A 72,089-nucleotide genomic window follows, 5' to 3' on the forward strand; every position below is an offset into this window, starting at 1 on the left:
GCCAACCCTCCCCAGCACAGGCTCGCAACACTGACTGACACACCAGCCACCAGGGGTTCGCTTGGCACATCTTCTCGTCTTCGAGTTCTGCCCTCCCTGCCTTGTCAGCGGGTGCTTGGAGGCTGGCCGGTAAGGCAAGCTGCAGCTCTTCCCCAGACAGCTGCTTTGGCTGGTTGGACCCATCCAGGAGGGAGCAAGTATAACACCCAGTACTCCTTTCCTTTTGGACTCCATCTTCTTCACCACCAATTTTCGAGTTTATAGATGTGTTGCTCGAGCACTTCAAGCTTGGCAGCTACATCCCAATTCTGACGCTAATGTAGTGATGCCACAAAGAAAGAACAATGAGAATATGTCATGGTTCAAGTGAAAAAAGTTTCGGGGCAGCAGTCCAAATACATAAAAAGCGCAACAAGGAAGGACTAACTCGATGGGAGGGTAAGAAAAAAGACATGCACAACTCACAATACACATATTGATTATACTAAATCACAATACGCATATTGATTATACTAAATCACAATACACATATTTCTGTAAACTAACAAACTAGAAAAATACATGACTGGAATAAACTACTGGAATTTACCATTTCATAATGACACTAAACATTAGATTTAAATAAATCCATCTAAAATCACATGGTATCATGGTGGGTCTTCTCCATGTTCCTCTCTACTCTCCAAATTGGCTCACAACTCAAAGATCATGATGGATGGCACAATCTTATTTATTAACTATTTATCGTGCAAATTGGTGTAAAGCGAATACATGCTGAGTCAAAGGCAGGGGAAAAAAACATTTCATTTACTAATTGTTTTTGCCATTGAGCATGAAACTACAGCAATAGCACTGGATCAGAAGGGAGGCAGGCTGCCTTGTGAACATCTCTTCTTTGGACTTCAGACATTTTCGTGGGACTACATTTCCCTGAGTGCTATTTGGTTTCATGGGACTACATTTCCCTGAGTGCTATTTGATTTCAACTCAGCTTAGACCTGTGAGGCAGGTTAGACTATCCCAGACATTGTTTGAAATCCTGTAAAAAGTGAAGCCTGTGTAATTTGGATAAATGCATGTTCAGATCTTAAACTCCTGTACACATATGCTCACTCACACATGCTCACGTGTGTGTGTGTTCTGGTGAGTTTGTCTTACAAGGACAAAATTCCTGAGTGCATACCTTCACTACACGGGACTTTGGGTTTACAAGAACACTTTTGGTGTCCCTGTAAATCCTGCATATTTAAAGCTACTTTTTAAAGACTACTACAAAAGCTAGATATTACAAATGACATCGGTGTTCATAGTTACTTAGTTATTTAAAAAGTGTCCTTTTAAATCTCACACCAGTTTTGTGTATGAGTTTGTGTATCCACGGAGACATGATTCGGAAGGGCGGCCTCATACACTTTCGCCGCAAAATATACACATTCCCGGGAACTGGACAATTCGTCATTGGAGCGAAAGTTACAGACAGTGATGTTCCACGGGAGTTGAATTTTCTTTTTTTATTCTCGGTATCTACCTAGCTAGATATTTAACTAGCTGATTGATAACAATAGCCATAAGCTCACTTAAGTACGAAGCTAGCTAGCTCGACTGCAGTTTACGAACCACCCAATACCACTTTGCTTTTAAATATTTTTGTTTTTAAATGTTCAACAAGCAAGCAACCATTTCTAGCTGCTAGTGCTGATAGCTACATCACTGGATCGCTAGCTAGCTAGCTTTGTTACATATTGGATATTACTGGATATTAGCTAGCTAAATAGCTAAGTCTAAACTGTTTTTTAAGGATTTACCACAGCTTCCCACTGGGATTGTCATCTGGGGAGTTTCCTGGCCAAGGACCCAACATTTCAATGTTTTGTTCACTGAGCCACTTGGTTATCACTTTATCCTCAAAAAGAAGGTAGACAAACAAAAACACAGAAACGGTGATCAACTGTGATCCAAACACTGATTAGGCAAGAATGGGGTGCCCAGAACCTGATATCCAGCATGAAAAGGCAAATTGCAGAAGTCTTAAACAAGTCAACACTAAATATTAAGTCTTTGCATAAACTGGATGTTTTTGTCAATAAAAAGTTATGAAACTTATGAAATACTTGTAATTGTACTTCACTATAACATATAAACATCGGACAAAATGATCTTAAACAAAAACTGAGGCAGTAAACTTTGTGAAAACCAAAATTTGTTCAGTGGAAAAAGTTATAAGATAAGGGTCCTGGTCCTGTACGCTTCCATCACAATGCATTATACCACTGCGTTGACCTTGAATCTGGAGAAATGTGTGTGGCTTTACAATTTCAGGTGAGCATGGTTGACATTTAATAATGATGACTATTTATAAAGTGTGCTTTATATTTGACATGGCTAGAACCAGATTAACTCAAGTATTGCGCTAGCGAAGGAAAAAAAAACCTTAATGTTGGTTCTGCGGAGCATTATTGGCTAGTATGAATGCTCGCTAACTAGCTAACCTAAACCAGGAATCAGCGTGTTTATACCTGAGCTTAAGCAGTTGAAACAAGAAACTGTTTTTTATTAGTAGTTTGTTAGCTAGCTATCTTTTTTGTATTTTCACAGTTTTGTCATTCGAGTACGTTAGCTAGCTGTATCTGTTTATTATGAAGCATTTCTTCATAATAAACCACTGCATGTGTAGTATAACTGACTAGCTAGGTAGCTAACAAGCCTGCGATCCCTGACATGTAACGTAATCCTATTTATTGAACAATGGCATTTTCCCTCAAGTCCTATTTTACTCAACTTATTTGTATAAACATAAATTTTACAATGTACATGTTCTGCAGAGGATAAGACATCTCTTTGAAATAGTTCCAGACAGAACCGCCTACAGATGCTTGCATCAGTGGAATCAGATGCACATTCTCTTTTTGAGGAATAAAATGTCTTGTTCTGTAAATATGTCTCTGGTTTAAAGTACCTGACAATGTTCTGTTAATAAAAACAACCTTTGGTTTACATAATCAGCTAAAGGAATGATGGCGTTCACACTGTATATTAAAACTAGAACATGTACTAAATATTATAGTTACATCATTAGGACTGCTAAGCCTTACAATCATTTAAAAAGTGCACTGCAAAAATTATAGGCGATGGTATTCAGGCCAAACACATACAGAGAGAACTTCACGTGGATCAAAATGAATTTAGATTTCATGGAGGCAGTAAATGCACATGGAAAACCTTTGAAATTACTCTCTTACTGTAAGGGTTGAGCACTCTGAAGGACATCAAACAGTGCACCCCTCCAGCAACACCCACCACCCCCCAGCCGTCTCTCTGTTTTATGGAGGATGAAGAGGTCTGTTTTGAGAGGTCAGGAATGCAATACATTATAGATGTTACAGTAGTATAGCAGACCTATGAGCTGCTGGGGTGTAAGCTAGTGGTGGGTGATATTGATTTAAAGTGATATTGTGATACATTTGATTCCCTTTATCACAATTTGTTCTTCAAAACAATGTAATGAATGATCTTGGAAGTGTTGCAAAATTGGAAATATTGAATCTATTAAAAAAACATTGATACATAGCCCAGTCATAGTGTAAGCATTCCTCTAGAGCCGGACTATTTAGCAAGGCCGCTTAAACCTATATATTTTTCCAGTGCTACACCAGAAGGTCAACTGTAAATCAGCTGATTTTAACCCTCTGAAGTCTAAGGCATGTTTTTGCATGTTTTCTTAAATTCACTTTGAGGGTTTTTACTTATAGCATGATATCCATATGTTTCATATCAAAATGACCACTGTCAACTCTGTTCCAAATGAGCTACCATTTGATAAAGCTACCACTGAGCTACCACCGCATAAAGAAGTAATATGGCCATAAAGATGAAAAGGGTTCAATTTTAGAAATGTATGATATTTCATGTGAAAACATGCCTTTACTCATGTGAACAGACTGTTTTGGTGTTTGAAATAAGTTTATCACCCAGTGTATGGGTACATATACTTTTTTACTCAGCAGACATTATTGTGAACAGACATTCTGCAAGAAACATTGTTCACTTTCTATATGTTTATGAAAGGGTTTTTAGAAACAACTATTTCTAAACTTTGTGTTTACTCTTTGTGATTAAACTAGACAAATATGCCTAGTTGCAATTAGAGTTGCAATTAGGCTTGTTTTAGGTCTCTCTCTCTCTCTTTATATATATATATATATATATATATATATATATATACACACACACACACACACACACACACAAAACTGTAATGAAGTAATATGTTTTTTCAAGCTTTCCTTCAGGTAATGGAGAAAAGGTCTTAATCAAAAAGCTAAAAAGCTGTTCATATAATACAAGAAAAGGCTTCCAGTCATGGTTTCTGCTCTATAATCTTATATTTTTCACACCACCAGTGGTGAGTTTATGGCAAAAAAGAGCCTATATGTATCATAGATGACAATGGCAGGTCTTCCAGCTAACAGCCACTAAAGACAGTCTAGCCTATTCCATTTCTCCAGTTCCATTATTATCTCAGTGTTAGACATTGTTAGTCTAGACTCAGTTAATAGTCCCTTTAGCACTTTTGAAAACTTGTTGAATGTGGCTGTATATGTAGAGCATCCCAAATTATTTGAACTGATGCCCCTTTTACTGAATTGCTGGCCACGACCTGAGCGTTCCAGAACCCAGGTAGTGTGGGTCCTAGCAGAGACTGGCAGTGGAGTGAGCCAGCAAGATGGCACTTCTCTGGGGGCATGTGAGTGACTTGCGGAGGCTGGTGAGTGGCAGGCAACTCTCGTGGGCAGCTCTCAGTGCTTTATTTCACCATGCTGGCTCTGCCAAGCTGGCTGCTGTTGGCAGAGGCTTTGCCAGTGACAAGGATGTAGATACTGCCTTGCATAACGCTGGATAATGGATTAGCAGACTGCAGGAGTGTGTGCTTGTGTGAGACAGAATTTGCGTGTATTAGTATTAAAGCAAATGGCGGACAGTGTGGGGGTCATATATATATATATATATAAATCTTAAGTTCAAGTTTTATTTGTTACACACGGAGATATACAATTTACATTATTTGCAGTAAAAGGTTTGGCTGTGAGATGATAAAAGACAAGCAAAAGACAGTGGTGGCAATATATTTCAAGCACTAAACACAAGTCAATGGATTTGTGAAATACTGAGGTATATATAATAAAGATCATTAAAATTACCTGTGTATCTATCTCCTTTGATATATATGTGTTTGTGTGTGTATGAATATAGGGACTCACAGTCAGCCTGAGTGTGTATCTGTCCGTCCTTGTGTGCTTGTGTAAGTGTGTGGAAGAGAGAGGCAGTACATAGGGGCTCAGACAGGGTTTATGCTAATACAGTGCGGCAGGATCCCTGAGTCCTCAGGAGCAAGAGGAGGGGAGAACGAGGCTACTAATTCTAAAGTGGCCCAGTCTGGGATTAGTACTCATGTCACGGGGAGTTTAGGGATCACTTTAGAAACACAGGGAGACTTAGTCATGCATTTACTCCGCCTGATTTAGATATGAATGGGTAGATTGAATGTGCATACATGATCTTTGTGTGTGTGTGTCTGTGAGTGTGAGTGTGTGTGTTTCATGTGCGTGTATGTGAGTCCTTGTTATACAAAGAAAGAAAAATGGGGAGAAAGAGAGAGCCATGTTCAGTGTGTACATTTTCTATCTGTTTTATTGTTCTGAAGGGAGTAAGGGTTTCTCATGAGTAAAGAGGCAGCATGTGGAATGGCAACGGTGGGCTTGACTCTCCCTCACACACAGCATGCAGGTGGGGGGTTCTGGAGTAGCAGCTCTGTCAAGACGATTTCACAGTTCCATTTTGCCATGAAGTTGAATGGTCACATGATAAAAGGTCTAGCCTGAACATGCTACCTGATAAATATTTCATTCAGTGTTGGAGGACATAATTCAAAAAGGAGAAGAATTCAAGAGGAGAATGTTTCAATTCTAGGCCCGAAGAATGCCAGCAAGTCTACCTTTCTGTATTTTCTACCTCTTAACTCAGCTAAATCAGGATTTAGGCTTTCGGCCCACTTAAACGGAGGCCTGTAGAATGCTGATGACCATGCTGAGGTGGACATTCGTATGTCCTGAACTGTGCTGGAACAGAGTAGAACAACACAGAAGTTTAATGGAATTTTTTTATAGCTGTTTTTACCTATTAGTTTAAAGGACAAAGATGTAATAACATTTCAAATGCATTGTGATTCAGAAATGGCTGTTTCGCAAACTTTAAAAAGTTTTTCTCTGACATTTACCTTAAACTTATGTACTCTAACATAATCTTCAGTATTATGCATTAGCATTAAAAAGGTGAGCTGGTCTCATAGCACAGGTGTATGCCTTACAGCTACCACTGTTTAATAATTACTCATTATTCCTGATCCTTCCTGTTTTTAGCCTGACAGACTTCCTCCCTCCCTCCTACTCCCTCTCTTTGCCAAGTACATTTAATGAATATTTTAGGTCATGTATTTTTATGACTGGTAAGACATCTAATTCTTATTAAAGTAATATTCCATGTAGACTTTTAACACTATATTTCAATCACACATTTAATCGTATCTGTTAGATGCATTGTTTCGGTGGGAAATATTTGAATTATAATTATAAAAAAACAAATGAAGCATTATTGTATCTGTAATGTTACTTTCCCCAAAACCTGTGTAGTTCAAACAGCATAAATGAAGCCATTTAGAACTCCAGCATTGCTTTTAGAATGCTGTTGTACTGAACCAGTGTTAAAAACAGCTTCTTCTTCTTCAGGACTTTTTTAAAAGAATATAATTGAAGGAACCAACTGATGGATTGCTTGTTACCATGATTCTTTGCAGTGTTACTGAATTTAAAAAGGTGTTAGCAACCAGCTAATTGACCTATCAATGTTAGTAAAGTTTTGGTTTTTTTTAAAGGTATGTAATTATATTAGAATTGCAATTGACAACACTACAAAAAGCAATAAATAATAAGCAAGCTTATCATTAACTTTTAAACATGTATACATGTATTGGTTTATCCCCTCAAAGTGGCTTTTGTTTTGGCAAAACTGAACAATAAAATAATTTGTGATGGCATGTTTGTTTACCTAAGTGTCAGAAATTGTATGTCAGTAGATCAGTGACTCTTTTGACCCCATTAATTCACCCCAGCCCCACACACATTTATGCATGCACACCATGTAACCCCTCCATTGTTTCACTGGGGAGAGGACTGTCCTCACAGAGAGTACTGTAGGGCCTGGGCACGATCACTTGTAAACGGAAAATACTCTGGGCAAGTGCACCAGGTCAACAAATTCATACCACAAAGAGGGCCTACCTGAAGTTCATCAGTGCCTCTGCCAAGCCCAACCCCAGCCTTAAATAATTCATGATTTGACAGGCAAATTTACAGCTTGGATGTCACTTTATATCATATATGGCCATATATACTGACACTGACCACAGAGTGAATCATTTACTATTTTTTGTAATGTTAAATGGGTAAATAAATAGAGTTCTCTACAGAACAAACAGCACAAACAGTTTATACACAGTCAACATTACATGCTTTCATGCTAGCACTACAGAATACTTTCTCTAGTACTAGATGCCAGGACATATCCAAAAAGGAGAGATGTGAGAGAAGAAAGAGATGGTGCATCAAATTTGTCATTTTTAATCACTTTTATTTTTAATATTCCCCCCCAAATATTTTTCCATTGTAATTTTACAAACCTTTGACCTTGTTTTTAGAAAGACAGCCAGTAATGTTGAGCATTTTATTAATAGCAACATGAGAATAGTAAGAGTACAGCTGAGCTCTGATGAGAGCTGCATTTACAGTGACCAAAACACAGAGAGCTTAAGAACAAAAGTAACAAAAGCCAATGTCACCTGGAAATGTAACTTCACTACTTCTTACAAAAAAAAAGGAGAGAGAGATACTCAGACACAAAATCAAAGTACCATACTGAGTTGGCACAGAGACTTATAGCATCCGTGTGCATGTTTTCACGTGGTCTTCGGTATATTGTATTATCTACTATATTTATAGAATTTGTACAAAAGAAAGTAAAAGGTACTCATCAATATAATAAACACAAATATAAAAACAGTTTAAAATTCACAAAGTACACTTTTCTGGTTTTATGGCAACTAGAAGACTGGGCAAGTGACACCGGATCTGGTCTAACGCTGTTCTTGTGTAGTGTTCCAGGTGTGATCAAAGTTCTGCTGACATGTACACTGTAATGAGAAAGGGCTGAAGACAAATATAAAAAGTTAATTCCTTGAGCCTCAGAAAAAAAAGATTCCTGTACCTGAAATTCTGAATTTGATTTGGGGAACTGTGGCATGGAAAGATTTGAGCAGTGAGCTATCTAAATATTTTTTCTTCTTAGGCTTTCTGAGAACCATATAGCTCAGGCTTATGATCAAATACACAATGCCTTAAAGGCATTGTGATTTCTTTATACATGTATGCATGATTGGATATTGTTGTATAATGTACTATATGCCAGTTTGCAAGCATAAAATTAAAACTGCATAGAAATATTTCAAACATGGGGGGATGCAAAACTAACAAAAAATGTTTACAATTAAGAAACATTATTTACTTACTTATATTAGGGAAATAGTGCAGTGTAGTGATGAAACAAGACCTTGCACCAATGACATTCATCATGCCATGCCACTCAAATTTTTATCAGAAGAGAATATTGTTTAATACCTCTCAGCAACATTAAGTGCCCTGTGTTCTGTGTGAATTAGAAACCTGCATTAAGGGCTAAAGTTCTACACACAATTTAAAATGCACCAATATACTGGTGCCATTTAGCATCTGTCCTTTTTGTATGGCAGACATGTTGACCTTGTTGACCACAAGTGAAGAAGCAAACAAACACTGAGTAACATGGAGGCTGAAAGATGGAGATCATGATGATGAACGATAGGTTGAGACAGCTAGGGAGAGACCCCCCCCCCCCCCAAAAAAAAAAAAAACAAACACAACACAACAATGCAAGCCACTCAGTTGTCCACCTTTTCAGGTCATTTAATGGACCAGTTCATTTATTAACTTTACTGAGGACAGATGCTAAGGCTGGAAATTTCTGTGGATGCAAGACAAAAACAAAACCTTTTTTTTTACCCATCGTAAACCCAGTGGAAAGCCGCTTCCCATACCATCCTACACTCTACTGGGGGAAGTCTTAGTACTGGCATCTGGCCACCAGCACTTAACTCAGGCCTCGGATACAAGCTGACTCTGTGACAGCACGTCTACTTGGCAGTGTTTCTATCCCTTTAGGTGCTGCCTTAAGTAATAAAGCAACATTATTAATATTGAAATGGAGTGTCAAATGGGTGCATTCCTTCATAGCATTAAACCAGTGATACTGTATCTATATAACTGGCTGTTTTTTTTTTCAGTATGGTGGCATAAGAAACAGCACTTAGTTTCAGATCAGACAGAAGAAACAAAATCCCATCTATGCCACTTTAAATATTTAAGAATATATATCACATAAAACTCTGAAGAATCTCATTCTTTAATTGCGAGTTATTTTTGATGCACAGTTGAGTGGGAACACTGTTCAGGGGTGAAATGGTGACCTTGATAAGAGTCCATGCAATGAGTTGAATTCCATTCCATTCCATTTTGATATCCTGATCCTGATGTCCTGATGTAAATGTTCAACATTACCTAACACATTCGTCAGCCTATGAAAATTACATGTGGTCCTTGTTAGTGGGAGACTTGCTGCCACCCTTAACAAGAGGAATGTCCCAGCAAGCCTGGATTAAGGTATTGCATTGTCAACTGAAATATCTGCACTGAGTTTTACCCACAACAGGGGGACAGAGAAGTAATGTTTTGTCATGCACACCATGTAAGCAAAATTTCTAAACTTATTTCATACTGTCCAGTAACAATAGTGATAAAAGACAATACAGGACAAAAAGCATTTTCCAATTCATAAAAAGCAATGAATATATATGTTTATGTAATACAAAGAACTCAATCCTTTCCCAGTGATGTGCACTATTAAAAGTTGTTCCATAATATTTTTATCTGACGTTTTAACAAAATAAATTATTCATAGATGATCTGACAAACAATCAGGCAGGCATTACAGCCTCTCCTATAACACATCCGAAATGGAACTGTCAAGAGTTGTCATTGCCAGTACTGTGACGTATGCTTTAGCAAAGAATGGGCATAAGGTGTTGAACAGTGAGTTTTGCTCAGTTTGGCATCAATGGTCAATCTGTTTGGAATCCAAAAGCCAAAATTACATGTAATGACTCCCGTTCCCTTTGGACAACGAACAGGCAGAAGTTTTAATTTTTTATAAAAAAAAAAAAAAAAAAAAGTGTTAAAAAAAATTAAGATAAAATGGGTGACAATCAAATCTTTTAATCATTTTTTCTAACATTAGCATGTGTAAACCAGCCATGCCAATAAATGCAATAATTAGGATGTCACACTTCAACCATGCAAATTATTGCTGTGGATCTTTGAAGTGTATTATATCTTGATCTTGATCTTAAGTTTGAGTTTGGTCCTTCCATTTACATTTCTGAACATGTCATAAGAGTCCTAATAGAGGACTGACATTGTAAGGCATTGCCTGCTCAGTGCATCCAGGACTAAGATCTGAACTGCAGTTTGTGGAAAGATGCTTAGAAACATACTATTTTTGTAGTTGGACTGCTTTCAGATTCCAATATATGGTCAGTGCACTATAACAGAAATGTGGTTAGATAGATCATCAACGGTCTCCTACATATCTTGAATTGCATGTGTGGGATTTATGCTTCGTAATGGAGTTGTAAAAACATAAGGTTGTTGGAGGTCTGTTTTTCACAATTATATGCTCTTGCAAACTGTTTATCCTCCCACATGGATTACTTTTTTGATGTGCTGTATAGAAATTGAACCAGTAATGCATTTTACACCAAAGGCTATTTTTTATTATATTATATTGAGATGAATTATGTGATGTTATTATTTTACCTAATCATAAAGGTATTCTGTTTAGGATTTTTTACCCCTTTTTTATACATTTTTTTCAAGGTTACTTATATTCTACCATCTATAACTCTTTGGCCTTGTATTTGTGCTGATTTTAAACATGAATATCAATACAAACACACACAGAGAGAGAGAGAGAGAGAGAGAGAGAGAGAGAGAGAGAGAGAGAGAGAGAGAGAGAGAGAGAGAGAGCACATGAGAGTGAGTGAGACATGTTTGGATCCACTACTTCATTTGAACATCCCACTGCTTTGACATGTGACTGGTACATTTTGTGCCCAGTATTGTATTTTAAAAAATGTATATTTCTATCATTTCCCTAGTGGAATATTACAACTTTTTAAACTTTTCTTTTTAATAAATGTTCTCTGCTCTTCCACTCAAGCAGATTTAAATTTGAGAAGGTCAAACAAACAAAAGATAAATTATATTCAGATTATTCTTGTGGTTTTGAGAGAAAAAACAAACAAAAAAACTTTAGTATCACACCCGGTACCATTCCTGCATTTGTTTACATATATTTTTATATTTCAGTACACCTTAATTTCAGAAGCATACAAATAAATAAGATACATATTACATATGATTTAAAAAATCAACTTGGCACTCAACGAGGGCTTGGCACAGAAATAAAGCACACAGCAGATTCAGTGTTTGATCATAAGCCCTACAGAACTGATAGCTGTACATTGTCTGTCCCTGTAAAAAAAGCATGTTTGTTTCTTTTTTTTTATTATTCTGATGCACAAACAATCGAAATGTATTGCGTCCTATTGTTAAAAGTGTGAGGCTTAGACCAACCCTTGACTGAGGATCTTCAACAGTGCTGATCAGTACAAAACAACATCACTGGGGACCCAAGTGACTGTGGCGAGCCTACAGCCCAACTGTTAATTCTCAGGAGTGGCACCCAGTAGAAGATACTTTAAAAATTAGTTGAGGCATCATTGCTTGGACAAATGAAAAACCATTGAGGTGTGGTGGATGACTACTAAATTGGAATCATCTATACAGTGGGGTTCTAAAAAATGTGTTCGCGCCTGGCTCCAACTCACATGGAAAGCTAACAGTCCCAAGAGTTCAGGTGTACTGGAACTGAATGATGTGTGAGTAACCTCTTTGTACAAAAATATAGAAGACTATTCCATTTAAAATGGGGCCTAATAACAATACATTAAACTCAAAAGTTGGGCAAGGTTTTCACCAAATAGTGCTCCTTATAAATATTTTTACATGGGCAACACATTTTGTTCAACTATTTCAAAACACATAGTTGTACTTTCTATACAAAAAGAATGGATCGAAATAGAATACTGTCACAGAAATGACACCTCTTGATGTCTGTAGTTCTTCAGTCAACTCTCAGACGCATCCCATCTGTACATAAAGTGGCACATATTGGCATTATTGGCACAGAGTTCTGAAAAGTCTATTCACCCCGTTCTGTGAAGGCAACCCATCAGAAAACACATCTCCAAAATACCTGCAATGGCAATCTTCTCCAGCACATACACATACAGTAATATATGTATAATAATATATTAACTCTAAGTATACTGTTTCATCTCTAAATGACCAGAAGTCTATGGAAAATAATCTGGAGTAACAACCATAGCACTGCACTATTTGCAATCATCTTAGAAAAATAAACATCTTCACTTCAGGTCCAGGGAGACAAAACTCTATGTTCCTTTCCACTTCTTCACTTCACGATTGCTTAGGTTGTTCTTTTGTTTGTGTTATTGTTTTAGTTATCAAATGTATTTGAGGTTTTCCAATGGGATCCTGCAATTATAGGAAGTTCAAATTAGGACAAAGTGATATTTATAAAGCACATAAAAGCACTTTTATTACAACAATTAACAATGGTTTGGTTTCATGGAACATTTATACCATAAACTAAAATCTTAAACTGCTTTAAAGTAAACCAGCGCATATCACAACTCTATGCTCTGACCTGTGCTATACAACAGACATATTGTATTAAAGTAGCATTCATCAGAGGCAGGTGATAGCCTGCAGGAATAACGTGCTGTATACTTGTGAGGAATTTGAGAAATTGAGTGTACCGGGGTCAAAAACGAGGAAGTTGCAGCAACCCCACAGGTAGTAAAAGGTCTTCAGCAGGAGATCTCAAACCATTTCTCAGACACAAAGGCCACAGGGATTAGCTGCCTTTCAGTCGGCGACGGTCTGAGGAAAAAACACAGACATGGTCCCACAGAGACGTATAACCATTAATGCTCCTTTTTAACACTACTTAATACTCTGTTTCATATGATCTGTCATCATTGGCCACCCTCCTAGCATCCCTGTTTCCATGCTCATTAGACCATGCATTTAATCCGTGTGCGTGTGTGTGTGAGAGAGAGAGAGAGAGAGAGAGAGAGAGAGAGAGAGAGAGAGAGAGAGAGAGAGAGAGAGAGAGAGAGAGAGAGAGAGAGAGAGAGAGAGAGAGAGAGAGCGAGAGCTCTTATTTGTAATTCCTAGTTGTTCATGTTTCTTAGCCTCTTTGTTTTAGCCGGCTTCCCTTCTGTCATCGCATGTCTTGTTTCATTTTTAATCATGAATTCCTGGACTCTACAGGTTGGTAAATGGACCCTGGACTGTTCTAACGACTCTGAATGTGGATTTGCCCATAATAAAACTCACTCTTCTGCGCACATGCGTCTGCCTCCTAACGTGCTCAACCTTACATCATCAGAGTGTTTATCACAGGACATCTATACTACATGAAGGATCATTTATTCAGATGATAAACTCTTCACAAGTTTAAGGAGTGTAGCACACCAATTATTCATTGAACTGTATAAAATTTACACCAGATCAGTCTGGAGCAAAAGGAGAAAATTGGCCTATATGTATAAGCATCATTCTTCTGATCTGTATATTTTAAATATAATCTGGAAAGTGGTGGAATTGCACCTCTGAATTCAACTCATGCTAGTTGATAGGCTTGGCAAGTTACTATGTTAGACTGTGAGATTTCACACCTTACACCATCAAAAACATACTGTGAAACAGGCAAATATAACAACAGAAGGGATTCAGCACATTGGTTAGTAAATTGGATAATCTTTCAGTGTATTATTACACATTCAAGCATTTGCAAAGAATTACAGGAGATCTGGGAGAGTCAGAGCTGCATCTGACCTGACTCCAGTGGTGAAACTGATGTCAATTCAACAGTGTCAACCCCATTCCCCTCCAAATAAAAATAAACTACCCTCCAAACAGAGTCATACAGGGGTGAAAGCTAAATATGGAGCCAAGGAAACAAGCTCCGAAATGAGATTTGTCAAATTGCATGTAGTATTTTTTCTCTGCTCATTATGATGAAGGCTGAGGGCAACAATCCCACCCAGTCTCAAACCCCAGGTCTTTCAGGTGACAAACGTGTACATAAAAAAGTGTACAAAAAGACTGTGTACAATACAAAGAACAGATGCTTAGCAGTCTTCAGGATCTGAATCATGCCTAGGGAGTAGGATTTACTTGCCTTCTCTCCCTGATATTACAAAAGTCAATAATAGACTTAGGAGAGCTCTCTGCAACCATGTGTTCTGACCCCCAGCCAATCCCATATAATATGTGAATATCTTATATTTCCCCACCACACCCATTTACAGGGTCACAATAATATACGCTTCAGCTTCACAAGCTATCGAAGTCAATAGCTCCATTTTAGACATGCATATCATTTTAATCCATTACAGTATATTTCGCATCACAGTACTTTTGGCCCTCTTAATTTTTGCCTCTTCACTGTCTGTGTGTGTGTGTGTGTGTGTGTGTCTGTGTGTGTGTGTGTGTTTGTGTGTGTGCGCGCGCGCGTACACGTGTGGAGCTCCTCTCCCGTTGGAGACTACGAATGGATCCACCCTATCACAGAAAAGGAGAGACTCACCTCACATGTGTGCTTAATTTTCCTGGGATCTCCTATCAGGTAACTTAAGTTGTTTTGTTTAGTCATCTTGACTACTAAATATCTGACATGTATACCAAAATGAGCACTTTGACTGTCAAGATATGCGCATCTCTCTTCGACTGTGTGTGTGCCATTTTTACTCAGACTATACAGGCTTGATTAAAGTCTTTGGCTGAAGTAATGTGTAATGAGCTGAATCCTTTACACCTGTGATGATGGAGCCATCATCACACTCTCTTCTGCAACCCCCTGTTACAGCCACTGTTCAGAAAGTTTCTGACAGGTCCACAACTACTATAAGCTGTTTGGAAGGCGTAACTTGTCAAAACTGACAGAAAGACGGACAATCCCAGCACATTTGCTTGAAAATACAATTGTCAAACCCACAGTAAAAGCACCAGTCTGACCTCACCTGTTCCCCTGCATGGAAAATAGTCCTGTACAATATATTTCTCAAGCTGTAAGAAAATGTTCACTGATTTATCAAACGTTCACACTTATTTCTGTTTTGGGACTATTCACCAAGTAGTATAAGAACATATAGTTCAAGAATTTCCGGTTGTTATAACAGAAGTGTATTAGTTTGCTAAAGTAAAATGTGACCCAATTCATTCTCATTATAATACAAATAACTCTGGAGGCTAAGTCTGCTAATAAACTTGGTTTCTACTAATCGCATTTTCAAGCTGAGAAAATCTGAAAACAATTGAGGAAAACTCAAGTCCATTCCAAGACTTGAGCCAAGATTTTCAGGAAAAACTGGTATTTCTAATTTTCAAGTGGTCTTATAGAATTACTGGGAAAAAAACCCCAATAATATGTACTTTCTACAGTGAGTGTGCTTATCTATGCTGATTTTGTTCTTTGGGGGTTTACCAAGAATAAATAGAGAAAAATAGAGATAAAAATATCCAAATAGAGATATGGAAAAGGATCCCGCCTGTGAAGTTATTTTCTAGTTTCCACTGTCAGGACTCTTTAACTGGCACCCAGTGACATGAGTTTTAACTGTAAAGTAGAATAAACTGCTATATTTCACCACCCTTCCTCACTCTTGTCATGTGACCAGAAGGGGAAAAAAATCAGAAAGAAAAACACCACATTCACATTCTGACATATGCACTTGCAGTTTGTTTGCACTGTAGGAAAAGTATGGTTTGTTAGAGCAACTCACTGGGTGTATGTGAATGCCACATTGAAGTGAATATTTCATCTCAGAAATTCTGCACAATACACAGTCTTGACTCCAGTGGCTTGTTTTGCCTGAGGTATGCACAGTTTCACTAATACATTGCGACACTTGCGAGCACAGACGCACTTTAGTAAACACCCGTCAACGACTGAAGGAAACTAGACTGATACTTTACACATCCAAAGGGCTCTGAACCCAGTTCTGTACCTGCTTCCATTGTACGCAGTCTTGTAGATGGGCGTGTGCTGAATCATCTCGTCCGTGTAAACGGGAACAGCGGTGCGCACACACTCGTGAGAGCACTGTAAACTGTCGTTGTAGGCGGTGAAGATGTCCACCTTGCTGGGCACCCGGGCTGGCGTGAAGTCGGTCAGGTTCTGGCAACTCTCTTCCTGCTGGGTAATCTTCCTCTGGTGGCTAGTGTGGTGGCCATTGCCCGACTGTGCACAGCTACAAAAACACGCACCAAATTCACAAAGCCAACATAAAATCATACCTTGAACCCCTGTGTGTCTATCTTACACTTAACATGCATAGGGGAAGCACACAGGAGCCCCTACACAGTCTGGTGCATTTAAACTTCAGGCAGGATTGTACATAGGCAAAGTCACTTTTATGCTTAGCTTTTGCACCTAGATATTTTAGAAAGTAATAGAGAGTGTGTAAATGACAGAGACTAGGAGAGAGACAGATTTTAACATCATGTATATTTTAAAAAAGAATCTTTCCTACCAGTTTTTAAGGACTAGCGTTGTTATCAAGGCTGCAATGACCATTATGAGGGAAACAGTGATGGTAATGATCTGATGTACTGCCAGACCTGCAAACAAAAACAGCCCCCAAAATATCCCAGTTCAGTTCCATTCAAATCCATCTCCTTAAATCCATATCCATCTACAGTTCCACTCAAATTCATCTATTTGCAATTTAGCCCGGTGAGGAGACAAGCAAGCAATCCTACTCAGCTAATACAATTTTTGATGGTACCGTAATCAATATTACAGCACAGCCACTACATTTGCGTTTGCTTTTCATTATTCCCATAACACTGATGCATTCCATTTATATACACGTGAAACTCGGAAAAACAAAGTCCAACCCCAGTGTGCTGACGTCACTTAACAACGTCTCGGCGAGAACGGCGGGTGGGAAACCCTGCAGAGAGTTCCATTACAGTGCAGGTTTATCCTCTGCTATCCCCATGCAGAGGCTCAGCGTGTGGCCATGCGATCCGAGGCCATCCTCCTCCGCGCCTGGTTCAGGCGTACTAGCACTATAAGAGCGGGCCAGACAGCAAGGTCGGAATGGAGCGGGGAGGCAGTGCCCTAATGGGCCATTCAATACATAAGCGAGAGGGGACAGGCAGCCACGTAAATGTGCGGCCTCCGGAGGAGCTGCTTTAGATTCACCCTATGAGTGAATGGCAGCTGGCATGAAAACCAGCTTTCACAAAGGAGCAAGCTGAGCATGGAGAAGAGGCCAATGGAGGTTCAGTGACAACATTAGCAATCATACTTCCAATCATACTTTCTTTATGCAGTCTTTGTATTTGTGGTGCATGTGATTTTGATTAACTTGGCAAAGAGACAAAGTAAGGGAAGACAAATGTTCCCCTAAATCGAAAGCCAGATGTCAATCAGAGTAGCCGTGTTTCCTTACCTGTAGCAGAGGAGAGGTCAGAGGATTCATCTTGCAGTGAGGTGATTCTGAGCGAGCAAAGGGTTGGGTTAGGGGGGCAGGCCTAGAACCTTGTGTTTACGGCATGATAGAGGTCACTGCCACAGCGGGGAAACAACCCAGATTTACAGCAATAGGCAGTCACGAGCCTGCATTAGCTCAGATATCTGCCATCACGTTTTACCATCCTCCGCAGCAGAACAGAAGAGGAAGCAGGTTAGAAAATCTCCGCCTCCTTAGTCAATGGGGGAGTGACGGCGTGACAGAGAAAATGAGTTAAAAGAAGTATTGAGCCAGGTGGTACATCTAATATACAAGAACTCAAGGCTTTACTTTACAAGCTTCAGGTGATGGTTTTCTTTTCCAATAAACAAAGATATTGACCCAGTGTGGATATTTAGTACACCACAAACTTAGAAGTTCAATAAAGTAATATAAGCCATGTATGATCTCTCAGAGGAGTATAGTGTCATGACCAGCTGTGGGCCTTGGTCTTTCACTGCTGCTCTTCTAGGTGCAGTGTGCCATAGCTGGTGGAGATGGGAATACAGAATGGTGTATTGTTTTATTTAACTCCACTGCCCTCAAAGTGCTGATCCTCCAGATCTATAGAGGCAGAGTATTCAACACATGGAGTTGGGTGTGGGTGTGGGTAGGTGTGGGCACATGGATGTATTTGTGTGTGTGTGTGTGTGTGTGTGTGTGTGCGCATGTGCCTGTCTGTGAGTGTGTATATGTATGCATGTGCATTTGTGTGCACACATGCAATAGTGTTTTATTCATAATTCAAAATGAAAGAACTTATTGCTCTTTTTGCCATAAGCATGCTGAAACTTTTATTTGCACAGTACTGCCTCTGCAGAGTTGTGTAATAGAGGAGGGATATTATAAAGGAAATACATTACACTAGGATTGTTTTTTAAACCAGAAAGTGAGTGTCATTTGAGGATTTCTGCTTTGCACTGTGGTTTGCTTCAGTCAGCTGTGACGTGAATGCAAAGAGCACCTTACACTTTCCTATCAAACTCTCAACAACTTGATAGGTTCCGCCAGCAAATATTGTTTTTAATGAGCTCCCTTTTTGTTTACTGTCTGAACAAAGATGTTGTCATTTACTAGTATATCGTCTTGTGATTGTTGCTATCTCATTTCTATATATGTTTTCATCACTGACAAGGTTAATTGATGGCATCAACAGTGAATTGCTTTATGGAATTGTGTGTAGGTGTTTATATGTGTTGGCTTACGTTTGGGTTTTTGTGTGTTTGTGTGTGTGCATGTGTTTATGTGTGTGTTTCAAGCAGCCTATGTCTGGAAGATTAAGGCAGGCCTGAGGGATATCACAGTAATCCAGGCAGGCTGAGCATGGCTCCACCCAATCTTGTGAGTGTGTAAGTGCTTTTACTTCCATCCAGCCCTTCAGATGAAGCAGCCTTTTTGCAGGAGTCTTACCAAACCTAACAACTAATCCCAGCCAGTCAGGGCATCAGGATCTCTACTGGTACAAAACATGTTTCACACTTTGAGGTTATTCACTTAGGTCCTAATCAGGAAGTCTCACAGCAGCACCGTAGCTATGCCAAAACAAACATACAGGGTACAGTGAGCACACTGCACACCTTCATGACCTTTTCTGTGATGGTCCGCTTCCTGTTTTGAGGTTTTATGACCTGCCCCAACTGCCCCATCTGACAACAATAGGTGACTTATCACAGTTATAGCAGTTTTCAGCACTGGATCAGCCGACATTTTCAAAGCCAGAGGAATGACTAGAATAGAGGCAATGATATTTGAAAATGAATGTTGAAATGCGCCAATGAAATGCACCATGAAAATGAATGTTGAAATGCGCCAATGAAATGCGCCATGAAAATGAATGTTGAATGCGCCAATGAAATGCGCCATGAAAATGAATGTTGAATGCGCCAATGTTCAAGTAAGTGCCCATATCTACTGTATGGCCCCAGAGGCAAAACATATTTTGACTACGATGCTGACCTCACAAAGTTTGATGCATATTTTGTGCCGAAGTGCAGCATTATTTTCGAAAGAGCTCACTTTCATACTCAAGCACAGGAAGCCAAGGGGAGCTACATAAGGTATTTATCTGAACTAACTGTGAGTTCTCATAAAAGGATGAGAAAATTTTTAACAGACTCAAAATTGGGATAAAAAGACATAACTCTCTCAGAAAAACTGCAAATGGAAAATGTCCAGCCATGGACAAAGAACGTCACAAATGTGAGGCCACAAATTAGGCCACATTGCATCTGTATGCAAGAATAAGACCATCCATGAAGTTACTGAAGAGGTAGATATCTTTTCCTCAGATATGTAATTAAGCCATGGAGAGAGCAGACTTTGAAGACTCAGTGATTTCAGACGATGAGCCACCATGGAACTAATGAACTAGTGCCTTTATCAAATCAATTGAATCAGGGCAGATGCTTCTATTATATTATTATCCATTACATGTGATGGAGCCAACTCACTTTGTAGTGCCAGTGGTGCTAGTGGCAAAACCTTCAGAGAAACTTAGTGTTTCTATGACTTCTGGAAGTTATATGTTAAAAGAAAGACATCCATTCTCCCAAAAATATGTGTTGGGAGCAAGGGCGGCTTTTTGGAAGGTGAAACCACTGATTTCGTCAGCACCCACAGTATTTCAGCCCAAAGCTTCCACCTGAGGTCAGCTGCACTAATGCAGCTTTGGCTTAGGGGTTCTGCTATAAGAACATGATAGGCTGGCTGGAAGCACTGTAGTTACTTGCCTAACCTTAGTGGATTCTGGCAAATTCCCCAGGAAGAGTGTCAGACCTGTCACATTTATTGCACCACAGAGGAGATTCTGCTTTAGAAGGTTGCCATTTAGTATCATGTTGGCCCCCAAGAGTTTTCCAAGGAAAATGTTTGAGCTGCTGAGTGACCATGAGGGTACGGTAATATATATGGATGACATTTTGGAATAGGGATCTACAATGGAGGGACATGACAAGAGACTAGTTAAGGTCCTTGACACCATTCAAAAGTCAGGCCTGAAACACAATTGCCAAAAGTGCAAATTAAGGCAGACGGAGCTAAATATCCTGGGGCAGGTGATTACTGGAGCAATCATTACTTCAGATCCTGAAAGAGAGAAACGGCAGGTCTACATCTGCCACAAAACCAGAGCTCCGATAGATGCTGGACCTGGTAAATTCTGTAAGGTGACACTTACCTATCAAATGTATTGCATCCCCTCAATTACCTACTTCCAGGAGATGTGGTGTGGATGTAGGCCCCCCAGCAGCTTTTCAGAAGGTGAAATCACTGATTTGGTCAGCACCCACAGAATTTCAGCCCAAAGCATCCAGCAGTGGTCAGCACTAATGCAAGTGGCTTTGGCTTGGGGGTTCTGCTATAAGAACATGATAGTGTCCTCAAGCCAACTGCCTTTTGTTCACAAACATTCTCTGAAGCACCATGCTCAAACAGAAAATGAGTGTCTCACAAGTGTTTGAGCAGCTGAGATATTCCATCAGTATCTGTGTGGACTGGAATGCTACAAACTAATTACCGACCACAAATCATTGGTGAAACTGATTAACAACAAAGATCTGGACAAGGTGCCCCTGTGATTCCAGTGGTTACTGCTGTGCCTGATAGGGTTGAACTTCATCACAGAATTTGTGCCTGGTAAGAACCTGGTACTCACCGACGCCCTATCTATGCACACAAAACCAGAAGTGGATAGTTCAGGACTGGAAATAGATGGTAAAGCATATGTCAGTGCAATTGAGAAAGTGGAGAGAAAACCAGTGATGGAGTCCACTAAAGAGGAGACCAGAAAAGATCACACTCTCCACCTCATTCTTCAGGACATTGAGGACAGATGGTCTGCCTGTCAGGAATGTAGCTAAACAAGACCAGGAATTTTGTGCAGATAGAGATGTTCTTAGTCATTTAAACTGAAATTTTGAAGAGAATCCGCCGTGGAGAGAAAGAGAATCCACCAAAAGTGTGTGTGTGTGTGTACATATATATATATATATATATATATATATATATATATATATATATATATATATATATATATATATATATATATATATATATATATATATATACACACACACACACACACACATATATACATATATATATATACACACACATATATATATATATATATATATATATATATACACACACACACATATATATGTATATATATATATATATATATATAGAGAGAGAGAGAGAGAGAGATTCTGTATGGTGGCTCCACACCAGCAAAGCAAAGCTGTGAAGGACAAGTGTCCAAGTGTCGAGGTGTCAACACTGCAGTAAGCACAAGCCTAGCCAGCACCGAGAGCCCTGCCTGAACTCCCAGAAAACAGCAGCAGAAAATAGCAGCAAATCTCTACGAATTAAATGGGAGAACCTACCTCATTGATAATGACAACTATTCATGATGACTGGAAATGCTTAACCTCACAAGGAATCAAGCAGTGCAGTTATGCAAAAGCTTGTTAGCATCATCTTTATGTTTGGTAGCCCAGAAGAAATTTTGACAGACAATGATCCACAATTCAAATCCCAGCAATTTGACAACTTTACAGTTAAGTGCAACATCACAAATAAAACAAAGTCCAAACTAAGCTAATGGGATGACCAAAAGAGCAGTGAAAATTGCCAAAAGCCATCTTCCAAACTACTCATCTTCCATAATGATACCAAAACTGAGATTACACAAGAGAATACAACAAGAGATAATTGGCAATATCTTTTCCAGCCCTCTAAATTGGAGATAAGGTCATAATGAACGTTGATGGAGTTAAAGAGTGGAGCACTACTGGACTTTTCAGGATTCATCTTCAAGCCTCAGGCTATTTGTCATCCAAACCTCGCAAAGGAGACCTTGGAAGGGGAAACAGGCAACACCTACTCATTGAAAACGGTGAAAACAGCAAAGACACCACTGTGCAAACTGAACCGATATAAGTAAAACTGGATCTGCTGTAACCTGCTCAGAGCACATAGTAAAACCTTCAGTTAGATATCATTATTAGGTCAGAAAGCATTGTCATGGGGCAGAATATTTCCTAGTCCTTCCAAAAGTGAATACTGTAGTCTGACTTTAACCTAGCTTCCCTTTGGAAAAAATTATCAATGTCAGAAATGTTGCAGTTGTTTAACAGTGTGTTTGCTTTATTTTGCTGTAAATATACAAATTTGGCCCACACAGTATTTTTGTTAAAACAGTTTGGATTCGAGTTAATAAGGGATGAGATGCAAACTGAGAAAGTATAGCTTTAATACACTCTATTTGTAGGAGCATGCACAGACGTTGTGTTGTGTTGTGTGGCTCGGGGGTTAAAAATAAAAAGAACAGATTGAGATGCAGAGCCAGCAAGTTGTTTCTCTCTCTTTAAGTTAAAAGTTAAAATAGTACAAAGTGCACTGACATTTCATTGGCTTCCTTTAACAGCAACATACTTGTGCCAAAGCAATTTTGGTTGAATGAGTGGCCCAAAAGAAGTTTGACAGCACCTAAAACACAGCGCGTTCTGAGTTGATCCTGGAGGTACCCTTTTAAATGTTCTTCTAGTTGTTTTCCACTGCCCTCCATGAACTGTCTGTATTAAGTGGACCTGGAAGGTTCCGTTTAGCTCATTTGGCTGACAATATGCTGAGCTGTTCTGCCAGGTCCACTGGTACTTCGTGCGGGCCGCCTGTGCTTGTAGAGGTGTTTCCTTCCTTCCCCACTGCTGCACTCCCAGATCACAGTGGGACTGCAGTTATCTGCTTCTCACTGTGTCCAAAACACCACGCACATGCACATTCTGATTCAAGATGCACAACTGTAGCATGCTGTTTAAAGGTGAAACACCACACTGAAGCCAGTTTTTGTGAAGGGGGGGAGTGCATAGGGCATGCCAGTTTTTTTGTCCCACACTAGCATAATAAGGCTCCCGTGTAATCTCCTCTCCTGTCCTCTCCTCTCCTCCTGAGATCACATGAGCAGGGCTATGAAAGCATGCTGTGACATATTCATCTGTTTATGAGGGAAGGGTGGTGTTCTTTTACGAGAGTTGCATTTTGCCCTCGACATTGGCCAGCGCTCAACCTCACACTGGTTGACCGGCCTTCTGTTTTATGTATTGATTCCCATCAGGAGAGTTATTCCACAGGCCTGTCATAAGCAACCCGTCATATCCGTGAGGCATAGTCATATAATACTGGGAACCTGAAGCTAAAAGTAATGTCTATTACTCCCTGATTACTGGCTCGAGGTATCAGAAGCGGGAAAGGGCGATACATCAACCCATCTGGACCAAACTCACAGAGAGAAATACAACACACTCTGAGAACCAATTTTCACAGAAAGTCATATACCGTATTACCGTAGGGAGTCTGCCTCTGCAGTATCTGAGAGCGCCTCTTCTTCTCCCCTTCCTGCCACCTCTGCCACCCCATCTAGTCACCTTGCTTCTGATGTGCAGGGTTGGTGTCCGTCTCTAGGCAAGTTTTACCCAGAAACAGGACCAACGCGGCTAGACCCCAAGGGACAGGTGTGGCTCGAACTCTGCCGCCTCTGAACTGCTGCCGTGTACAGCTGTCACTTCCAGAGCTCCTAGCAGACACGATGGTGATAAACTATCTATGCCACCCCACCTCATACAGTATACCTTCCTGCAGGGCATGTTACAGAGCCACTTGGTCAGAGCAGGGTAGCCTCAAAAAACACCACAAAATCCCTTAGCCTGGTTTGATCTTCTAGGACATGCTAAGAAAAAATATATATTAATTGTCTAAAGTAGTGGACAGGCGTAGGACATCAAACAGGTGGAAGTGGGGCATTTAGCAAAACAACAAACATGGAAGCATTTTCTGGGCCAAGTAGGCCCCAAATATAGAGCTATATAGAGCTTACATCTTTTGGTGTTGGATAACACATGACAAGAAAGCGCACTAGGATCTAGTGAGCTTGAGCCCTCAAGGTTATAATTTTGTGAGCAGGCAAGACGGCACCAGTCTGCAGTGCTGAGGGTTTAGACGGTGACACCATGAAGATTTAGGACATTCGGTTTGGAGAAGTGGAGCTAAAGATTATATTAGGGCAAGCCAGATCCACTGACCGGTAGATGTTCTTGTAGGGAAAGCCATGGGAAGATGCTTCCTAAAGAAGAGGGAGGCCCTAACAGACAGGGCATTTTTACTAAAGAGTTACATAGTCTGATCCAGACAATATTTACTAGTGCCAGCCAAACCTGTTAAAAGCAGGAGTGTTAAAAAATAACTTAAGTGAGTGCTCTACTTTCCTTACATAATCTTTGTGCTTTAGTATGTGTTGTATCCCTTTGGGAAACCAGGACAACATTGGTACACAAAAACATTGGTACAGAAGCACATTTAGCCAGTTTAAATAATAATCCTTGAGGACGTCGGGGACAAGCCAATACTTAGAGCTGGGCTGTGTGCAGTGCAACTGCCAAACAGGGTTTTTAAAATAAGTTACTCTGGCACCGATTGTGGTAGGCACTGGACATCATTACTGCCTCCAACCCCTGGAGATCTCACCATGGAGATCCTCTCCAGTAATCTCGAGACTCTTATTTAATTTCCAATATGAATTATGGAATTTTATAATGTGAGAAAATGTAATTCACTGTGGGAGTATAAAGTGATAGGAAATAATTTTAGATGAGATCAGGAGTCTATAAAGATTTCCTTCCTTCTTTCTCATATGTTTCTCTGACTATAATAAAAATTATGTTCAGAAAATCCTAACATCCAAACCACACACAGAGGCTTCCAGAGAAGAAAGGTGGGATCAAACTCTAGTTAAATCAGCTGCCAACTACAATCAAATACTCTAATTCAAATGTGATGATGTCAGAAGCCAATTTCAGTATCAGGACTCTTTTTTCTACCCACTTTTCTAACAAGATCCATCAGTCAGTGGAAAAAAAGGTCAATGCCAAGTATCCCCTCTTCTTCCTGTTAGTCATTAGGTAATGACAGGACTTCATAATTGATAATCATGGGTGGCTTAAGAAGGTGTGAGTCTTTTTCTTTATCAACAATTTAGCCAAGCCTCCACTGAGAAATAGACTAATTCAGAAAAGGGACACAGTTCAAAACTGTGTAGCTGTAAAATAATTATTCTGCCACCTGAAAGTGTTTATTTGAACTCATAACCACTGTCTGCAAAGATAAGTAATGCACCTTGTATCTCCAGAAATCATGTCAAAGATTGATACTCTAATAACTCTTTTTGCACATGTAGGTATATCACCTTACTTCATTGTTAAGGAAAGAAAGTTCACATTTCTCATTCTTTTGTCTTTGGATTTATGCTTGCTGATGGCATTCTTTTCCTCTGGGATCATGGTAAATTTGAAAAGCTCCGTTTTCCATTCAAAACTGAAAACAGACAGGACGGAAACCTTGCCAACCAACAGATGCCAAAAAAACATAAACAACAAGCCCTTACACCTAATGTTTTGCCTCTGCTACGTGTTAACCAATATCCCTCCTTCTTTCTCTCTCTCTTCCTCTCCTCCCCCTCTGTTCATCCTCCCACGCTCTCCACCTGGCCATGGGAAGCCTCTTATTGCTCCCGCTGATGCCTTGCGATTCCCAATTAACGCTGATGTCAAAGTGTCAATCTCACTTGATTTCCACTGAGCTGTGGCAATCCAAAACACTTACTGGGGAAGGAAGGAGAGAGAGCGAGAGACACAGAAATGGTCAGTAAGATGCAGAATGGGAGAGCAGGGGAGGATCAAAGTCAATTATTCCAAATGCCTTTTCCCCGAAAGTCAAAGATAGCACCGCATAATTCAATCATTGTCCAAAGAACTTTCTCCACATGAGACTGAGCTGGTCAGATGCATAAGTCATTGTGATTGTATTACTTAAGGGATAATGAAGTTGCCCTGGATACAGATACTTCATTATTTCCTTCCTGAGAGCTTATTAAGGCATGAGACATATCCCTGTATTTTTGCAAAAATGAGCTGAACTGTTAGACTATCACCTTTTAAAGTGGCTACATTTGACATAATATATTGAATATGTCACAGTGACAAAAGGCAGTGTCACAAAACTGCTTGTGGAAAAGAATATCAAAAAAGGAGAACCTACAAATCCCTCTACAAATTAAGGTTTTCATTTTTTATGTTTCCTGAGAGTACAAATACATTTTGGTCTAATGGTACAAACTTGCTTCTGGTAATAAGCAAGTTGGGGGGGATTTGCATTAGGTATGTTCTGTTACTTTAGGAGAATATGAAATAACACAAGCAGGGCTGGCTGATAGTTATCATAACTGTGTTCTGCCTGCTGGAAGAAGATATGTACATTAGAGGATGGTTTTAAGTGGACTGTGAATTAGAAGAGCTACATTAATTATCATATTATCACGATATGCACCCTTCATTAGGCCTAGCGTATCCCCTCTGGAATCATTATGATGTTGAAACATAATTTCACCAGATTTCATTAAATACTTCAGTGTGACCCGTTCTGAATCACCAGCTGTTAATATTAGCATTAATTCTTAAGGAAAACCCACTTTGGATATTTCTATTTTTTTTTTTCCTGCTAACAAAATGTTGCATTAATCTATATTATGCTGTGGGGGGGGAAGTTGGTGATAACAAGTTCAAACTAAGGAATTGCAGGTATGTGCGATGTTTAAGGCAACAGAGCAATATCGAGCATGACACCTCCATCTGCCAGGATCCACAAAACTGGCTCAGTGGCTAAAGATAGGAGCATCTGGGAATATCTGAATTATAACTATAACACAGACACACACTGCCACACTTGCCGTTCACATAGAAACACGTGTAGGAAATAGCTGAGTCATTTTAAGTTACTGTATATTGTTGCTTGTGCTGTGACAAGACAGTCCCAAAGTCAAGGTCATTCAGGCTTGAAATCAAATGCCTCATTCAGACCTGAAATATTGCAGCATTGGGATTGGATGGTGTCTCTGGGGTGAGGTTCGAGAGCAATAAAACTCCACACAGACACAGAGCCACAGAGGCCTTGGAGACACAATGCATGCATAGGGCTGCACGAGGAAGATGTATGCAGTTTCCAAGTTGCCTTGAATGTTGATTAAATACCAGTGTCAGGAACTCATGGTCTTTTCTAGACAAAATACAAGAATCAGCAGTGATATGACATTATCCCATTATTCATTGTTTTCTTTTTTTTTTCTATTTAAAAAAGTAAAAGCTCAAAATCAAGTTTGGATTGATTCTGTATATTTCTGATCGCACGTAACATATACAATTCTGTCTTAAACTTTATTGGAAAATATTTAGGTTTTGGGATATTTAATAGTCAGCATTCTCTGTGTTAAAATGAATATTTACCTATGATTAATACAATAACTAAACTGCCATTGATTCTCATCTTACTTTTTGAGACTCAAAAAATGCAGTTTTCTTCCTCATGGTAATCTGGATGTTAAAGCAATCCTGTAATCCTGCAGTAATCCCAAACTCTGTGAGTAATTTAAGTAGGGTTATATATTGTTTATTACTGCTCACCACTGTGTGCTTGGGAAGCCGCTACTGCAGGGATGTTATTTCTCTTTCTGTCACATTTTCTTTTATATAATATTTATAAATTCAAAACTTAGATTAGCCGTTTAGTCGGGGGGGGGGGGGGGGGGATTCTGTCATTGCTAATTAGGCACTAATTAGCAATTAGTGTTTTCTAAATGTGCTTCCACAGCACGGATCAGAGATGAGAAACTTCACATAGCTCCAGGTAGAAAATGGAGACAGAGGGGAAGGCAAAAAGGGTTACACAGACATTATCTCACAAGTAACAGAGCATGCTTCCATCTCCACTGGTACACTTTACACTTTCAGTGAGATCAGGCCACAGTAACAGGCCACAGTAAACCCCTGAGAAGAATCCGCCTAGCCGTATTACGTACAGTATATAGATACCAGTTGAGGTTGGCCAATAGAGGGCGCTAGGCGGCCGCCCACCCTGTTTGTTATTTTCATGTTTAAAATAAACATTGTTTTTAATAATCAATAACTGCTTAGTTTAACTATGAGTGTGCTAAAACGTCTAATAACGTATAACACATAAAATATATTGGGGAAAATTAGCTTCCTGGTTAATTTTCTCTCTCTTATGTGGCGATCTGGGGCGATCGCCCAGTCAGAGCAGTTGCGCAGCGAATTGCTGACAGTTGCTGACACAAGATACGCACATGGCAACATAAATTTAGCCAATCAGCGCCCTCGAATCTGATGCTAAATGGCGCTTCATTTGTTGCCCTAAGCAAAGTCAGTTAGTGGTGGAGTAGAGAGGGTGGATGTTATTGATATCCGTCAGTCATTGGTGGAGTAGAGAGGATAGATGTTATTGATAACAGAGTCTGTCAGGGGTGGAGTAGAGATTGATAACGGAGTCAGTGGTGGAGTAGAGAGAGTGGACCTTATTGATAACATAGTCAGCCAGTGGTGGAGTAGACATTATTGGCAGTGGTGAAAGCGATTACTCATGGCAAGGCGTTTCAGGCGCCACAAAATTTAATAAGATATCTTCTCCAAAATCCATTTGAGAGAACATTAGTGGAGAAGCTACACGTTGCTGACTAGCTTGCTCGCTAAGATGGCTGGCTGCCTAGCTAACGCTAGTCAAGTTGTGCATTTGGGGTTAGTTTTTCAATATGATAGTGAAACGTTAGTGTTAGTTGCTAGCCAACCAGCTAATGTTAATTTAGTTCGCTAGCTAACAGCTTGTTTAACTAATTTGGGATTGTTCTGGCAAATTGATATAGCTAGCATTTGCTAACTGTTAGCTAACCTAGCTAACTTGTTTAGTTAGTAGTTACTAACTTTAGCTAGTTAGCTGTGTTTTTATGGTGGTTCTGGTTAAGTGAGTTCGCTTTACAGCTGTAAAATCTAGGCAGTTTTAATGTTCATTTTGATAACTAATATAGCTATATGATATAAGGCCATTGCAGTAGGTTAATTTTAAAATGCAAGCTTTCTATTTGTTTTTCAAATGTTTTCCTTTGCTTAACACAATATTCAGATGTTTTACAACGTTAAAACAGCTTCACATTTCAAAATAAAGAGATGTACAATCTAAAATTCTAAACTCCCACATGTTTTTTAGTTGCCACATAAACTAATATAAGCGTTATGCATGAAGTCGCATCGCAAATAACATTCGTTTTCTTTGTAGCATAAGACTTCATCCAATATTACTGTATATATTTCTGAACAGTGCTTATTTTGCACTTGTAGGTATTGGCATTGATTCCAGAATTTCAGCTGTATTCTAGTTCTACAGTATCTTGAATTCTAACCTACTGTAGTGGCTAGAATATATTCTATGAGTAGATGACAAAGCACATTAGTAAGATGCTGTGGATAAGAGCGTCTGATAAATGCCGACAATGTAAAATGTTTAACCAGTTGATATTCCCCCAGCACTGAGGCTCCGTTGTGTTGTGAGGTTTTCCCTCCAATAATGTATCCCGTAAGCCAACTTAAGGAAACTAAAACGTGCAGCCGTTCTGGTGCTTCCCTTCTGGGATCCATTCCTGCACTGGCAGTTCCAGTCTCATACATGAGAAACGAGAGACGTGATAAACGGTGGAGTGAATCCTAGCCTGCATGCCACGCAAACAGTTACTTTGCATTTATGGTCAGCCTCCCATAATTTGCGAGTGTTCTGTGTCAAAAAGTGTTTTGATCTCAGCATGATCCTCTGTGGAGAGCGAGATTAGCCTGAAAGGCCCCCTGAACACGGAAACAGCCAGCAGTCACCTTGACAGGGATTTTGTTTCATCATGAAAATTTCACTCCTGCTGTCTAAGAAGTGCATAATTACAGTTTGCCTCCAGGCACGACATGCTTTCATTCCATATATAAACAAGTCATACCTAATCCAACGGCCTGCTTAATACACAAAGATCTGAGACAAATCCAGATTCTGACAAGAGTTACAAGACAACACAGTTGTGGACTGCAGGTTAATCTGTTTATCTTAAATGTAACGTGAGGCACAACTGATCTGAGCTCCTTGGCTAAACTTCCTTCCTTCTGCATTGGCTTTCTGATTCAGCAGCTTTTGAGCTACTTTTCTCTGTACGTGGTTTATCATTTTATACAATAAGAGAATTTAACTTCTCTATAATTACATTGACAGTAATGGGCAAAGGATAGGCTAATCATTATCTAGGGGTGATTGAAATTCATATGACTGGACATTCCATTACAGTGTTAAGATCAACTACCACCAGCATCATGCTTATAAGGTGCTTCAATATAAGAAACTATAAAAGCATAATAGCATTTTATTGATGAGCTGGTTACACTTGCTTTCACACACAGGAGTGGAAAGCCTGCAAACCAGTGAAATGAATTCAGCTAAAAATATTGGATTATGCCATGACAGGTCCAGCACTCATCAGGAAGGCCAGGCCCAGTAACACATGTCCCCACATGTAGCATCAGATAGCAGCACACCTGTTAACATTGCAAGTCCTGTATCTGCATATGAAATGTGAGATTTTGTATTCAGAGCCTTTTTACTTTACATACAAGCACTGTTCTTTTTATTATTATGGGCTGCATTGGACCTCCCAGTACAGCCTGGGTTTAAATCTTCATCAATTTCAAAATTTGGTGTTTAAGGTTTTTCTAAGACTACTCATCACCACATCCCAAAGCATCCTAAATCTCCAGATAAAAGTATTAGAAATCCGAAAGGCATAATTAAATAAGGAGTAACCACTATATCTATAGCCAGTAATGTATATCACTCCAAACTTGAAAATATTATTGTACATTGTGTAACTTTATGCACCTGTAAAATACCTAAAACATTGAGCTGGCTCATATACTCTTAGACATGAATTTGTTTTTTATGGCAGTGTTATAGGTAATTTACCCATAGACTGATACAACAATGGTGTGCTAATGTGGAAACCTGGTCAAATTGATGACTTAACAGGCCTGTGAATTTCTTAGTTTTAGAGGCCTGTAAACAACTCTTGCAAACCTGTCTTCTATTCTAATAGTGCAAGTGGATCAGTCTACCATATCATTAAATCCAATTTTCATGACCAAAACATTTCATGGGCAAGTTTTGGCATGTAAGAACTCTTAAAAGAAAATGCTCATGCATAAATATATTTCTGCAGATAAAGAATACAATGCATGCAATGCAATAATACAACTCATGTAATCTTAGACTGAACCTTACAATGCTTATGCACTGCTGTTATTTAAATCACTACATATGCACATCTTAGGCATAGGAGCACAGGCTCACAAATTCATATGGTCAAAATACTAGATATAAAGCTAATAGTGCACTAGAACTTTTATGCTAAATTTTTCAGTGAATATATTAAAATATTCATAATTCACAGAATTATCTAAGGACGTCATGTTGAGCTGTTTAGGCTTGTGGCTATACAAGACTGTTTGGAATGGGATGCAGTTTACTCGTTTCATAAAAAAAGACAAAATTCTAACATTGCTTTAAAATGTGCAGAAATATTTCTTTAAGGCACATAGAAGGCACCAACTCCTTCAGCACTCAGGAAACATAACACAAAGCTGACTGTGCCTGAGCTCTGAGTTTTTTAATGGACCATGGACCATAATACATCTCCTGAGGTGGCACCACTAAACATGCCACTCAACCAGCTGCCTATAAAAGAACTGCAGCCAAAAGGCCAAAAAGCACAACATATGAACAGACTCAACCCCAACAACTGCTTATGGTAATGTGATACGGAAGCTTTGTGGCAGACAAGAGGCTCACCATGTTTCCTACTCAAATGCTCGGATCATCTTCCCATGATGAGCATAATGCTTACCAGATCTTTTTTTTACTGTTTTAAAAACTGGTGCAGGAAATGCAAGTCTTCATTTTTAATGAGTCAAAACATAAAAGACACATTGGTCCTATTGCATAATGTGACAATCTGGTACCTGTAAATCTTCTTTGTTAAGCTATAATCGAATGGTGAATTGGTCAGACTCACATGGTAATGCAAACACAACTCATCAGTCTTTGAAATTGCATATTTGCTTTGTCTGATGGAAATTCACTGAAAGCATTGATAAAATTGTTCATATAATGAAATGAGACAAGGTGGTGGGTGTGATTTCCATTAAGTGTATGCTAAAAACTAGCTCCTAATATATACTGGGACTTGAATTACTATTTAATCCTCTAAACCTAATTATGGGCTTAAATAATTAATATTGCTTTTAGTGATCTTTAGATATTATTTGTGTTGGTGTATTGGGTAATAGCCCTAAATAACTCTATGCATTGGTGTTTAAATATACACCACCATCAGATGATCACCATGTGAAAGCTCTTAGGGTATCTGTGAGAGTGCTCTTAAAATGTAATGTCCCTAGTCTAATAGGAACAGTCCAGTACTCCTATGTGTGTGAATAACATTACCCTCCTACCTGGTGTGTCCACAAATGGCTTCTGTGGCCTGGCAGTCACCCCGAGGTTAATATTAGGCTGCGTGGTGCTCAGCCTCCTGGGATGGGCGGTGGTCACCACCGCGTAAGTTCTTTGGGGGCTGCGTGTGCTAGTGGTGGTGATGCTAGTGGTAGTAGTGGTAGTAGTGGTGGAGGCTTTCGTGGTGGCCCGGGTGTTGGCGATCATTTTAATCTCGTCCTCGGACCCCTCGTCCGTCCCCGTTGGCCCCCAGTCGATAAATCCCGCCACCGTGGTGGTCCTCCCTTCCTGTGCACCATAGTAGCTGTCCCACTTCAGCTGCCGGCGTGACCGCTCCAGGTACCGCACAATGTCCTCCCTGCTGCCCTCCAAAAACTCCAGCGACTCCCCTCCTTCGGAGGAGGTGAAGCCAGAGCTACAGTCCTCGCAGAGGTGACGCCTGTGCCTCTGAGCCCGAAGTTTGGACCCTGGCCCCCCTCCTCCTCCTCGGTAGCCAGACAGTGGGATGGAAGGGGAGACACTGCGCTGCCAGGTAACCAGAGTCCTCCAGTGCTGGCTGCCGGGCGTGTCCCGGGCAGCCAGGGAGCGGCTCTTTAAGCGGGGCACTGGCCGAGGCAGCAGCTTGAGTGTAAGGGCCTGCCCCGCTGGAGCACAGAGAGACAGATCCATTGTGAGGTGGACAAGCCCAAGGAAGATCCACATTCTGCAACCCAGAACTCCCGAAGGTCTTAAAGCAGCCATGGAACTGGAGAGAGAGAGAAAAACAGGTGAGCCTAACTGGGGCACCTTGACCAGCCCTTCTCATCGCCCCTCCCCTCCGTGCTCTCCTTGGGAGGAGGGGTGTGCTCGTTGCTTCGTCACTCCACTGGAACGGAAACATTTTTTCAATAGTCATGTCCTTATACCAAATGCTGTTTCACAGTCTGCTGGTTTTCTTCGTTCTGCTCTGTGGCTCACTAAACCTGTGCCAATGGAACTCTAATAATAATTAATTTTGTATTCTCCTTTCCCATCATAAAGGTCACTCTAAACATACTGAAGCAATTTTGTAAGACCCTGATAACACGTCCAATCTCCACTGACCCAAGGATTCTGAGGCTACTGTCACAGTGTAAATCTCTGGCACTGTAACAACAAACTAATGCTGCAATTGCTTGAAGTTTTGTTTTCTGCTTTTCATTTGATTTTAAAGTACTAGAGAAGCACATTTGGATATGGCAGTCATGTTTTGTTTACAGTGAATTACCGAGTACTCTCAAAAGATGGATTTATTAGGTTTCACCTGAATGAATAATATCACATACAGTTCTACGGCATAGTGTCCTTCAGTCATCATGCTTATTTTACTGATGATATGTTTAAGATACACGTTGGGAAGATTGGCACAGTTGGCTTGCCTTAGTGAGGATACAAAGCTGATTGTTTTGGAATGACTGATGCCATCCTTTTTGGGCTCATCCTTGTGCTGACTGAATGTAGGAGAGTTTCATTGAGTTTCACTGATTCAGGGCTGCAGCTGTTTCATCAAGGTACATCTGTAATCTGTACTGTTCTTCAGCAAGCCCAGAAACAGCCAAAAGCTAATTTAGAGGGATTAGAAACCTCAGACACATTCTCTCTCTCTCTCTCTCTCTTACAAACACACACACACACACACACACACACACACACACACACACACACTCACACACACACACACAGAGCCAGAGAAGACAGATTGCATATGTCCATTGTGCAATGTGTAGCTGTTCCTTCCAAAGACATACATTTCTACAATTACAAAGAACAAACTTTCTTGATCTTAGATTAACTTTACTTCACTGACCCAAACTGCTACAATAAATGTCATAGTTCAGCATTCCTAATTTGCTTACTGTCTCCCTCTTTTTAAAGAGTATCTCTGAGATCTAAGGTGGCAGTAGTCAGGAGCGTGGGACAACAGCTAGTCTGAGTTCATTATAGAGATCCAACAACCCTACAGGTCTCGTCCCATGGGGGCCTGGTCTCTCACAGGCCTGTGACAGCATATGCCTTCCCCAGCTCCGCCTCGCCCTCGCAATTATTTAGCACATTAGAGGATAATTCCTGTCTGACCGTGGCCACTGTGTTTACATTAGGCAGTGATGTCGGAGGAGCAAATTTGGTCTAATGCCTGTCTGTCCTCTGTTTGTTTAGAAGAGGAGGTAAGTGTCAGCGAATGCAAATATTATGGAGTCTCAGGGAGGAAGGCCAGCGGGGATACTCTGGAGCGGGACTAATACAAAGTCTTTTCTTCATGTGGTAAGGACGTCATCTGTCTGCAAGCTTACAGCTGATCCAGTGTCATCCCTAAGAGCAAACGTAAGGCAGCTGGAGCATAAAATGCACCTTATGGTAATCTCATTTCTTTACACATATGCATGAATGAACAAAGCAGTACACTAGCAGCAGAAGTTATGCACACAGACTGAGATTCAGACTCACTCACAGCAAGCTGGGGAACTGAATAATGCAGCTGGCTTTCAGTCAGCTTGCCTGTCCTGCCTGTCCGATAGAGAAGATAGGGATGTGTGTGGGTGTGCGTGCATGCGTGCATGTGCGTGTGTGTGCAAGAGAGAACAAGCAAGCAAGAAATGCAGAACGAGAGTGTGAGTGAGAGGACATAGCTTGTAGTTTGCTGGCAGCTGTGTCTTTTAACACGTTTCCCATGCATGTTGAGGAGGGGAGGGTTTACTCTAAAGTCTCAGATTTACCCTGTAGTACTCTATATACTCTCAGAATAAAATGTCACCCACGTCTGACAAGTTTAATTAGATCATGGTTGTAAAGGAGGTATGCATTAATTACTATAAAGGCTTATTCACACACATTTGTGCATGCAGAGGTTTCTTGGTCTAAAGGTCTAAAGCATAGGTCCTTTGATGGTGAATACTAATTTTGAAAGCAGACTCAGTCCAGAATGTTTCTCAGTGTTTCTCTCTCCTGGAAAGCAGTGCACATGTGTAGGTTGACTCAATCCCAACAACCCCTTGCAGTAATGTGATCCAGAAGGCCACCAGTTTGCAGCTTTGAGAGGCAAAGACATTGGAGACTGAGAATTACTTCAAGGACAGCCCTTTAAAGCATAGACAGACCTTTACACCTTTTAATTTACACTGACAGCTGGTCTTAACTAACAAAGGTGATCACCGTATTACGTAGGAAACAGCATCAAAATAATCTCTGACACTCAAATGTCTCTCTGCTGAAGTGTTTTACTGATCCATATCCCCCACCCAATATACAATGCACTGGACATGAACAGCAACAAATTAGTGTACCGGCTCCAAGCACAAATACCATCCAAAAACATACAATAACAAGCCAAACAGGAAACGACAGACTAAGCTGGACTATACGGGAAATAATTACTTCCTGAAATAGTTTCTGGGGTTTGTGTGAGGAAAAGAAGTGGCCTGGAAGATTACAAAGGTGCTCTGGCTTTGTATGAGAACATGGCACGTCTGTGACAAGAAACCGGTTCCTGTATTATTGAGCCCCACTCATATCCAAGAAGTCCAAGAGGATGAAAGCATCCTACATTAAAAAATAAGGGCCATCTGTGCTATGAAACCAGAGGAACAGGATTGTGACATAACTCATCAAGGTACATCTGTAATCTGTACTGTCCTTCAGCAAGCCCAGAAATGGCCAAAAGATAATGTAGAGGGATTAGAAACCTCAGCCACATTCATTCTCTCTCTCTCTCTCTCTCTCTCTCTCTCTCTCTCTCTCTCTCTCTCTCTAACTCTAAGAACACACCTACATGTGTGTGTGTGTTAGGTGCACATATATATGCTGATAAACTGCACCTTTGGAAAGTGTCACAAATAAATTAGCAATTCTGAAGACAAATTTTTAGACAAGGAATTGCCTATGCTGGACAGTGGTAAAGGTACTTAACTAGTAATGGGAAGGTTGTGGGTTCAAGCCTCACCACTGCCAAATTGCTCCTGTTGGGTCCCTAAGCAAGGCCCTTTGTACTCAATTGTAAGTTGCTCTGCATAAAAGAGCTAATTGTAGAATGTACATTTTCAAAGCTGTAAATTAAACAGTTATTAAATTAAAACTACAGAGATCCACTAAGATTTAATAAATTGCTAAAGTAGTTTTAAAAGTATGCTGTGTTACTATGAATCAAAAACAACAGATTTGATTAACATTAATCTTTTAATTTAAAAAAGCTTACTTAACAGCTGAACTATGTTTGGAACTCAACTATCTCATTATTAATATGAATATGAAGCACCAGATGAACTCGTCATGCAGCTCAGTCCTCTTCAGCCTGTTGCTTTAGGTGATATTATGGCTAATGTTTCCTTTTATATATATATATATGTTCTTACTAAAGAAAGTCTGGCTCCTTTCACATTTAGTAATACAGAATATACTAGAAAGAGTCCCCTAAATCAGTTACTGTCTCACTCAGAATGACTGAAGCTTTTCTGTGGCATGTGACTGGTGTCTCTAGTGGAAAGGGACAGTGTGCGGTCTGTCATGATATGTGTGGAGTATAGCACAAGGAATCAAAAGGGAGAACAACTGTGGTATTTGTGTGTGTGGGGGGGGGGGGGGGGGTGGCATATATCTCTAACAGAAAATCACCGTAAATATCCCCTGCTGTGCTGAGAACAAACACACAAACCCTGATAATATCTCAGACACACACACACACACACACACACTTACTCATGAGCAATTCATAGTTGCCATCATAAGCTACTGTTTGGAGAATGGTATTAGTGCAAAACAGCCCTTGGGAACTGCATGAGAGGGAAACTAGTTGGCCATCTCACAGTAATTACAGGGATCAAAACGTAATGTCCCATGAGGAATCCATGATGGCCACGTGTGTGTGTGTGTGTGTGTGTGTGTGTGTGTGTGTGTGTGTGTGTGTGTGTGTGAGTGCATATCTTCTATCTGATGTGGAAAGCCCTGGTGTCAGTCTGAGTACCGGGCACTTGCTCACTGTGAATCAGGTTTCACTCTGTAGCCTAATGAAAGGGTAACACATGCAGAGCAATACGTCAAAGATGTGGCCAAACACTGGAAGACTGAGAAAGGATGGTTAGTTCTTCTGTCTTGATTTTCTCAGATGTGTGGGTAAGCTAGCATTGCTGTCCGTGCAGGTTCATGGCATCAGAAGGGTGACAGCAGCTGAAATTGTCTTTCATGTTTGCTCTGAGTGCCCAATTGAAGAAAGCTGAAATCTTTTGGGTTCAGTGAAATTTTTTGATTTATACTAGTTTCTAAGTGAATCCACAAAGTTTTTTGAAGTATTCACATTTCCATTGACGTAAGCTTCCATAACTGAACAACTAGAAGCTATCATTACAAACAATAGCTTATAAAAGTGTAGTATAAAACTATAGTAGAAAGCAACCTAATGCATTATAATATATATTTTACCTGTGCATAATATTACTGAAGACTTTAATACATTACTGTAATAATAAGTCAAAATACATAATAATTATTTGTGAAGACTATAATACATAAATACAAGCTACATACAGTGTTGACATGTTTAAACATTGATAAGTGATACATGAAAAATCAATACATACATCCTTGTTATCTCCATCCATTAGAACAAGATTTATATATAACTGTAGAGACTATGATAATTGAGGTCAATAAATGAAACAGAGTATGACTGCTGACATATGATCAGTGTTTGCCTGTCATATCTCACTGAATACAATAATGAAGATGGGGAACTACAGGCTCTAGATCAGTACTCTTGGGTGTTACTCTTTGTCCAGACAGGACATGGGGGACAGTTGTGGAAAAAGAGAAGTTTATTTTTCCAAGTGGCAGTTACTTTACTAAAGTGTACCGCAAGATCCCATAGTAACTGGCATGGATAGCAGTAATGTCATAAGTTATGTGGCCTCACTTTGTAAAGAAATAGTGTACAATTTGGCTTGCTCCATTCAGTATAAGCAGTATTAAAAAAACATCTCATTGAAATGTCTTCCTTCCAGTGTACAGTGCCCATGATGTACAGTCACTTGAGTGCAAGGGCAGATTTATAGCTGTCATACACCATTCAGAGTGATCGACAGATACAGAGTAGTTCATTTATGTTAGCCATGAAATCCCCCATATAGTGATCATTTGAACAATGTTTCAGTAATTATGTCCTTTTTTCCCCGGCAGTATCATGGACAGCGAAATGTCCTCCCTTCAGCACCATGGAGAGCGCCGACCGCCCGCGCTTATGCAACTTGATCAGCTGCCAATTGTCCCAGTCACACTCCTGGCTCCTGCCACTGCATTCACATTTAATCACAAGCATCTCAGCAATTTAACAGAGATTATATATGCACAGCCGATGATCACAATCAAGAAAACTGATTGTAACTTTATAAAAAATCTTTTGAAATAAGAATCCAGCCATGTTTTCTTTCACAATTTGAATGTACAGTATAAAAATGATGTTGAAAGTCTGCGTGAATAGATAAGGAGCAGGGTTACAGAAAGTGAAGAGCTTTATTTGCTCTTTTTTACTCCAAGAAAACTTGAATAGTCACGTACCAGTGAGCTGAAGAATGATGCTCATATCAGACCTCTCTGCAGTCCTGTAGTCTACCACTGAAAAGAGACACTTTACACAAAGTTCTGTGTGACCAAGGAGTGCATAAGCGCACATACACACAGTGCCTTTCCTTTCAACCTGAGCGTCTCTGCATGTCTCCTGGTCTGCACCCCACCCTCAGCCACTGTTGGTCTCACACTTAAACAGCCTACACAGAAAGCCACATGTCTGCGTGAGACTTAAAGTATGCTTGTGAATACCAAGTCACCCCCCCCCCCCCCCCCCGTTGTGATCTCTCTCTGGTTTTCTTTCGTGCACTCTGTCTCCCACCCCTAACTCTGACCTCCTTTCCTCCAGGGGCGTCTTGGCAAGCAAAAGTTCCACAGAACAAGGGCTCAACTGCTTCATCTCACCAGGTGGAGAAACAAAGAGAGCGAGAGTGAGAGAGAGAGAGAGAGAGAGAGAGAGAGAGAGAGAGAAAGTGACAGAGAATGAAAGACAAAGAAGAAGGAAAACAGCATTATCAGCGGCCTTTTGTTTCCTGGCCCCATGGCATGAAATAGGTGCCATAGCAGCTGCTGATCTGGTCTGAAACAGAGAAGTTCATTTTGGGATGTCTGTCTGTCTGTCTCTCTCTCTCTCTCTCTCTCTCTCTCTCTCTCTCTCTCTCTCTCTTCTTCTCTCTCTCTTATGTCTCTGTTTCTGTCTCCCTTTCTCTCTGTGTCTCTTTCTCTCTCCTTCTCTCTCTCTCTTGGTCTCTCTGTCTCCTGCGTAGAACTTTAAGTAGGCTTAGTGCAGAGTGAGACATCAAAGTTTTTCACAGATTCGTCCCCACACTGTTACACACTTTGTTTGCTGCATGCTTCACTGACTTTTTTTTCCCATCTAAAAGAACAAAAATCCTTTCTAGAAGGTGAGATCTGTTCAATTGAACTGCACACGATTGTTTGCTAAAAGGCTGACTTGTTTATAAATTATTCAGTGACACAATAACACAAGTATTACTTATGTATAACACAAGTTCTAGATGCAGCATTACATCCAAATAATTTAAAGCTACGTAAGCTATGTAAAGTTAAAATTATAACATAAATCTACCTGGGATGAATTCACAAAGGGTGGAATATGAAAAACATATGCACGAGTATGTAGACACCTGTGCATACACATACACACACTGGCTGACTGCTATCATTCTGGAAAATAGTCTATTAACACGCCTTAATTCTAAATGGCATGCATCAATGTGGATTTATCCTGTGAAACAACTTCTCTTTCCGCATTAATACTGGAGTACTTTGCGCTTGGTTGCACAGCAGATTGGTCCCGTGCACACACACACAGATACAGGGGTGTGTGTTGACATACACATTCAGTGCTGCTCAGAGCATCACCTGTAATCCGCTCAAATGAATATCATACCCAAAGGCACTTAGAGTGGGAGTAGGAACAGAAGAGAGAGGAAAAGGGTAAGCGAGAATGAGACCAGGAGAGAGAGAGGGAGAGAAAGAGAGAGAGAGGGAGAGAATAGGAGGGAGGAAAGGATATCTGTCCATGCAAGCTTAACCAGCCCACATCAGAGAAAAAAAACAAGAGGGACTTAAAAAAGAAAAAGACAAGGACCTACTTTACAAAACATGACGTGGTAATCACCATGGCAACTGGGCATTTACTGTTCTGTTTTCCATATAATTTACCCTCCAAAAGAAAAGGGTTCTCAGCTCACAAACACACACACAGTACATACTGTACTCTTCTATCCATCTGCTTACAAAGCCCTTTTTTTCTCCTTTGGGGCTGAAGTGATTGTGATTAAAGGAGGGAGTAGGAGAGTGGGGCAGGTCCAGGTGGAGTAATCAGTGTTTGCGTGTGGCGGTCGGCACTCTGAGGCCTTGCCGGCCCGGGCTCGTGGCTCTGTCGCAGCAGAATTAAACGGCGCGAGCTCGCCATGTTAGTAGGGGGAGCATCAGAGTGTCAGCTCCATTTTCCATCTGACTGCCCTGCGCCACTTTAAAGACGCCAGCAAAGATTAAACCGGGAAATCTTTCACCGCTGCTCCTCTCCGTGCTTTACCCCCCCCCCCCACACACACACACACACTTACATAAACACACAGCAAACTGCAAGCGCAGTACTAATGAAGCGAGCCAGGCAGGGAGGGAGAAAGAAAAGGGCACAGAACGTAAGTGAGCATGAAGGAGAGAGAACTGTAGGGAGAAAGCGAGAAACAGGGAGAACCAGATGTGGCGAGAGCACAGGTGCAAGAGAAGGAGAATGTTTGTAAACCCAAGATCTGTTATGCAACAAAGCTTTGCGAGTGGGAGGACGATGTAAGAGGACACTGTGTTGTGCTCTTTGGCATGGAGAGTGGGATTAATAAACAAACCCGACAGCCCTCCAAAGACATCAGCAGTTCAGGAGGGTCTCTACCTCTTTTTTGTTTTGTTTTTCTAGCTTAGGCGCACGGTTCCTGCGATCTCCTAATGAGGTTGCCCGTGCAGTCCGACCTACTACGGGCACTGAGCAGCACAGTGGTGTGCCGGGTTCATCTGTGCCATGTGCACAGATGAACCTGTGAAGTGAGGTCTCTGAGAATGACCCTGGCCAAGTGTTAACTGAGAGCACAATCTGATGCCTCTGCTCTGTGCTTAATGGAAAAGGGGCAAGTTGAACAAAAAGTTTTTAAAACATTTAAAAAACAAAAGATTGTAAAGACAGGCTTGATTTATGAGTAGTTTTGTGGTAGAGTGGTGGATGCACATGTATGTAAGGATGTGAGATAAATAATGCCCAGCTCAGATTTATACATTAACATATATCAGACATAATTAGGCAGGCTATGTCAATCCTATCTAAGGAAAAACTGATATTTATTATTTGATTGTAATCATCCTATGAAACCAATATGAATAGTGCAATCAGGGATGCACATCGCTATGTTGACATATTATGTGTTGTCTTTGATTTTGCTTTCAATGGCATGGAAAAAGCTACGTGGACTCAGCAGAACGCTGACCCTGTTTAGCCCGACAGTCTGTCCTGACTTTACACAGCACTTTGAAATCACTCTCTGTCCAGGACTAACACACACACTCACTCATGCGCAGCTATGTGTGTGTAATTGCTGGGATCGGGACAACATGGCTGAAGCAAATGACCAACTCACAGATGGTCCAGTAGAGGTCCAATCTGCTGTTGTCCACTTCCACCTCCACGTCTCAGAGAGAGAAACTGTCTCATCTCACCAAAAAAGATGGGACAGTATGAATCCCCACAAGGGACTGAACAGAGTAACTGTTCATTAAGTGTATTTGATGGAGGTATATTTTGGGTAATTGGCGGCAATTATGTGCCATTAGCGCACAGGATATTGAGGCTCCCCTCAAAAGAACCTTCTGAAGCCTATGACATTTGGAGAGCTCAAGACGTGCAGCATGGATCAGAAGAAAGATGATATGTTTCATCCAGGATATACTCAGCCGCATGGAAAATTGAGTGCCCTGCAGAAACATCAAACAATAGGTGGACCCTCCTGGGGAGGAGAAGTTCCCGTCTCAGGTTAGAAACAACTTTTTTTTGTCCAAAACAGAGCCCTTTCAGGTCAGACACAATCCCTCATGGCTCTAAACTGAATCTGCTCAAGTCACACAGAACCACAATGGAAATGTATCAGATTTGTGTTTGTTTGTTTGTTTTTATTTCACCAAACCTCCAAGGCTGTTTTGCACATTGCTTGAATGTTTCAATTTCTAAATACACCAAATGTATTGGGCCTATTCATCAGTGATTAGGAGGTGCTGTAATAATATCTTAACGCAGTAGCAAAGCTTCTGTATGCAATTTCATCTTCCCTGCTAATTTCAGTGTAATCCTTCATTATGTGAGTGTTTTTTTAAAACAGCTACGCTGTGATCAATTATCACAACATATTTTTAAAATGTACCCAGAAGACATACAGTGGTGTTTTCCTAGTCAGTATGTGAACTGCAGGGGCCTACACAGATGTATTGCTCTAAATGTGCAGTAGATTAACAGTATCGACTGAGGGCAGGTCAGGTGAGGAGCACTTTGATCTATGGGTCTTATTGCGAGTGCAAAACACACCTTCAGTTGACAGCTGTGGTATGAGGAGTGATGGTAGAACTGTGGGAGGGGGAAGAATGCCAAAAATTAGGGCGGGGCCCGCTGGACGGCTTCTGATTGGCACTAGGATGCAGGAGCCCATGCTGGAGGACTGAGAGGTGCATGTATTTAGGAAAATCCCACCCTGATGGAGGACTGAGAGGTGCGAAGAATGAGTAATCAAAGCAGCATATGTAGTCCTCACAGGCATACGAGGTGTGTGTGTGCGCAAACGTGTGCTATACATTAAGGTACAATGGTTACGTTTCTGGCACACTAGTAGACTTGTGTGATAAGCAGAGTACCAGACAAAATACTGTAACCCGTGATATGGTGCCCATACAACTACAGCTTTGCAGAACGCTTGCTCTGTGGAAGCACATGCAACTCCTGTATGAAAATAGACCTTCTGTTTTACTCTGTTTCTGAGTAAACACCGCACGTTTTAAATGGACTATTAGAATCAACTACAGCAGCTCAGCTGTGTTTACAGGCTTATCTCCTTTTTGTAGAAAAACACTGAAAGAGCCATTACATCCATCCTCCTTGAATACGTTGTAAATTACAAATTGTTTCTGTTAAATATGACCCTTTTCACTGTATATCATTAGTGTGTGATAACTAGACCTGTACACATCATTTCTTAGCACTTCTCAGCCACAATTCAGGTCTCCTTTTGCCTATAGCTCTGAATGTTGGCTTCAGCTATAAGAGTGATTATTTGACAGTGCACCTTCTCACAGATTCTCCCTCATTCATTTTAAGATTGGATTCACAGTTAGGATTTTATCAGAATTAGAAAAGGTCATGAATTATCAGGCAGCGGTGTGGCCCAGCATCCAGCACCCGAGCAGCAGGAGGTGCTGGATCGGGCTGGTGATCAGTGGGCTAGGGCGGAACCGCTGTGGACCGGTACAACCTCTTCAGTGTCCAAAGCAGGCCTCTCGCACTCAGCCACCAGAGTGCAGAGAAACTACACCGCTGAGTGGTTTCCCTGCTTTACCACACCTGTCTCCACTTAAAAATTAATGCATGAGTTTAATGGGGTGGTTTAGGGGCAGGGAAAACTCTTAGCTGTGCAATGACCTCGCATGTCCCAAGTCCAAAAGCCCTATTTTTGGCAAATGGGCCACTGTGTGCATTCAGCATAAACCTGGACTTGTGTGCACGTTCTACAGTCTGCAGTAGGCTGGTTACAGATTACAGGTACTGTGTGTTTCTTTCATTCAGTGGCTGGTTTTACTCTTAATGGTACTCCCCTACTTTTTTTTTTTTTCCTGCAATAACACACTGCACTGTTATACACATAAATAAGTATATTATTATATATTAAATATATTAAGTATATTAAATAATGGAAGTGGAGTGCCTGTCTGTGTTACTGTCTTCATTACTGTCCTATAGGGTAGACGATTATGTAGCTTAATCTTTGTAGTTATACATGGCAGAGTTGTACCTGTTGTTTAAGCTAACCTCACTCTATCGATTTCCTTTGACGTTTTACCGCAGTGACTCACATACAAGTCACTGGCCCAGAGGATATAACATATCAAACAGTACCATAAAAGATGGTCCTCCACATATTCATTTAACATCTGTGACGCACAATGTGCTTTATCCCTGCTAGGGATATGTGAGGCTTTGTTTCTGTAGTGAAGAAATGGGAGACTTTTCACACTCAACACATCTATGATAATACAATAGTGCAATAGTCTTTGATAATGCAATTATGCAAAGGTTTCCTGATATTCAGTCCTTGTTTCTCGAGCACCTGTTCCTGATGATTTTTCTCTCTGCTCTTACCTAGACGGTTGTGATAACACAGACGAACCAGAGAGTTGAATGTATTGTTGGGTTGACAAAAACTTTGTCTGGATTTCATCCAGGGGCTTAGCAGTTCGGTCATCTGAAAATATTATATATTTAAAAAATAACAATGTTAAAATGCTTTTAACATTGTTATTTTTACAGTCACATGCATTGTACATTGTACATATGCTCACACATCCCCACATTGAAACACACATGCACACAAATGTACGTAGCAGTGCCCTGGAGGCCTGGGAGCAGCTGTTACTATGGGTGAATAAAGTAATATTGCATCAGTGCTGATGGGGAATCCTTGTTCCACCTGAGCAAAGTTTGCTGATAAAAAGAGGCAATAGCCACAGGCATCTGAATGAATCATTAATGAAACCTCTCGCACACACATACACACACACACACACACACACACACACACACACACACAAATGCCAGAAGTACAATGGCTGAGTGAGTGAGAAAGCTATTAAAAACTTGAGTCCACTTCCATTTGACAACGTCCACTTATAATAAACAATAATCACAGGTTTACAACATCTCTCCAATTAAAATCTGGGCCTGAAAACAAGAGAACAACAAGAGAATATCCACAGGGAGCCTTCACTCGAAAAACCTTTCAGCTTTATTTCTGAGCAAGCTGTATGAGGAAGATGGAGTGAGGAAGTGTGTTGAAGAGAGCTGGAGCGAGAGAAAAAGAAAGCGAAAGAACCCCGGAGGGCCAGTCGGCTCAGTTGGCGTAGCAGTGTGACGGATAAATTTGAGGCTTTGTAGAAGCGGTATTGATTGAACAAAAGCTCCAGCATGAAACAGGTATGTGCATGGGTTCCCTCAGCCCTATTAAAGGATCCATACACGGGAGTGCCAGGAACTCCATGCTGTCACTGAGACTCCCCCACCCCCAACACCCCACGACACCCCACAACTCCCTCTCCCCCAAACACCCCACAATTCCTCCACCCCACAACACCACACGACAATCTGGAGTGCAGTGAAATATCCGATTAAGATGTTTTAGCAGCATTGCTCTGTGCCTCTGTGCCTCTGCCTTATTGGGATTCTGAAAGCTCAATATACAACGTGTTTGAGCTGAGAGTGAGTACATTTAAGTTGTCTTTCTCTTACATCAACCCATCATAGGCAGCAAATATCAGAGAGGTGAAGAGCTTGACTGCCATTAAACCTGGCTACGTCACGTATAGTTAGAGAAAGAGGCGAGGACACTGCAGAATGGCAGACGTGATGTGTTGCTTCTCTCTATGGAGTCTGTGCTAATGAGGTGTCTGTGCATTACCATAGAGGGACCTTCTTATAAGGGTTTTACATTTCCCTTTAATAGTTTGTATAAGAGCTTCGTAAATCATGTCCAAACATTAATGGACCATCAAAATGTGTCACAGTAGCACTTTCAGTTGTTTTAAACTCCGCATTTCAAGGACTCGGCAAGTCCTCGTCAGCCTGATTACTTTACCAAATTGGGTTGACCACTACATGATTGTTTTTGTTTGTTTGTTTTGTTTGTTTATTTTTAGGAATTACACACAGCATTTTCAACAGCACCAACAGGAGTAGAGCATATCATTAAAGGAGTTCTTCTTAACTCTTCAGTACCAGGAAGAAGGAGGAGACTGTCTAGTACAGTGCAAAGTGCCATAAGCTACACACAGACTTAGCCTTGTCCTGGACTAATTTACAAACTCAGTGGAGATCCTCCGTTAAAGGACCAATATGTGATATTGACATTTAAAAAGCATTTAAAAGTCCAAATTTAAAAGTCCAAATTCAAAATAATGGAGAGATTTGTCTGGCCATGTCCTCTCCAGCCCAGACTCAAAGCTCACGCAGGTGATCTGATCCTACATAAACGAGCACAAGATGAGTAAAGCATTTGACAAACTTTGATAATACCAAGAGAAACGATGACTGTCCTATACTGTCTGTTAATTAGCAAATGTATCTGTTTGCGGTGTTTTTATTGTTTGTAAATTATAAACCAGCCTGTGGATATTTTTTTTTAGAATGCTGTCAATATTAGCTAGCTGCATGGCTGGCTATGGAGGGACACCAGAACTAAGCCCAAAATGTAGTTAAGGTTAGCTAACCTTAGCTGAAGCTCAACTCAGCATTTCTGGGCTCTTTGCTGTCTCCATCTTTCAAATACATTGCTAATATTTACTTGTGTTTTACTACATCTCTGGTCATGGAGCTTTTTGGAAGGATGCCGAGGCTGTTTAAGTCAAGTGGAATCTAACATGAATTTGTGTCATGGAACGCTTCCCCCCACGAGTCACGTGGTACGGCCCACCACGTGCAGGGGGAATCACGTCTGTTTGTGGTCACACCCACCATAAGGACACACACCTGCATGGGGTTAATCGTTACGTGTTTTTCCGTCTATTTAAACCCCAGTTAGTGTGGGTCATTGTCGATGTCGTTGTAGATGTAAATGTAGATGTCGTTGTCGTCATTAATGTTTTGTAGACTCACTGTTAATGTTTCTTAGCCTTTGTCGGCATTATTAATGTTCATGTTGTAAATGTGAGAATGTTCACCGTTTGTGTTTTGTGTGAGTGCCAATGTTGTCTCGTATGTTCTATGTTATAAAATGCTTGGCTGTAGCACACTGTGTTCAACTTACCATGTGTCATGTGTGTAGAATGTGCCCTGCAAAGGAACGCAAATGCAGGTCTCCACCTGAAGAGTTTAATGAAAGTAACAAAGCAAAACCAAACATAAAAGCACATTAACTGGAAATAAAGAAAGCTAACGTAACTACAATGACCGACCATTTTTGGAAGTCTCCTTTTTTGTTTTCTTTTTACCTTTTCAGTACTGCAGGTTTTGATGGCTCTTACCTCTCCTTCCTGCGGACGGGCTAATCTAGCGGATGCAAGTGTGATGTTCCCCGGAGCTCATTGCAGACTCATTCCACCCTGGAGCTTTCTGTGTGTGGGCTTGGAAGCCCCGGAGTCCTCCCAGGAGGCACGGACAGTTCCCCGATGCTTTCTGGGGATTTTGCTTTCACTACCATCTTCCGCCCAGTGACCTGTTCCCACTTACTCCTCTGAGGCAGTGAGGGAACCATGACGTGAGTTCCACCGGAGGGAGAATAGCTGCAGCCAAAGCCTTCAGTTGCCTGCCCCAGAGGACCTAGGACTTGGTATCTGGGGGGGGGGCAACTCCCTAGAAATTTTTGGTAGGCATGAGTGGGCTGACCAGTCGATTCCTGACCGCTATGTAGGCAGCCCGGTCAGTCTGGAGGCCATACTTGTGCTTTGTTTTTGCAGAAGCATTCATGGTGGTGGGTGCCTGGTCGACAAGGGAACCCCATTGATGCAAGAGAGTGCTAGTTCTGCATCCAGTCAATGAAAGGGGGCTGTGTTAACTTGGAAGGGCGACATCCTATCCACGCGCTGTCCGTATAAACGGTCGCAGCCAAAGTTAGAGGGGCGCCGTCTATATGCCCGATCCAGAGAAAGGGTCCTGGTCACATCTCTGTGCCCAATCGACCAAGAGGGGCCCCGTTGAAGAAATGGGTGCCGCTTCTGCATATCCATGTGCAGTTGCTCTAGAGTGCCACTTTGAAGGAACAAGGAATAGTCTCCACACCTCCGACTTCAGTTGGTGAGAGGGGACTCCCTCGAGGAAGAGGGGGGGATGCATGGAAGGCATATGGTCCTCCATGCCCTAGGCTCTAGGTAGGGCAATGCTCCACCCGATCCCCAAGCCCTCCTCCACCCACACAGCCTCCATCAAATGGCTGTGGCGCAGTACATGGCTTTTTGTTTACATTTAGTTTTCAGTTACACATGTTTATGTTTTGGTGGTGTGCGTCATTCACCACACCACCTGTCTGTTATTATATCATTATGTTGTTCCTTATGTATGCTGTTTCTATTTCTGTGACCGAGGTTGGTCATTGTTGTTATATTGGCTGTCTTTTGTTCCTGCTAGTGCGCCTTTATGTTTGGTTTGGTTTTGTTACTTTCTTTCTGAGCTCCTTAGTTGGAGACCTGGGTTTCCTTCCCTTTTTTAGAGAACATTCTATACACGCGACATTTTTCTTTAATCTCTGATGACATTGTGGTCATTTTATAATTTAGTACAGTAATTATATTGCTCTTTCAAAATCCTTCATAGCGTATGGCAATGTCCAGTATGGGAAATTGACTATGTAAAAATCACTTAGTCTGTTTAAACTAAGCACTGATTAAACCAGGCATGCCTTGAAATTCTCAGACACTTGCCTCCTTCCCACAGAAATACCCTACCTGACAGTCCCTGCTTAAAATCACAGTGCCATGAAAGTATTGCTTAGCTGATCAATAAAAACATGTTATATCATAAATATAAATGGACCAAATTCTCTTGGTTGTCATGTGAGGAATAGAGGCAGCCAGCTCTAGTGCACTGTGTGCTTTATAAGACAGTAATAACACTCTGAATGCTTGGTCTCAGAGGACTCCGAGTTTCAAAGCCCATTTCCTCTATGGTTTTCTCTTTTCTTTTCTTTTTTTAAGAGACAGCAGGGCTGGGGCACGCAGTGTGAGCTGAGGTGTTCTCCCAGGGACTAGAGCTCTGAGCTATGGCATTTAATTGTTTTCTTCATTGACTCAGGTAGTCCCTTTGAGGTTCCCCTTTTTAGGATCACAATTTGACATTCACATTCTATTGAACAGTGTGGATGAAGAGGAGTTGATCCATAATCCTGCATTCAAGCTATGAACTTCACTTTGAGTGAGACTCGTGGCCCAGTGAAGAAACACGTTTTGTATATCAGCAGTGAAGAAGTGCTCGTTTGGGAACAGATTTTCCCCAATTATCCTGGTGAACTGGACTGTATTAACAAGGCCATAAAGGCAGTGAAGGCCATTATGACCATGTGGCAATGTTCTTAATTAAAGCACCACCGGATGGAGGCATTGGTTAAATTGATGGTCACTAACATACCACTATCTGATTTAGTCCACAGCTATTTCACTCACTTTATGTTTCAGTAATAATCAATGAGATGACAATTTTTGGAAGGTTTAATAGAGTTACATTTTGATTTACCCATATAATGATAAGAGCATGCATATGGAATGCCAATGAGAAACACCTTAACAATACACATTACACAACAGCCTTTTGATAATTAAAATTTTCATAAAATTCTCCTGATACTAATTCCACTTACCATCTATTACATGCCCGTGAATTTCTCTGTAGATAAGACTAGTGGAGTGTGGTTATGGTTAGCTGTTTGACATTCATTAGCAGATTTCTCCCGACGGTGTTCTGTATCTAATGGTTCTTATGCTGAAATCAAGTACAGGACACAGGCACAGAGTATGCTCCAAGCACAGATGCCAATACAGGTGACGCATAGCTTTACACTGCAAGTTATACGGAAGTCTCTAAACGGATTTATGAACTGTATAAATCAAGGTTAATTAACTGGAGAATTTCTCAAATGGACAGTGAGCTTTCTAGAGCCTCTTTGCAGTGTAATTATCACAGCTATTAAGACAAAAAGACTAACTGACTGAAATGTAACAATTTAGGTTCACATCTAACTAACTGGTGGCAATAAATTCAGCATGGAAGATTTGGCCATGCAGGAGGATGCTTGTGGCCAATGAGTCACCTAAGCAACGACCCCAGTCTGATATTCCCTTGTTTGTCTCCCATAAGTCTAATGGTGGAGAGACCTCAAAGCTTGCACGGCTCAGGAGCAGTTATTGCTCTGAGGAAAAACAAATTTAAAGAAGACAATTTGAATGGAATTAAAATGAATGAAAAGCTGATACTCTCGCTGGCTAAATACTTTCAAAATTCTCTATCACTATGTTTATATACCTTCAGTTCTCCACATGTCTTCATGCACACAGATGATTAATTGGTTGATTAACTTGTATCTTCATTAGGTTCGAGCCTCCTTTGGTCACACATGACTTTCCTCTGCCAGCCCACATGAAGCTTGAACCTTATAATTAAAATGACATCTTCATAGTCCTGTCTTTTAATGAACAAAGTAGGTTACATAATATTATTAAGAAGACTGTACAGGGCATGGAGTTAATAGTGTGTGTGTGTGTGTGTGTGTGTGTGTGTGTGTGTGTGTGTGTGTGTGTGTGTGTGTGTGTGTGCGTGCGTGCGTGCGTAAGTGCGTGCGTGCGTGCGCGTCGTGCGTGTTCGTTTGTGTGTGTGTGTGTGTGCGTGTTCGTTTGTGTGTGCGTCTATGCGTGTAGGTAGGGGTGTTAGGTAGCAGGTAGTCGACCTAATTGCCAGAACTGATGTGAAGTCTGGCATTGCAGCGCGGTTGTTTGGCGACCCCCAGCGAGCACGAAATAAAAACTGTTAATTGCGTTATGTTTGTCCTTATAAACCAACCAATCTCCCTCAACATGTTCAAACCGTAGAATAAAAATACAAAGATCTAAATATATTTTAGAACAGCCAGAGTAAATAGATTATACAGGTGAACCAGAAAGATTGTCGCTCAGAATAAGGCGGCATTTAACCCTTCAAACAGTGCAACTATTTTCATTACATAGTGTAGGATTTATAGGAGGTAGAGATTTCTGAAAACGGCGTAAGATGGAGGGAATCACTTAGAAACAACACTCGGCGCTCTAAAACATCAAACACATTTGTACCATAAAACAGTATTTCTTACCTGCGTGCTATACACCGTTTTATCCACATATTTCTCGGTAACAATTCCGAATCAGTCCTCCCATTTATGTTGGACTCCACAAATGTCGATGATGGTGCGTGTTACACCTTCAAGTTAAGAATCTTACTCCAAATGTCATTAACGCTATCATTCTACGCTTATATATCCAGACAGCCGGCACACGCGGAATAGCTCCAGATCTGCGAAAGCGAGCGCACCAGTGAACAAATATCTGGCAAACAAGGACACGTTTTGTCCTCTTTAAGTTACCCGTTATTTTCTTCCTTAATTGGGTAAGGATGTGTACCGATGTGGGCCGACGACTCAAATTATTTTCAAAAGCTGTCTTCTTTAGATCAAAGTTCATAAAACATCGCTGTATACTCCACTGAAAAGTCAGAAGGCAACGGGAACGTCATCTTGGACGCAAGGTGAAAGCGTCGACATCTCCCGTGGATTTGACCACGCACTTTTTTCTACATAATTAATTAGGCATATCGAAATCAAACATAAGAGGATCCACGCAACACGAAATACCTAGCCTTAGTGGTGCCGAATCAAACAAGCCGTCACGTCAGCTGTGGCACATAGTCGATACTTCGCAAATCTTTGCCGAGATGGTTTTAAGATTGCAACGTGACACCAAGAAGCGGCCAAACGAAAAGCCACTTCAGGTGGAAGGAGTTGGCGGACGCGCTGCTGCCAGTGCCCGCTCGGGGGAGCCGGGTGAAAGAGCACTTATCATTTGGACAGAGTGCGCAATGTTATCACCCCTGCGCGCAGTCCTCTCTCACTCGCTCTCTCGCTCTCTCTCTCTCTTCTCGCTTTCCCCGTCTGACTAACAACCTGCCAGTCTTGCCTGGGCTGACACCCCCGTGACGTCATTTTAAAGTAAAATATATAACACTTGAGTCGCTACATAACCTTTACATCGGCGCAGACATCCTTTCCCGCTCGGGCGCGGTGTTCTCCCAAACCTCAACTATTTTCTGCCATTATCTGGGCGACATCAATCTGGAAAATAGCGAATAGGGGATCAACCAGTGGATCGCGCCGGCATAGACGGGGATAGTCCCAAGGTTAATACAGAGTCCAAAGGGTTCACTGAGCTATCGAAAGCCTTTCCGTCATATTACATGGGGAAATTATGCTTCCATTGAGCTTTCTTATGGTTCACATAACATCTTTTTTTATTATGGACTGACTTGTGCACAGCTCAGAAGCAGCTATGTGGGAGAGAGAGAGGCACTGAGCAAGTCCACAATGAATCTATATACAGTCCTGAGTCAGTACCACTGCATTAGCCATAATAGTGAGTCGGCTGCTTTCAGAGAATTTGTTACGTATAACCACTGGTGGTACCAGTCATTATTATCCAGTGCATTTAGTTCTTAGTAGGTGATAAATGCTTAATGCTCACTAGGTGATGAAGTATTAGACACTTTGTGGCCTTTAAAGGAGTTCTGTATGCACAGGGTGGGGGGAGGAGATTTGAGCCAACCAGTTTAATGAGGAATATAACCAAGAAAACTAAGTGGAAGGGGGTTATTGTGTGTGTGTGTGTGTGTGTGTGTGTGTGTGTGTGTGTGTGTGTGTGCGCACAGACATGTGTGTACATATGTCTGTGTGTTTGCGTGCATGTGTTGGTGTGAGCATGAGAAGGAAATAGGGAGTGATACAAAGAGAAACAGAAAGAGAGTTGGAGTTGTGCCCTATCAGGTTGAGCTGTGGCATGGTGGGGTTGAGCAGCAGTCACAGGTTGCTTGTTGCATGCAGCCCCACTGCACTTCACAGGACAACACAAACGTCTATAATGGACCATCTGTTTAGTGCTCATGCTCATCTGAGGCTGGAGGGTGGGGTAGTAACAGCAGGCTTATTTGAAACAGCAGGTTTAGGTAAATCACTATGGGCTTGAGATTCAAGCTAACAAATCCTGACGTAACACCCATTCGGCCTGAGTGGCCATTTAGACAAAATGTCTTCGTTGAATATATTTTTTTTCCACAGCGTAGAAGGGACACAAAATATAGGTGTTGCCAAAGGAGTTATATTGTGTGTGTGTATGTGCATGTGTGTGTGTGTATGTGCGTGTGTGTGTGTGTGTGTGTGTGCGTGTATGTGTGTGTGTGTGTGTGTGTGTGTGTGTGTGTATGTGCGTGTATGTGTGTGTGTGTGTGTGTGTGTGTGTATGTGCGTGTATGTGTGTGTGTGTGTGTGTGTGTGTGTGTGTGTGTGTGTGTGCGCGCGCACGCATGTATGTGTGTGTGTGTGTGTGTGTGTGTGTGTGCGTGTATGTGTGTGTGTGTGTGTGTGTATGTGTGTGTGTGTACATGCAAGTGTCTGTGTTTGAAAGTGGATGGAAAATAACAGTCATTAATGTTCGGTATGGCACAGTAAAGCAGGGCTTCAGACCACTCCCTACTACTTCTAAGCCCATTGCTTTTATTGTTATTATTTCCTAAGGGGATACACTTCTTGCATTTGTTTTTCACAATACTTATAATGAGGTTAACCGTATGGTTATGAGATCCGAGCATCAGACTAAATCATGCTGCTGAAGGGTATTGGAAAAACTAGTGGCCAAAGTGATTAAATGTTGAATGAGAGTGCATGAGACAGGATATTTATGAGAACTGCACACTGCTCTTTGGGATCAATATCATACCTCATCTGGTGGGATGGATTCTGTGGATGTAAGTTTCTTTTACAATGTTGATCGGATATCAGATACCAATAATTGGCTTCATCAGCCTTTTCCATTCCCTGGGGCCAGAATTATTGGCAAACAACTGTGAGCTTGGAAAAGATGTTAACTGGCAGCTTTCATTGCTAATTAGGTTAGAAATAATCTAGATCTCCAGAGTCTATCTGGCTGTTACATATACATACATACATTAATATGTGTGTGTGTGTGTGTGTGTGTGTGTGTGTGTGTGTGTGTGTAGGTGTATATATCTGTTTGATGCATATAAAGAATTAGGTGGCGCATATGGATGAGGTTCAGGGGAAGTACACACAATCATTACAGCAGTAGTCTCATCTTCAGCTTTAGACCTAACCATCTGCTGAGCTTTATTCTGACCTGTACTCTCTTCTGACTATTTTCTTTCAGCTTCCATTTTCCAGTTTCTATACTCTGACCAATCTTTTTTTCTAAGTTAGAACCTTTCCCTCTTCCATTTTCCAGTTTCTATACTCTGACCAATCTTTTTTTCTAAGTTAGAACCTTTCCCTCTTCCATTTTCCAGTTTCTATACTCTGACCAATCTTTTTTTCTAAGTTAGAACCTTTCCCTCTTCCATTTTCCAGTTTCTATACTCTGACCAATCTTTTTTTCTAAGTTAGAACCTTTCCCTCTTCCATTTTCCAGTTTCTATACTCTGACCAATCTTTTTTTCTAAGTTAGAACCTTTCCCTCTTCCATTTTCCAGTTTCTATACTCTGACCAATCTTTTTTTCTAAGTTAGAACCTTTCCCTCTTCCATTTTCCAGTTTCTATACTCTGACCAATCTTTTTTTCTAAGTTAGAACCTTTCCCTCTTCCATTGCAACAACTCTGTACTTAAAATGCCCTGTTTAAGAAACTTCCCCATGTTATTTGACTCCATAATTTAATCTGTTTCTTATCTAAATACTTCCATACTCTATGCATTTCGTTCACTGGGCCAAATTCCCAAGATCTCTTACCCTGTGAATTCTCCATACTCACAACCAGAGTTTAGTACATTAAACACAATCCTAATTCATCAGAAATATCACTTTTTATATCCCTTTTTTTGCACTCATCTTTTTTTAGAATGATAACATCCCTTTTTGTTAGTTTTACTTCTTCACAGATATCCTTTTCACACCAGGAGCTTAACCGGTGTTCTTTAAGTGGCAATCTAGCCTTGGTTAATTGATCAAGGAAATACCTACTCAAAAATTATCCTGTCACCCAGGCCAGAGTTTCCTTCCAGGGCCGCAGGCGAGTAGCTTACTAAGGCTAGTAATCACACGTGAGGCAGTCTGTAGTGACCCTTTAGATGTGGAACTCGGTAGTCCTCACTAGCTCCTAGGATGTTGGAATCCTACCAAAAACGCCAAAGAAAAGTGGTGGATATTCATGTTCTTTTAGCATTGATAAAGAAATAAAGTCTTAGTGAGATTTTAGCACTCATGGTTGGGAAGCATTTATGTGTGTGTGTGTGTGTGTGTGTGTGTGTGTGTGCGTGTGTGTGTGTGTATTTATTTAGCATAGACCAACTCCAAAGAAGGATCTTCAAACATAAACTTTGAAAGCTCTTAACATGGTTGCTATCACCCTTCTGCCCAGTTACATACAGATGACTGCCGCTTCCTTTAGTGGCTCTCAATCCTCATGTTATCTCTGTTCTGGCAGAGTGAATGTGAGGCATGTTGTACTGTTATGCAAAGGCTAGAACAGAGGCCCTCTTACATACTCACAGCCAGAGCAGGAACCTTCCAATATGACTTAATGTAGAATAATTATGAATGCAAATAAAGTGTAATATATAAGTAAAAATAATATAAATATATATGTTTATATATATATAAACATATTGCATTTATATTTGCATTTCTCTAAGTTTTAAATTATTTAGATTTCGTTTAGAAAGTGTATAAGTAAAACTGACAATGGAGATATACCTATATCGGTTTTCATTCCATATATAGAAATCTTTAATTTAGGCACACTCAATACCACACACATGGATATTCTGTAATGAGGAGCGATCATGAGGCAGATGCATATGCTGAGAAGAGCAAGATTTATTAGCGGCAAATCCACAATCAGGGTCGATATAATGGTCCAGGGTCATAGAGCCAACATAGAGAGTCACAGGATACATGATAAAATAAACAGAATCTAAAAAAGTAACCAAAAAAATAACTAAACAGGCTAAATAGAAATGTACAACACAGAACACAGGCAACGTAAACTCAACAGGGTTTACATACATCCAGCTATGACCAGTGAACACAGAGGCATGGATTCACAATGAACAGCAAACCAGGACAGGGAATAGGGAATATATAGGGAATATATACACAAGGTAATGAGGGCTAACAAGAAGCAGGTGTAACTAATGAAACAGTGAAAACCAAAACAAGGACTGAAACAGGAATGGAGAAAATGAAACAATGACACGAGACAGGGAAACCATGGAGACAAGATGCTAGGGAGGGCCAATCGTGACATATTCACCCACTGAGCTCTGTACAGTCCACAAGGTCGTAAGAAAGATCATCCAAAACTGAACGGAATACTGGAAGACAATGCTTGAAGCTTAGTTGAAGATAAGAATGAGTATGAATACAGACTCTGGAGATAACATCAGCCAACTTCTGTACATGGGTGATATCACGCTGTACCTCAAGATGGAAAGGGACATTTACTCACTGATTCACTGGGCCAGGATCCACAGCAAGTTCAGTGGGATGTCATCTAGACTAAAGACGTGTGGTTGGCTATAGTAGGGAAAAAAAAGACAATCTTGAAAAAGGAAACATAACTACCATAAGGCTATGTAATACACTTGAAAAATAGCCACATGAACATTCTCCAGTCATATGGGAATCATGAAATAAGAACCATGAAGCAGAGACTAGAAGTACAGCCATATGCAAATACATCCACAGGGTAAGAAAAGTACTCAAGTGCCAGATGAATGCAAAACCATGAACCCATATGTCCTGCCAGTATTCAGACACCCAACAGACTTCGAAAGCTGACCTAGAGAAAAACTAAAAACCAGAAAACTCCTAATAATTCACTCAATTCCACACCACTATAACCACAGGTTGTATAACAGCTGGATCTTACCAAAGGGGGTGGATCCTACCAAGTGTAAAATCAACTATTAGGGATAAGTCACAAACCATCCATGATAACATCCAAGCAAGGATGAGTCAATAAGAGTGTGCCTCAAACTGATAGGTGCCATGGATACCAAGTAAATGAACATGGATGTTGACAGATAGTAGAGAATCCGGCAAGTATCAGGGTTTATACAGAAACATTTGTAAGGTATATGAACTGGAAACCCAAATCCAAATGAGAGGAGTTACAGAAACTGGTGTAAAACAACAAAGCTAATGTCCTGTAGGACTTCCAAATTCTGAAATCATGCAAGAAATGGCAAACCAACCAGACACAGTGATAGAAGAAAAGATGCAAAAAAATGGCAGTTCTAATAGATGTGATAGAGCCCAGTAATAATTGTAATTAGACATTTGAACTGAGGGAGCATGGCTGGGTCAATGGCTGTGTTAGCGCATCCTGTTAATACCTTTCTACCTTATTATTCTCCAATTAAGCCATATTAATCAATGCATTTTGAGCATTGTCAATTTTCTATGTCATTCAATGCTTTTGTTTATTTATTCATTATTTAATTATACTAACCTACATGACAGTTAGAATAAAGGCGTATTGACAGTAAGTACTTTTTTGACCAAAAAGCATATTTTTAACATTGCTGAATGTTTACATCTAGTTCAATGCCTTTTTCAAACACCTATATTTTTTCATTTTATTTTCATAAATGTTTAGCAGAGATTTTACCATGTTTTAACATCATCAACTAAACAAAACAGACAATCAAAAAATATGAACACACAGGCTTTGCATTGAGTGATTTTTAAATAGCTAGATTTAAGACTGCAGTTCTTCCTGGGTGTGAACAGATTAGAAAACACTTAAGATAAACATCTATAAACTATATGATATGAAGGTACTCACTGCAAAGCTATGGTGCTCCATATTATTTCTTCCAACTTCCTTTAGAAAAAAAATGGAGAATATGAAAAGTTAACACCAAGGTTCTCCCTGTGATGAATGGGGCACTTAGACCTATGACCCCTAAAATGGAGGAATGGCTCCATCAGATCCAAGGGATAACAAAGCTGATTTCACTCCAGAAGAACACAATCCACAGATGTTCAATCAAGTTTAATCTGGGCTTTGTCTTGGCTACTCAAGGACATTTAGAACCTTGTTTGAATCCATTCTGTAGCTGTTCTCGCTGTATGTTTTGTTTTGGGTCAACTTCAGATTGAAAGGTGAACTGTCACCACATGCTGAGTTTTCTCAGTGTTCTCTGGAGGAATTTTCTTTAAGGACGTTCCTGTATTTTGGATGCATTCCTCCATCCGTAAGTTGTTACCAGTCTACCTCTCCCGCTCCACTATGAAACATATCTTGATGGTGCCACCACCACATTTCACCGTAGGGATGGTACAGGCGATGTGCAGTGCCTACTTTTCCACCAGACATAGCGCTTGCTGTTCTGTCTAAAGAGTTCCACTTCTGTCTCATCTGATGAGAAAATCCTTTTCCACATGTTGACAGAGTCCTTTACATACTGTTTAGCAAACACCAGTTGGTCATTTGCCCTTTAGTAAACCCTGCCATAAAGGACCGATTTATGGAGTTCTGCAGAGATGGTTGTCCATGCAATACATTCTCCCATCGCTGCATACGACTAACTCCACAAAATGTGCCTTCGTATTTTCTGTAGTTAAAGGCATGGTCATTATTTACTATGAAATAAGACTTTCAGAATTCTTAGGTTCTTTCTGACCTCTCTGACCAAAGGCATTATTGCCTGGATGCCAAGAAGAGAAAGGTTCAGAGTTACTCTGAGAATACTCAAATTACTTAAATACACGTTGTTTTCTATCTTTGCCCCAATCAAAACAACAGTTTGGAGATTGACAGACCGTTCCCTGGACCTTGTGGTTTGGTTTTTTTCTCCTGAGAATGCAGTGCAAATTGTATACCCCTATAGTTTCAGGTGTGTGCCTTTCCAAACTGTGTCCAATCAATTTAAATTGCAATGGAAGCACTCCAACACGGTTCTAAACATATCATCAGGGATAACTAACGCATACAGGGTGCACCTGACCACAAACGGGAGTGTCCAGTTTGACCCATAAAGGGTCTGAATACTTTTGTGAATAAGAGATTTATGTTTTTGATTTTTATATAATTTTTTGAAACTTCCTAAAAATATGGTTTCACTTTTTATCATTACGGATGATTAAATGTAGATTGATGGGTAAAAATGTCAGTTATATCCTCTCAAAATCAATTCCAGAAACACTATGAAGTAAAAGGGTCTGAAGACATTCGGAATACATTGCATCTATATGTACAGTATCTTCACATAATCCTACAAACATAAACAGATACAGGATTTGACCAAATTGAACACAAGTACAGACATTGGCTAACAGCACTTAACACATAAGTAAAATAAGGCCAAACAAGTATGAATATTAATTCCATAAAGTGGCTATAAACACAGAAATCTTGACTCTTCCAACATGGTAGGTAATATTGCATTAAGTATATAGGCCAATAGGAAGTGCCATTCTCCTTCCTCATATCTGATTTAAATTTTTAAACCATAGTGCTGATACAAGAACTATCAGGACTATGGTTTAAAATGCATAAATCAAATCAGGTATAAAAATATGATAATAATACGATATGAAGTTCCACAAGTTACCACCACCCAGTCAGTCTCATTTGCACTGAGTGATAATGTTGACCGCTCATGAATATATTAATTCAGAGCTTCAGAGCATGCTGGCCCAGGTAATTAGTTTGAACTGTACTGCATTCACTTCACAGCCTCTGACTGGGGAGTTAGTTGGTTGTGACTTGGGGTCAGCATATGTCAGCCACAGATCAGAGGTCAGCGGCTTAAACATGCCTGAGTGCGTTGACTTTAGTTATCAGTAGACAGCCGTTTATATGTAACTTCATAAACTTTTGCCTCTTATGTAAGGCAACTGTACAAAGACAACTTAGCCAGCTGTGCAACATCCAGTGGTAGTGACAAAAGCATTGTTTTTAAACAAATCTTTTATTTATTTACTTTAATTTTGCTGAGGCCGATAGGACATTGCAGGAGCTGAATAAAGCATCACTCCAGCGTTCATGTGGATACCTGTCCTCACTATGGAATGTGCAGAGGCAACAGAATGGGTCTTTTTTTCCTACAGGATAGGAAATCACAGCCTTTATAGACAAGAGAGAGAAAGATCCAAACACACACAGAGCGGCAAACAGTGAGCGAGAGACAGACAGAGAGACAGAGAAGCTGCAAAAGAGTTTAGCTCCACAAAATGTGTCTCCAGACCTGTAGTCATAATCATAGTTATAATTTACTCTGGGGACTTGTCCCCGCCACTATCTGAAATGGATGATTTTGTCCGCGCCACTATCTAAAAGTGTACTCTGAAAATAATAGCTTGCTGCAGACAACTGACCAAACAGCATGAAAAGATCCAGACTAAGATTATGCAGAAAAGTGCATTTGATCAGCCCATGCTTCTGATATGTCACGTGGCCAATGGCTGGCACTGCACATGCTCTGTGAAAAAACCCAGAACAGCTGCTGGAAAGTCATAGGACCTTTCCGTTTAATAGTTTGTCACACAATTCCAGGGTAATAAATGTGGCATAACGGATATTTCACGAAAAGAAACATGTTTTTTAAATCAAAATAAATAGAAAATATTTCTACTGCAAATATATTTTAAACCATATTATTGATACTTCTTGTATTATTCAGTACATATAGGCTTCTCAAATATAACCATAAAACCTTTAGTGAACCTTTCAGTCCCAGCACTGATTTCTATTTGGTGAACATGCATGCCTGAGGATTTTCAAAGCCAATTTACACCCATGCCTGTAGCACAAAAAATGGAAAAGTTATCCGTTATTTCTCCTGTCTTGATCAGCAGCCGCATTTAATTGCTCGATTTTTCAAGACTTGTATAGATTTTGTGAGGAAAAAAAAGAATAGTCTGCAATTGAATAGTAATGGAATACAAATGGAAATACTGTGTGTGTGTGTGTGTGTGTGTGTTTTCCGCACTGAATATATTTTCACCACACCCTTACTTTAATGAAAGCACGCACTTTGTACCGATATTCTCTGACATAGACACGTCTGTGTTATATGTTTATTTTATAAGTACAGTTTTATCCTGTAGCCCATCTTTGGGCATGTTCACTTTTTCAGCCTCCCTCTAACCTGCTCATCATTGCTGACTGGATATCATTTGTTTGGCAGGCCTTTTGCAATGCGATATTAACAGTGACATAATAGTGTCACAGTGGTAGGTGCTGTCCTGGTATGAGTGTTTTGGGCCAAGCAGTGCTGCTGGAGTTTTACATGTGTCTGTGTCACTGCTGGGTGAAGAGAAGTCCACCAACTAAAAACAATCAGCTCACATGCTCTGTGGACAGACATTGACCATTGATGAACAGACTGATGATGGTAAATAATTATACAGCTGTGCTCTTTCTAACAAAGCGGTGAGTGTATATCGTATATGTATTCTGTGATACCTCCTCAGCATCAGAGACTCAGAGCATCGCTTGGTCACAGCTTTGGTGATGTGAGAGGCAACATTAATCATTTCCTTTCTATCAGGTCTACTGTAATTTACAAAGCGGGCCTGCCCCCTCCCCTGGGCCCCTAAAACCACCGTTAAGCATCGAAAGGGTGGAAGCGTTCAACTTGCACCAAGGTTACTGCAAGGGAAGAACGTCCTGGAGCTGCTCTTCGTCCACCTCACCAGATGACATGCTAGTAGTGTTCATTTTGAAATCAAAATAGACCAGTGACACGGTCTGGTACCAATGCTTTAAAAGTTACAAGTGTTATTCCTTTGAAAATTGAGTGATGTAACAAGAGGGTTATTTTTTAGCCAGGCCTTTCAGGGTAAAGTGTATAATAACTACTGGCATTCCTTAAATATTTTCAAGCATCTCTCTTTCTAGAAACATATTTCATTCAACAAATAATTATTTACTGGTAAGAATTCTTAGTCTTAGTCTTGCTTGTTTCTATGAAGAGAAACCTGTATTCAGTATTCAGCACAGCTAATAAAGCCTTGAGAACAGCAGTAAATGCAAATAGAGTCAAGTACAACACCAGACACAAAAAACAGCACAGCAGTGACCATGACAACCAGACTGGAGGGACGACATCACCTCTGTACGTTGGCGAGAGGCTGAAATCGACAGGGACTAGACTGGGGGGGAGTTTAAAACAAGGTACTGCATCACCAGACAGAGGCCAATTTGTGAGCTGAACAGGAAGATGACAAGATAGCCATCGCCTTTGTAAAGAATGCAGGCAGCAATATGCTGTTGCGCACTGCTAATGGGATTGCAATTCGCCGAGCTACACCTACACTTATTTGGCTGTTTACTCAATTCAGTAGTTCATGTTTTCAGTGGTAACAAATTGATTTAGATGACTAGGATTAACTTCAGGGGGAACCTGGGGGGAGCAAGCATGTGGTGTGGGAGTCTGGACATCTCAGTGGCGGTGAAGCTACCACGAGAGAGATGGGCAATATGGGTGGATGAGATTTGTTCAATCAGCCAAGTAAACCATCCTACCTGGATAAAGAGGCAGAGAAAACCATGCGTGTGTTTAGGAAACTGTGACATCAGACTCTTTTAGGGACTGGACACTGGTAAAGATCACACTCTTAGAGGCATAACTTCTTAAGAACCATGGCTGGATCACAGGGCTGGCTTCGTTATGTGCAGAAACGAGCCTTCACAACTGGCGAGTCAGGTACATTCACGGTTAGGCACTCCTGACTGGCAGTTGTTGTGAAAGTCTGGGATCAACCCTCTTGAATCCGCATTAAAAATTCTATTCATCTTGTCTGCTCGTCATTTGCATATGCAAGTCTGAAACGTGCACACGCAGAGCTGAGAGCACAAGGTGCTCAGCAGGGCAGCATCTCCATTGGTCTGGTCTTTCTGCTGCTTTCATAGTGACCAGCAGCAGTGCAGAACTGGGAACAGCAGGTTCTGCGTCACTCCGCCTCTGAATAACGTAGCTTTAAATTGCCCGTTCAGCTCAAGAAGCATTTACCTTGGAGGCCTCTTGGAAAACACAGGCCTGCACTATGGCCCCCCTGGTGGGCTGCAGTCTCTGGATATTTATGCACAAACAGTCACACAAACACACGCACATGCTCATTTCGTTTTATATCTCTCATACGCACTGACACTGAGACTGATTGTAAATATACAGAAGGAGGAAAAGAGAAGAGAGAGAGAGAGAGAGAGAGAGAGAGAGAAGCCAAGAGGACAGTGTTTTATAAGGAGGTGTGAGTCCCAGACACTTGCATTGATTCTCTACTGCTTTACAGCAAGGCTGCTAGACACTCCCTACTGAGGAACTGGCATGGGTCTCTACCCCCTCCCCCACACACTCTCTCTCTCTCTCTCTGTCACTTACTTTCTTACACTCTCTCTCTTTCTGTCACTCATTCTCTTATGCACACATAGACAATTTTGACATTTATCAAACAGCAGAACACCTGTGATTAAATCATATGTGTATATACTATATATGTATTTCCCTAAACGTGTTCTAAAGCAGAGCTCTACTCAGCAGTGACATAACACACTAACTTACATAACCGCGCATATAAAAAGATGAAATAAACAAACCTTTTCTCCACTGCCCCTGTTGAAAATCTTTGTACAGGCCTTGTAAATAATCCTACTTCTAGCCATTTGTAATTCAGGCATTTGTTGGTTCTGAGCTGTTGTCTGTGCTGTAGAAGGTTCCCCAGACACCGGATGCTCAGCCCAACAGCCTGATGACATGAGCACTTACCTGTGAGGAGTCTGAACGCTGGAGCACCGAAAAAGTCATTGCTATGGAAACAGGCATAATGCTCAAAGAAGGAGCACTGGCAGGGAAGAACATAAAACTCTATGAGGCAACTGTTCGCAGATCAGATGTGGCCTTAAAATCAAAGGAGAGAATCAGCCAGACATCTGTCCTCTGGTCAGTGTAAGATGTGCTGACTGAAGAAATATGTTCTATCACATTCCATTAGTGCTGATGACTCATCTCTGGAATGTATGCATGTAATGTACATTTCACATATGGAAATGATTCTTTGGTGTTAAATTGCTAGGTAGCATACAGGATAATTCTCAATTATGATCTCAATTCTGGTGGTATCTTCGAAATTGTTCACAATATTTCACACATTTGGTTTTAAAAATGAAACAATGCCTTCTAAAATTCCCAGCTGTGGTATTAGGGACACACGTTTACCTGGCATGACCTGCACACATGATGAAATGTTACCCCTGTAGATTATTCCAGACACTGTGAGTCACATGTGAAGTTAACGTGCCTTTAGCACTGAGCTTCCTGAGGTGTGTCTTCTCCATTCATTTCCAGCTCTAAACACCTCATCACGATGGAAACATCAGAATAGCACAGTGACTCAGAGAGCTGTGTGGAGCTGGTTAGTCATCATTAAGCCAGTTTATATCTGTGCATCAATTCCTTGTTTGGGAACATAATAATTGTTCTCATTCTTGGGTTTTTGAGTGGTTTTGTCCCACTGACGCAGGGAAAGACATTCTTTGGAGTGTTCCATTAGTATTAAATGGACAAAACTAGATCCAACCTGCTGTGCAGTTGTGAGTTTGTGGGAAGTACGGTTGAGAGTAATTATTAAGAGTTTTGTAGGGAGGGGTTGAGAGGGGTTTGGGGGAATTTGTTGGGAGAGGATGAGAGGGGTTTTTGGGAGGGGGTGGTTTTCCTGAATTCCTGCGGCACACTTGAGGAAAGTGGGTTTCTTGAATCCTGTAGGTTCAGAGTTCCTGTCCCTCCCGATGAGCAGTGTTGCTCCTCCTTCACTTCCTCCTGAGTGAAGAGTAAAGAGTGAAAGTTTCCTGAGTGTCCAGATACATTTATATGTATCTATCCTGGATAAATGAGGCTTGAATGGATATGCACATCATATATATCAAAAGAGATGTGAAGAACTTACTGATGTGTGGAAATGACTTGTCCTCACACCTGAAATATTGAACACTTTCACGTCTAACACATGGATAAAGTTTTATATCTACTGATCGGAGCCAGGGTTATTGTTATGGCTACCTGGTTTATGTGCAGATTTCGAGCCATTTCAGAAATTCTCACGTGTGCATTTGATGTGTGACAGCAGGCACTGTGGCATCTCACGAGCATCACCGCGAAGCAGCGCCTGTTTTAGCTCTGCCAAAGGGCCTGTCGATTAGCACCCTGCCTGGCGGCTCACATGCTTTCCTTCTGACAGCTATGCGTTCTGCTTTTATCAGCACTACAGCACTGCTCTGGCCACTGGAAAAGAGCCTTAAATAGGAGCTGCACATGAACCTGCCTACATCTGCGTCTTTAGTGGGCATGTGTGTGTGTGTGTGTGTGTGTTGTGGTGGTGGGGGGGGGGGTTGTATATGTATGTGTAAGTGGCAGGGAAAATGCATTTAAGGTACTGATAGGTCTGTGTATGAAGAAATTATGAGTGTGTGTGTGTGTGTGTGTGTGTGTGTGTGTGTGTGTGTGTGTGTGTGTGTGTGTGTGTGTGTGTGTGTGTGTGTGTGCATACGCATGTTTTAATATGTTTGATTAGATTTCTGTGAACTCATACAAGCTTCTTACATTAGAGTGCCAACAAGAGTGTACATGTGTCCCCAGCCTGGGTCGCCATGCCCTCAGTGTGAGCGCTCTCTCTGGGCATGACGCCGGCAGCCACCTGAGTAGGGAGGCTTTTTCCAGCTCCAACCTTTGTTGAGCTCTGGGCGTGAAAACCACTAGCCTTGACCTGAATGTCCCCAAGTGCAGCTTGTCCTCCTCTGCCCTAACCACTCCTGCTCGCAGACAACACAACAACATCTGATTCATGTCCGCACTCACTTGGGGTGACCTGCTAAAATAGCCGTACTATTTTCTCGTGGGTGTGAGCATAAAAATATAAAATATATAGGTGTCATTTATATATGCACCAGCATTACTTTTACTGCACAAAAAGAACAAAGGGAATAAAATTGTACACCGTCCAGTTATAATTACATAACTATTAAAAAAAAGGTCCAGGACAAGTCCCGTAATCGTCATACTCTGTTTATTCTGCACTCAGGAAATCTACAGACCATATTCATGTACTAAAATACCACCATCTACATTTTACATATTGGTTTTCCTTTCCACATCAGGTAATTAAATGGTTGATTTCTCCAGTTTTGCACATTAAAAAAGCTATATATCTCAAGTAGTTTACAGTACACCGTGAATGTATATTTCAGCTTTCACCCTAAAAAGTTGCATAAATTTCAACACTTTTTTTTTTTTCATATTTACCATATTTAGTTGACTGAAAGTGAACTCATAGCTGCACATATTGCTCTGAACACATGAAAGACATACTGGTGGAGACAGTGTGTGTGTAGAGATGCCAGTAAGATTACTCAGGTAAACATTTTCCATATGGCAAATCCTCTTTTATGCAGATAAAAGCCATTTAAAACAGGTGCAGGTGCTCCTCCCTCTATCAGCCAGCTATACAGACAGAAAATGATTACGTGCCCAGATTACCATCCTTGTTCCTGTAACATCTCTCTCTGCTTCTGTAAATGTCAGAGGAGTTCAAAGCAGAAGTTCTTTAAATATGGTAGTTGACATTTTTTATAGAAGAATACGGGGTTGATTTAGTTTGGTCCCTCGGAAGCACAAGGGAATTTAAACTAATTCAGTTTCCGTGAAAAACCACCATCTTTTTGCCTCTGAAAGGTTGCAACACAGACACAGAAATGCACACATACACGCATGTTCACACACACACACACACACACACACACACACAACACACACACACATACTAAAGGCTGGCCTCAATGATCCAGCTGAAGCACTCGGGGCTTTAGCAGAGGAGCTGAGCATATTCCCCTCACCTGGAGCTTTGCCTTCATCAGCACTGCACTTACCATCACTTCACGAGAGGTGGAGGGGCGGACAGAGAGAATGAGAGAGAGTGAGAAGAAGGGTGGACAGAGAGAAAGTAAAAGAGAGAGAGACAGATGGATAGGGAGAGAGAGAGGGCAAGAGAAGGGAGAGAGAGAGAGAGAGAGAGAGAGAGAGACAGTCAGATAAACAGCCTACAAGCAGACAGACATGTGACCTGGGAATCCCCTTTACACTCACATCCCTCAGACTATCAAATTGCAGGTTCAACTATCAGTACTATTTAAGCAAACAAATGCAGCATAAAACTTTATGTTCACATACCTTCATGGTACATCAAAGTTCAAACCAGGCAGCTGCAGGGTCAACATTAAAAGCCCTGCCCTTCCACTGCATTTTTGTCTTTCTGACTTGTACTTGGGACATATGCCAAGAGCAGAAGCATCCCTTCATGCACAAACCCTGAGCAGGTTTTTCTAACGCTATGATTTTACTACAGGGATTACTTGAAGAGCCCCTAGATGTCCGCGGGCCTTATGTATGGCTCACCTTTCTCCTAAACAGTCAGTTAAAACCTCAGAGCGAGAGCACTGTTCTAGGACCAGCTTTCCCCTTACATGTCCTGACAAACACAATTACATGGACAGGGAGGGGCTGATCCTAGATCAGCTTCCTACCCTGAGAGGCTTTATTTGCTCCGTGCCTAGCGAGGTGACGAATGGGCCTCGGAGTGCAGCCCGAGTGATTGAGAGGATCGATCACATCCTCTTATGTCTTGCTGTAGCCCTGGTCAAAATAAAGCATGACACTCTCCATGGCACTCTGCTGATTGAGAAGCCACTCTCACTAAATAGTGACATGTTGTCTCATCAAAATACAAGAGAAGCACCTAATCCTGATTACCGAGAATTTATTAATTAAATGACCAATAATCACACACTTTGCTTTTATCATGAAGAGGTTGTGCAATGTTGTGTATGGTTTTATGCACTGACTTCATGCACCTAGGTTAGATGTGCAAAATATGTCCCAAAGTGATGTTCAATAAAGGAATTAAATTTAGTGTTAGTGTATATCTTAGTGTAGATTCCAATTGCAAGAGGTAGTGAGTCTTTGGTCTGTGCATCTCTGGTGCATAGGAACAGTCAGAGTTGTGCCATGCAGCCTGCATTTATTGCCATCAACCAGTGCCATGTCCCAGTGCCATGTCCCAGTGCCATGTCCCAGTGCCATATCCCAGTGCCATATCCCAGTGCCATATCCCAGTGCCATGTCCCAGTGCCATATCCCAGTGCCATATCCCAGTGCCATGTCCCTGTGCCATGTCCCAGTGCCATGTCTCTGTGCCATGTCCCAGTGCCATGTCCCAGTGCCATATCCCAGTGCCATATCCCAGTGCCATATCCCAGTGCCATATCCCAGTGCCATGTCCCAGTGCCATATCCCAGTGCCATGTCCCTGTGCCATGTCCCAGTGCCATATCCCAGTGCCATGTCCCTGTGCCATGTCCCAGTGCCATATCCCAGTGCCATGTCCCTGTGCCATGTCCCAGTGCCATATCCCAGTGCCATGTCTCTGTGCCATGTCCATGTGGCATATCCCAGTGCCATGTCACAGTGCCATGTCCCAGTGCCATGTCCCAGTGCCATGTCCCAGTGCCATCTTTCTGTGCCACCTTTCTGTGCCATATTTCTGTGCCATTTCCCAGCCTCACATGCGTGCGGACACACAGCAAAAACAGAGTCAGAGCAAAAGAGAAACAATGGAATACAGAGAGAGAGAGAGAAAACAATTCACTCTCCATTTGGATCAGTATATTTTTTGGCAGTTTGGTTAATAATGTTTTAAACACATTAAACCAGAAACAAAAATGTGCATTTTAACACAAAGATAACAAATCCACAATACATCTTCACTCAAAATGTGTTAATATATGTCTCATATAGTAAATCAATAACATAATGTTATTATTATCTGTGATAAGAGTCATCTCCAGGTGGTATATGTATCTATTGGAGAGAAAACAAGACTACTGCTGGTAATTTATTTGTTGTAATAAACCTGAAACAAAGCAGTAAATGGGAGATGGTGCACGCGGTGGGACCATGGGAAATGTTGTTATCTGTGGGACCATGGGAAATGTTGTTATCTGTGGGAACGGAGGGGTTTGAAGTGCTCCCCATGTTTGTGCTTTAATTTGGACAGCGCCATTGGCAATCGCAATAACTGCATATTAGTAACTGGGGGATTTCTCCAGGGAAGAGAGTCCCGTATGCTGGGAACCACTTCCCCCACTGCAAATGTTCCCCTCCACAAATGCTTCTCTTTCTGAAGCCACTTTTCTTGGGCTGCAATCTGGTCTCTCTCTCTCTCTCTCTCTCTCTCTCTCTCTCTCTCTCTCTCTCTCTCTCTCTCTCACTCACTTTCTCTCCCTCTCTCTCTCTCTCTCTCTCTCTCTCTCTCTCTCACTCACTCACTTTCTCTCTCTCTCGCTCTCTCACTCCCTTTCTCTCTCGTTTACTGCTCTTTTGAGAGACAATTTGTGCTCACTGGCTGGAAGTTTTATTTGTTGGTACTTGGTGGAGGCGAGAGGAGGACATCAAATGAAAAACATTAATCACACGGGTGAACTGCAGGGAGATCTGAGGGAGAGAGAAGAGGGAGGGAGAGAGAGAAAGAGAGAGGGAGCAAGAGGGAAAGAGAGGGGGAGGGAGAGAGAGATGGAGGGAAAAAAGAGGGGATAGTATAGAAAGAGTAAAAGAGAAATGCCACATAACAGGCATCAGCCTGATTCCCTGCCCATGCAACGGTGATAATATGACTCTAGACCTGTCATGACTAAGGGCTGTGTTAGAGTGAAGTATCCACATAGACAGGAAATACCTCTCAGGGGCTGGGAGACCATCTGTTTGGACTATTAGAGCTCAGTATCAATCCTCTTCACCCTCACCAGCTCTTGAGAGATGGGCTCTAACAGCACTGACCTCACTAATGTGTGTCGATGCACGTTCACAATGGTGCCTGGGCCAGACATGGCGAGCCATTGAAAATTATGGCCATGAACATGTCTGAGGCCATTCCAGAACTGCTACTGCCACTTCGTCTTTGCACAGGTCAGCAGGTGATAGGACAGGGAGACGGCTGGACAGAACACAGGAGAGGAAGACGGCTGGACAGAACGCAGGAGAGGGAGACGGCTGGACAGAACACAGGAGAGGAAGACGGCTGGACAGAACGCAGGAGAGGGAGACGGCTGGACAGAACGCAGGAGAGGGAGACGGGTGGACAGAACGCAGGAGAGGGAGACGGGTGGACAGAACGCAGGAAAGGGAGACGGGTGGTAAGAGAGCAGAGGGCTGGGGGGGGAAGAAAGTGCTGATTGGAAAGAAGATAAGACCGGATGAGGAAATTAGAGAAAAAGGAAGAGAGACAGCGAGAGGTAGATGAAAGCGGCGCATCACCAGCCATAGATTTCAGTGTAAAAGTGTGTGGGCTGTGTGTGAGATGAAAGCAGACGTTCCGTGTGCGACGTGTGGTAGCGCTCCTGACACGTGAGAGTCAGCCCAAAATTCTGCTTTCCTCGTGCGTGTATTCGGCACAGCCCTTCCGCTGTTCTCTGTGCTGCTGGGACGCGCTGCTGTGCTAGCAGACGTGTGCAAGTTTAGGCTGAAAAAGACCTGCCATGATTTTATATTACCCAGTCGGTTTTGTTAATTAATTCTACCTGCTGAGCAGAAGCTAAGCTGCAAATCCAGGCAGTTGGAACGAAATCCTTGGGAGGGCCTTCATTTTCTGAACCTCAGCTATCCACCTCTGCATACT

General features: G+C 41.2%; 1 protein-coding gene across 3 annotated transcripts; it reads right to left on the minus strand.

Annotated features, from left to right (window-relative positions):
- Window positions 1–8,976: 8,976 nt before the first annotated feature.
- ajap1 (adherens junctions associated protein 1) lies at window positions 8,977–53,238 on the minus strand. Of its 3 annotated transcripts, none has more exons than XM_027007580.3 (7): window positions 52,462–53,238; window positions 51,642–51,768; window positions 33,301–34,043; window positions 16,886–16,973; window positions 16,361–16,603; window positions 13,103–13,226; window positions 8,977–12,818 (listed from the first exon to the last, which is right to left on the minus strand). In XM_027007580.3, the coding sequence occupies exons 3-6, from the start codon at window positions 34,037–34,039 to the stop codon at window positions 13,154–13,156; spliced, it is 1,143 nt and encodes a 380-aa protein (XP_026863381.2). In that variant the 5' UTR covers window positions 34,040–34,043; window positions 51,642–51,768; window positions 52,462–53,238; the 3' UTR covers window positions 8,977–12,818; window positions 13,103–13,153. The 3 variants fall into 3 exon arrangements, with proteins under 3 accessions (XP_026863381.2, XP_081563993.1, XP_026863380.2); XM_081707867.1 differs by having other exon boundaries at window positions 51,642–51,801; XM_027007579.3 differs by lacking the exon at window positions 51,642–51,768.
- Window positions 53,239–72,089: the final 18,851 nt, after the last annotated feature.

Source organism: Electrophorus electricus, chromosome 25, assembly GCF_041902795.1.
Source record: "Electrophorus electricus isolate QZ-2024a chromosome 25, ASM4190279v1, whole genome shotgun sequence".
NCBI classification, from domain to species: domain Eukaryota; kingdom Metazoa; phylum Chordata; class Actinopteri; order Gymnotiformes; family Gymnotidae; genus Electrophorus; species Electrophorus electricus.

Excerpts from the sequence above, each read along its gene's own strand:
- ajap1 (XM_027007579.3), bottom strand. The coding sequence starts at position 52,490 with ATGTGGATAAAACGGTGTATAGCACGCAG. Across the intron at positions 34,044-52,461 it reads AAACGGTGTATAGCACGCAG|TTCCATGGCTGCTTTAAGAC; the intron begins GTAAGAAATACT and ends CTCTCTCTCCAG. Across the intron at positions 13,227-16,360 it reads ACTGCGTACAATGGAAGCAG|ACCGTCGCCGACTGAAAGGC; the intron begins GTACAGAACTGG and ends TTTTTTCCTCAG.